Source organism: Achroia grisella, unplaced genomic scaffold (genome assembly GCF_030625045.1).
Source record: "Achroia grisella isolate CSIRO2021 unplaced genomic scaffold, CSIRO_AGI_Agris_v1 utg874, whole genome shotgun sequence".
Classification (NCBI taxonomy): domain Eukaryota; kingdom Metazoa; phylum Arthropoda; class Insecta; order Lepidoptera; family Pyralidae; genus Achroia; species Achroia grisella.
This window is the reverse complement of record NW_026713051.1, coordinates 1,040,087-1,097,969: the sequence shown is the minus strand read 5'-3', so window position 1 is coordinate 1,097,969 and position 57,883 is coordinate 1,040,087. Positions and strand designations below refer to the sequence as shown.

Sequence of the window (57,883 nt, the reverse complement as noted above, 5' to 3'; positions counted from 1 at the left end):
AAATAAGTATTCATGATGACTGCGAATGCGAACTGACTTTTGGTGAAATATGAAATGGTAAATAAAATGTTAGTGTTGCTAAATAATGTACGACGCTAGCTCGTACAATAATAGTAATATTGTAGCCAAGTTTCTATATCAAATGAATACAGTATGCAAGATTCATAAAGTCAAATGTCAAAGATGATAAACTCTTGTTTATATATTTGTATTTTTACAATTATTGAGTCATATACTTAGGACAGGAGAATAGTAAATATTATAAGTAATGGAACGAGTTGTGTATATTTGTTACTTGATAAACATTTATTACTAGCTGACCCTGCAAACGTATTGCCATATATATAAGAGTAGGTGATAGAAAGGTGAAAATTTTGGGTTGTGTGTTTTACAATGCCATATAATAAAAAAATAATATTGTGTAATATTAATAAAAACAATATTAGGGGAGGACAACTCTTATCATTAGGATCTATTTTTCATACCTTAGGGGTATACAATCCTTAGCATATACAATTTCATAAAAATCGGTCAAACCGTTTCGGAGGAGCATACTAACAAATATTGTGACACGAGAATTTTATATATAAGACTAACTGTACTTGCGGATTAACCCGCGTGAAAGTTATAGCTTATATGTTATTCTGATGTATAAGGTATATTACTGTAAAATTTCATCAAAATCCATTCAGTAGTTATTGCGTGAAAGAGTAACAAACATTCATGCATGCTCACAAACTAATATTAATAAAATCTGTGACTAGCTGTTAACATCGACTGTACAGAATTGCATCCCCTATTTAATACCCTTCTAGATTATTTTTGAGATCAAAGGCAGTTTATGTCCGACCCCTTTGTACTATTTGCGCATTACATTTGATTATGACCCGTTCAGCCACTTATGTGTAACAAAGAGACAGACACTTTTGCATGTGTGTGCTATGGATTATTGCAGTGCATAGATAAAATAAAGAATGTTCTTTTATAGTCGCCAATTTTGTATGGTAGATCTTGCTACCTGGTCGCTACGCTGGAAGATGTAGCGGTTTATCATAACTTTACTTTGATGGCAGGTTTTTTTTCGAGTCGTATAGTTTTTAGTCGAGTTGTATAATTAAATACAAATAATAATAATCTCAGGGCAATTCACACAGCGCCGTCTAGACCGAAATTAAGGTAGCTAAAGCTTGTGTTATGGGCACTAGATAACTGATACAAATAGATAGATATTTTTTTTCGTATATAAATAAATATTATACATAGAAAATACACAGATCGATACAAACAACCTTACCAGTGGGGGTTGATAAGTTGAGTATGAGGTCAGGTTGGGAGGAAAGGGATTCTTAGTAATGTGGACTCAAGACCCCATTACAAGAAATGTGCCATGTCAGGTTGACCTCCACGCTGTTCCCCCTGGAAACCATCGTGATAAATTCCTGGTGAATTTATCACAATGGGCTAACTGACCTGATCTCATGTTCATCTTATCATCCTCCACTAATGCCCCGCCAGCATAAACCGTTAGCGCAAGCGGATGCACCATTCCATTATCATCCCTTAAGAAAAAATGAGGTCAGGTCAGTTAGATAAATTCATGGTAAATTTACCACGATGGTTTCCAGTGGGAACCTCGTGGAGGTCAACCTGAAAGTACATTGGTATTAATGTGGTTATTTGACTATTACTAACAATTCTCTTCCTAGTATTTAAGGTTTATTATTAGTAGTTTCTTAATTAATGATTATGGAATGCACCTGCTTGAGGTAATACACTGGCGGGCATTAGTCAAGGATAATAGGATGAGCATGTAAATTATGCATTCAGTAGGTTTGAATTCACCAGCCTTAAGTGGTGAATTCACCGGGAATTAATTAAAATGGCTGAGAATCTCGTGACGGTCGACCTCAAGTGATATTTATCTCGCACTAACTAAGTATAATTGCGCTGCATGCCTTCGGCGCCAGTCAGATCAGCAAAAATGTAACAAAATTATTAAAATACGTTTCACTCCTAATACTAGCCAGCGTACTCATCATCTGCTTCTTCCTTATCCCATTTATTTGTGGTCGGCGTAATATGTTTTTCGCTTCCATTCATCCCTGTTCGCAGTCATCGTGTTATTTACTTCCTTTCTTACCATATCATCTTTCACACAGTCCATCCATCTCTTTTTCGGCTTTCCTCTGCCCTTATAACCATCCACATTCATTTGTAACATCTTTCTTAAAATATTACTAGCCAGCGTACTGATAATGCAATATTTTTGTAATGAAAGGAGATCCAATGTACAACCACATATGTATATAAAAAAAGAGGGAATATTCTCGTTACAAAGATACGATCTGTTTGGTTTGAGACTAGATGGCGCTGTATAAATAGCTCTGCTACGAGCTGGCACAAGGGTGGGCAGGACAAGACAAGTGAGCTATATCGAAATGGATGAGCATTGCAGTTTCGTTGATTTTGTAACTAGCTACTCGCCCCGGCTACGCACGGGTGTATATGTATTATATATATAAACCTTCCTCTTGAATCACTCTAGGTATTAAAGAAAACCTCTTCAAAATCCGTTGCTTGGTTTTAAAGATTTAGGTATACATAGGGAGAGACAGCGACAGCGACTTTATTTTATACTATGTAATGATAATGATGATGAAGCAGCTATGTTGCAACTTTATTAAAGCAGTTTCTTTTCTTATTAACGATTCTATATTCGCAGTACTTATATATTTGTGCTATTACTCTCCTGCATATTCATCATCATCATCGCAGCCCGGCAGACGACCACTGCTGGACATAGGCCTCTCCCAAAGATCTCCAATAAAATAGATGTCATTGAGAAAATTAGCGATGTGCAAAAACTGCTAGACCTCTGTGGCCGCCTAATGCCTACATATAATGTAATATGTCTTGGGAATTAACACGTTATTTTTTAATGACCTTTTAGTGCTATCATTGGCATCACACTATATAATCTATATTATCTATATATCTATATTGTGATCATCATCATCATCATCTCAGCCCGGAAGACGTCCACTGCTGAACATAGGCCTCCCCCAAAGATCTCCACGATGATCGGTACTGCGCTGCTCGCATCCAATGCCTTCCAGCGATATTGACCAGATCGTCGGTCCACCTTGCTGGAGGCCTTCCCACGCTGCGTCTTCCGGTCCGCGGTCGCCACTCCTGCATATTAACGACAGAAAATTTCAGTACGATGTGATCTACAACGAAGCTACAAGGGTGGGCAGGACAAGTGAGCCATGACTAATAGTAGGAGCATTGCACTCAGCGACGTACATAGCTAATAACGTTGTATTTTGTAATAAAGCAGCCAAGTTCCAACTTTATTAAAGCAGATCCATATTAACATTTCTATATCCACTGTAGTTATATTCCGATGCCATTATTCTCCTGCTATATAACGGTGGAAAGTTTGAACACGGTTCCATAGCAACAGACGTGCTTCCCCCCAATCAATACGCTGTGCGGGAGCAGACGAGGCTGCTCTCGCTCGAGCTGCTATTGTGTGCTGTGTAGCACTCACACAACTAACATTCAATATCCACTACAGCTCTGCAAACTATACAGCATGTAGTTTCTAGAATCACATTTTCCTGAATTAACACTAGTCATCATTATTATAAAAAAAATCAAATAGTGTAACTATTTGGTAGAAAAGCAAAGTTGTAGCAGTAGCATTTGAAATAATTAACAATATCTACTTAGTTGGGCAAGAAATAGATTACGATAAAGAAATATAATCATCAGGAATGATACTTATACAAGATTAAACTACTTTAAACGAACCATAATGTCTATAGGAGACGTCTTTGGTAAACATGTCTGACGTAATATTGGGTCAACGCACAATTGCGCACGCACACATACGAGCACAGCACGTCATGTTGTATCTTGGGGACAGTGGGGCCGGCTCGCTGTTGATTGTGTTGTGACACGATGATAAAATGATAACCATGTCGTAGATATGTACACGGGAGCGGAGTATACTAAACTTTCTGTTATTATATATTATTCTCTGGTCAATTTGTTTTATGACGGGGCACCAGTGAAGGATGATAAAACGAGCATGAGGCCAGGTCAGTTAGCCCATCGTGACAAATTCACCAAGAATTTATCACGATGGTTTCCAGGGAATACCGCGTGGAGGTCAACCTGACTTGGTACATTGCTAGCAATAAGATCATTAGTCCATATTACAATTCCCTGGTCAATTATACAGCCCAAGCTGAGCAGAATTATTATGGTTACTAGATAAGTGATATACATGCGTAAATACGTGTTTTGTATTACTAGATAACTGATAAAAATACGTAAATATGTTTTTTATATACATAGAATTGATGCAAACAAAAATAGAATTTAGGCAATACAATAGCAATCTCAAGCAATTATACTAATAATTATACTAATAACTAAATACTCAATCGCTAGCATTGAGAGCCTCCACGTATTCTCAGTCCATATTTTATTCTCTTGGAATACATAACGTATTCCCATAGGCATATTAAATATCTTATCGGGAAAGTATATCTAAACAATACTAATTTTTATATTCATTTTAAACTACTTTAGAATTGTACTAGATCTCTCGTACCCCTGCATTTGTTTTTTCCTATGGATTGGACAAAAACATCTAGGTACTTGAGCTCTGAAATTTTCAGCCCCTAGGAAATTCCCAGGCACCATAAATTCCCGGGACTTGCAACCTAGCTACCCTCAGCCAGACGAGTATATATATATATACATATATACATAATCCGCGCAGCTTCATAGGCGAGTATTGATTTTGAGCATGTTGCAATCAAACTTTGGTGCATAATTCAGAATGTCTAGAAAGCGCATCTATTATTTTACGAGATTTATTTTGAATTTATAATTAAAACATTTTGGAATACACCACATCTGTTATGCACTTCCCACCGCTGGACTGCAGGTGGCTTTGAACCTGCAAATATTTTTTCTGATCCTATACCAAAAATTCGCCAGTTTGATCGTTTCTTTTCAAGCCGTTTATTTTTATGTAGATACCTATATACATAAATATATCATCATCATCATCATTATATAGTATAAAATAAAGTTGCTGTCGCTGTCTGTCCCTATGTATGCTTAAATCCTTAAAACTACGCAACGGATTTTGAAGCGGTTTCTTAAAAGATTAGAGTTATTCAAGATGAAGGTTACATACACGTACACCTATTTAAAGCCGTGGCGTGTAGCTAGTACATAATAAAAAATAAAGGAACGTGCATAAAAATAACCGGTCCAAAAAGAAGCAAATTTTGAGTAATCTTTAAGAGATTTTTCCGTCTTCGTCCGATCTTTTCTTTCCGTCAATTTGGCTTTAAAAAGATCTGTCAATGCTGTTATGATTATGCTACTACCTAATCGCATTTGTAGCATTTAATAGTTTCATTGTTGAGAATTGTTTTATTTCTATTATTATTTATCAGATACATTTCTACTGGACAAATGACTGGTAATATTTCTATATTTACATATATTTTATCAGTAAACAGATAAGCAAGTAAGACTTATTCTAATCTATTGTATACGGGTCATGGGAAGACCCTTTTCCTTAAAAGAACAAACTAAAAATTATCTTTTCTTATTACGGTCATAACATTGATTTATTAGAAGTTTAGTGTCAGAATAATTAATGATTTAGAACTCATTAGATATAATTTTGTGTGATTTATAATTTAAAATATTAGACTAAATGCAATTGTCCGATTCTGAATATATCGCTGCAGCATCAGTGGGCGGTAACTACGGAGTGACAACCGGCTCAACTCCCCAGACCCCGGCCAACTTCAGTCTCCATTTGCTCGTCGAGTGGAACACACGTCTCAGCACTTTTCTGAAACTGCAGCCACCAAAAGTGTAAGTTCTTTTATATTTTATTTCTCAATTCTAATTTATTAGTTCGTAATATTTAATAGCACTTTTTATGCTACTCGTTTAACTAACGCAAATGTCGCACCATTAACTTGTTGTTTTAAGAATGCTTGCCGGCTACATGGATAACACTTATGTTTCAATTACACTTATTTAATTCAGTTATTATATTAATATTAACACAGGTGGTAATTTGAATAAGTGACGATAGTTTAATAAAACAATAAAGCATTTTCAATATTTTCCTATTTTACAGTCACTAATGGTGCGATCATTTCGTAATAAATTAAAAACGTATTGTTCAGGTAGACTATAATTTAATACCAATTTAATCATGCTATCCGTGAAGTATCAAGTTTTATATTAATATGTCTTAATTTGTTTAATCAACTTTTTCTAACCGTATAGATTATGTTCCTGTTGCTGTTATTGAATATATAGCATTTATAAGATCCTAAAATAATTATAAATATATTGTAAATGATTTTATTCATTTTTAAACAGACTTAATGTTCTTTGTTCTAAATTTTTATTGAAATTACGTCAACGAGTAAATGTTATTATAGTAGAATTCTTAACTTATTCTCTCATATAAATGCTGTAATCAATAAAGATATTTTTAAAATTATATTTGTGTTATATAAATATAGATATTTAATCTCGTCTTGTAATATAGTAATTAACATATTACAAGACACTTAATAGCCAAATCTGTGCTTCTAGTGAAGAAGGGAATAACTTTAGTTAGTTTAGTTACTTTTAACTGAGATCCCTTATTTTTTTATATGAATTCATAACGTAACATAACTAAATCTAAAATATTTGTGATAAAGAATAACTTTGAAATCTAACGACTATTTTAGAATAAATAGTGTTATAAGTGAATATCTCTAAAAACTTTTTAAACATGAATAAATTCTATATTTGTACCTAGACCTAAATACGTCTATTTTAAGTAATAATATTGTTTTCTAATTAGGAAATGTATCATTTTAAATTTATAAACGTACATATGTCGTTTTTAATATTAAGTGGTTTCACTTAAATATAATAACAACTGTAACAAAATACTTATACCTTTTCTTAAATCAAAATAGAAACTGATTAATTTAAAAAAATATTTTTATATTTAGAATATGTTAATAGAGTTAGAAGTATAATTCAAATAGCGGATTACAATTTGCTAGACTAGACGTCTAAATGAAAGTGAATTCGAAAATGTAATCTAATTGGGAAAGATGTAATTTGCAATTATTATATTTTTTACATTATAAATATCTCTTCAATAAGAGTATTGACAATAGGGATATGAAATAGTTACAAATTAACTTAGAACCACTCACATAATCACTAATATATTTATTTTATTCAATTATTTCAATATGTGTAAGTTATACACAAAATAAATATAAATTCACAAAAATATATATATTTTTGTGAATTTATATATAATTTGGATATATTTTATGACGGAAATTATAGACGTATCTTATTATTATATATTAGTAAAGGCAGTATTTTTTAAAAGTACCTAAATAATATTTTTGCTCTCCTGGGAAGTAGCAATTTTGATGTAACACCTTTCTCACTAAAGGCACAGAATTGAAGACCACGTGTTCACACGTGCCGTGCGAATGTATATTGCTAAAAGAAGATATCTTTATGACAATTTGTTGTCTTAAAGATATCTTCTTTTGATAGTCGATTAAGAAAAGCGTGCGATTAATACTTAGGTAAAACATCAATGGGGGCCGTCCATGAACCACGTGATAATTTTTTTAGCATTTTAACCCAATGTGTGGGGGACACACCGATATAGTGAGGTTTAGGACAGATCTCCCCCCCTCCCCACCCCTCCCCTAGGTGAGACTTAATGAGGTTTATGACAGATCTCCCCTCCCCCCGCCCCTCAGGTATAAACTATAATCTTATATAATTTTCTGAAATTAAGAACCATGATAAAAATACACTTGATATCTTACTGCACTCTATTTTTTTTATTGATTTTTATCACCCCCCCTCACCCTTTCAAGCCTCACGTGATTCATGGACAAACCCAATTATACTATTACAATATGAATATATTCTTCATGGATTTTGCTGGATCAATAATTTATTCTACGTGAAATATAATTCTTCAGTTTATCTTAAATAATATACTAGTTACCTCTAATAATAGTGACCCTTAATTCTAGTTACCTCCGATACCAGTTATCTCCGATACTGGTTACCTCCAATACTAGGTACCTCCAATACTAGTTACCTCCAATAGTAGTTACCTCCAATACTAGTGACCTTCAATTCTAGTTACCTCCAATACTAGTTACCTCCAATACTAGGTACCTCTAATATTAGTTACCTTTAATAATAGTGACCTTTAATTCTAGTTACCTCCGATACCAGTTATCTCTGATACTGATTACCACCGATACTAGTAACCTCCAATACTAGTTACCTCCAATACTGGTGACCGTCAATTCTAGTTACCTCCGATACTAGTTACCTCCAATACTAGGTATCTCCAATACTAGTTACTTCCAATACTAGGTACCTCCAATACTAGGTATCTCCAATACTAGTTACCTCCAATAATAGGTATCTCCAATACTAGTTACCTCCAATAGTAGTTACCTCCAGTACTAGTTACCTCCAATAGTAGTTACCTCCAATACTAGTTACCTCCAATAGTAGTTACCTTCAATACTAGTGACCTTCAATTCTAGTTACCTCCGATACTAGTTACCTCCGATACTAGTTACCTCCAATACTAGGTACCTCCAATACTAGTTACCTCCGATACTAGTTACCTCCAATACTAGGTATCTCCAATACTAGTTACCTCCAATAATAGGTATCTCCAATACTAGTTACCTCCAATAGTAGTTACCTCCAATACTAGTTACCTCCAATAGTAGTTACCTCCAATACTAGTTACCTCCAATAGTAGTTACCTTCAATACTAGTGACCTTCAATTCTAGTTACCTCCGATACTAGTTACCTCCAATACTAGTTACCTCCAATACTAGGTACCTCCAATACTAGGCACTCCAATACTAGTTATCTCAAACACTAGTTACCTCCAATACTAGTTACCTCCAATACTAGTTACCTCCAATACTAGTTACCTCCAATACTAGTTACCTCCAATACTAGTTACCTCCGATACTAGTTACCTACGATACTAGTTACCTCCAATACTAGGTACCTCCAATACTAGGCACTCCAATACTAGTTATCTCAAATACTAGTTACCTCCGATACTAGTTACCTCCAATACTAGTTACCTCCAATAGTAGTTACCTCCAATACTAGTGACCTTCAATTCTAGTTACCTCCGATACTAGTTACCTCCAATACTAATTACCTCCAATAGTAGTTACCTCCAATACTAGTGACCTTCAATTCTAGTTACCTCCGATACTAGTTGCCTCCAATACTAGTTACCTCCAATAGTAGTTACCTCCAATACTAGTGACCTTCAATTCTAGTTACCTCCGATACTAGTTACCTCCAATACTAGTTACCTCCGATACCAGTTATCTCCGATACTAGTTACCTTCGATATTAGTAACCGCGAACCTAGAAAATTAGTTGCGTTGTCTCGATACCATGTTTTACATTTCTTAAATCTGTAATATATACATTTAAAAAAAATCTTATATATAAAGATATCTTCAAAGATATTTCAAGTTTTTTATGTATATATAAGTGAGTAATGTACATAACAATATAAATGAAAAACATGATATCTTATTCTCTAAAATTTAATACCTGCGCCATACATATCTTGCGTTTGTATGAAGTTAAGGGAATTAATAGTTTTATATTTATAAATATGTGTAAGTTAGCCGACATTTTGCCATTTCTATGATAGGGTTATACGTGTTGCTAGTCCAGTATATCTGCTTTCTTCTACATGCTAAGGTATCTAGTAGGGGAAATAGAATTGTTAGTAATGTGGACTGATAATCTTACTGCCAGCAATGTACCTTGACAGCTTGACCTCCACGCAGTTACTCCTGGAAACCGTCGTGTAAATCCTAGAGATTTGCCACGATAGGCTAACAGACCTGACCTCATGCTCATCTATCATCCTCCACTGTTGCCCCGCCAGCGTAAACCGTTAGCAGGCGAGAACACCATTCCATTGTCATCCATAAAAAGAGGTGTCTGGTAAACCAAATTGGTCGCAATACAAGTGTTTTATTTCTTTGGTATTAAAATTTTTTTATTGACAGATTAAAAATGGGGTTAGACATCAAGTCAGTCCTAATAGTGGACGGTGTAGGTCAGAACTGTGCCAAAATTCTGACATCCCACGGCATCCCGAATGTTACTAAAGCTAAAATAACTAGCGACGAATTGCTGAAGGAAATCGGTGTAAGTATTGCTCTTTATCTAAAATATTCTATTAATTAATCTATACATATAAATAAAATCAGTGTCTGTTTGTAACACTGAAATGACCGTTTTTTTTAAACCAAAATCACATTTTTTTTTACAATTTTTGTCTGTCTGACTGTTTGTTCCGGCTAATCTCTGAAATGGCTGGACCGATTTTGACGGGACTATTATTGGCAGGTAGCTGATGTAATAAGGAGTAATTTGGGCTAATTTTATTTAACAATTTAATAATATACTGTATTTATATTCATATGCATGTAGTAAAAAACGGTTATTTCAATATTACAAACAGATTCCAATTATATTTATATGTATAGATAATTAAATACATCTACTGTCAAAGTGTTATATATTATTGGATATTCTAGTACATGTAGTAAATATCCGTTTTGTTTCTTCTTGCTATTTAGAACCACGATGGTTTGGTAGTGAGGTCGGCCTCTCAGGTAACCAAGGAGGTACTTAACGCTGGTACCAAGTTGAAGCTGGTTGCTCGCGCAGGCGCCGGCGTTGATAATATCGACGTGGCTGCAGCAGGGAAGAAAGGGATCGCAGTTATCAAGTTAGTACCTAGATACCTAGCTCTTTAACAGGCCTAAAGAGAGAGCAGAGCGGCAGGGTGAACAGGAAGAAACTAACATTTATTATTTGTTATATATTAACTTTTAATATTATCGGCATTAAATAATTTACTGGCTGCTATACGGTACTGAAGTAGCAAAATGTTGATATATTTTTTTTTTATTTTTTTTTTAAAGTGTCCTATGATCATTCTAGTACCTCCAAGAAAATGTAAACAAAATTTCATGATGATCGGTTCAGTCGTTTTTGCGGAAAGCGTAACAAACATACCTACTTTCACATTTCGTCGATTAAATAGAAAAATGACTTTTTTCAAAATTAGAAGCTAGAATTGCCTGCTTTTATATAGGTCAATTAAATTAACCACGCCGTCTTAATCATTATCTAAATACTTTTAAAAAGATATTTAATAATTATGTGTAAATTTAAAACTTTAAAGGTGAAAATAATTCAATTGAATTAAAGAAAAAACTTTAAAGGCGTGTCTTATAAAAAATGTACATTTTGAATATTGCTGTTTTTCTATTTAAACGACGAATTATAATCATCTCAGCACAATTCACACAGCGCCATCTAGTCCCAAGTTAAGCTAGCTAAAGCTTGTGTTATGGGTACTAGACAACTGATACAAATACATAGATATTTTTTTTCGTAAATACATACATATTATACGTAGAAAACACCCAGACCCACAAACAATTATAGTCATGAATACAAATGTTTGTGCCGTGCGAGGAATAGAACCCGCGACCATCGGACGTAAAGCGGTGTTCTATACCACTAGACCACCGAGGTCGTTGAATATTAGTAAGGATCTACTGAAAAAAATGTGCAAGACTTTGTAAGAAACAAAAGGGGGACGTCTTTCTGGGTGCAGGCAGTGCAGTCCTTACCACGAAATTTACGATTTATATTTACCATACGAGTTAAATGATTTATTTAATTGCAGTTATAACTTATAATATATAAATATATATGAATATAATATATTATATTTATCTGATATATAAAATTCTCGTGTCACAGTTTTCGTTCCCATACTCCTCCGAAATGGCTTGACCGATTCTCATGAAATTTTGTGAGCGTATTGAGTAGGTCTGAGAATCGGCCAACATCTATTTTTCATCCCCCTAAATGTTAGGGGTAGTCCACCCCTATTTTTTTTTTTAATTTAAGGCAAAACAACGTTTGCCGGAACAGATAGTATAATATATAAATAAGATTGGAATGTCTGTTTCTAATTTTGAAATAACCGTTTTTTACTGCATGCATATGAATATAAATGCGGTACATACACCAATTACCATTTTTTTTTTGTCTGTCTGTTTGTTTCGCCTAATCTCTGGAATGGCTGGATCGATTTTGACCGGACTTTTTTTGACAGATAGCTAATGTAATAAGGAGTGACTTAGGCTACTTTTATTTTAGAAAAATAAAGTTAAATAACACGCGGACTAAGTCGCGGGAACAGCTTGTCGTACATATAAGTCTAGAATTTTATCAATAATGAAGTCATTACTTAATTTGTTTTTAATTTCGTCTAAATTAAAAGTTATGATGTTCTGCTGTTTAGTAATGAGATAACAAATTTGGTTTTTAGAATGTTTGTCTATTTGTCCGTCCGTTTCATTCATCCAGTCATAATTTAAGAGCTGTGCTCTTGTCTTTTGAATGAATGAATGTAACGCACAATTAAATGACATATAATTAAGAATATGGTTTTCACAGATATGTTTTAGTGGACATAATAATTGGACACTACAAGTGCAACCTAATTAAAATGTCGAAAGAGTTAATTATTGACAAGAATACGAGATACAACAATGAAATCAAATCGAATATCATTCAGTGGCTAAAATGTCCTACGTTAATAATCATGTAGGACATTTTAGCCACTTATGAATGTCAAATTTATTACATTAATATTTCTTCCCTGCCGTCCAGTTCGCTATACAATATCAATTGAGAATAATTGGCAAGAAATTCAAAACTCAATTGAATTTCTTTAATCATTGATACACAGACAGATATACAGTTAGTTTTCGCATTATAAAGAATTTATGTAAAGATAATAAAAACGTTAATAAACATTTATTAATAGTAGCAGTGTGTAGCATAGACGATTAGATAGATATATAGAAGACTAGCTGTTCTCGTGACTTCGTCCGCGTGGAATTTAACATTATTTTTAAAAAAAAAAAGATTTTTTTTAAATATAATAGCCTAAGTACATCAGCTACCTGCCAAAAAAAGTCCCGTCAGAATCGGTCCAGCCATTTCAGAGATTAGCCGGAACAAACAGACAGATAGACAAACAGACAAAAATGGTAAAAAATGTTATTTTGGTGTATACCTTATTTACATTCATATTAATAAAAAACGGTTATTTCAATATAACAAACAGACACTCCAATTTTGTTTATATGTATAGAATAGTTTTCTTTTAAAATAATCACTAAAACTAATACTAACTGCCTCGTACTATAATGTATAACTAAAATATTCACTAAAACTAATAACTAACTGCATCGTACTATAATATATAACTATTATTAATCATTATATAAGTTATACAACATAACTACTTTTCCACGTTGCGATGACTGAAAGGAAATATATTATGTTTGTGTATAAATTAATTCGCAAACATAGTCACATACTTAATATATAGTAATTACTATATGATAATTGTGCAATGCAACATATATAAATAAAATGCTTCTATTGTAAAATGAATGACCTTCGTATGGTGTCATATTTCATGAAATATACACTTACTTCAAATATTTAGCTGTTTGAAAGAAAAAATATTTCGTTTGTTGTTTAATACCGTAAAGAGATAAGTATACTATATACAAGCTGTCCCGGCAAACGTTGTTTTGCCATATAAATTAATAACGCTATAAAAAAATAGGGGTTGGTGATAGAAGGGTGAAATTTAGGGTTCTATGTATTTTTAATGACACATAATAAAAAACCATTCCCAAAAATTTTAAAAATAATGTTAGGGGTGGACAAATTTATCACTTAGGGGTATGAAAAATAGATAATATCCGATTCTCAGACCTACTGAAAATGCAAATAAAATTTCATAAAAATCGTGCAATCCGTTTGGGAGGAGTATGGTAACTAACATTGTGACACGAGAATTCTATATATACGATTTTCTGTAGCTTAAACATGTATGTACGACGACGATGTAACGACGTACATATGTACGTTTCGACATTTATATATACGTCGAAACATTAAACAAAGTATATGGAAATTCGAACGGTTATTCTAACTGACCCTATTTATTTTTATTTATTTTTCCTTTTGTTTTTAATAATATCAATACTAAGTTTTCAAGTATATTAAATTCCAGGCTTGTTACTTTAATTCAAGAAAACCTTTACACTATTTGCAGCGCACCGGGAGCAAACGCACTTAGTGCTTCGGAATTTACTTGCGGGCTGATGCTGGCCTTGGCTAGGCACATCGCCCCAGCTGCTACTGACTTCAAGAACGGGCAATGGATGCGGGCCAAGTACACGGGGACTGAACTCCATGGCAAGACTCTCGGAGTCATCGGTCTTGGTCGTGTTGGTAGACAAGTGGCTACCCGGATGAATGCTTTCGGCATGATGGTTGGTATTGGTACATCAAGGAATGTTCAGAGAACAAGGCACGCGAATGAATATTCACGAGTATATATAGTTTATTTTCTTATAGTTAACATATGAAAATAAACTATTTTATAGATTGTACGGGTTATATTGCGACAGAAAGTAGCAGATGCGAACGTTCTGTAAACAAAAAGGCCTGTTTCGGTAGCATATGCTTAGCGAAATATGGTGTGGAGATGGTCCTGTGAATGTATTGCTACTTTCGCTTCTGAACGACATGAGATATTTAAGATTGTTCCAGCTACGGTATACTTAAGAATATTTAACATTATTCATGTATTTAATATAGGTAATTGGAGTGGACCCGTTCCTCTCAGCCGCGCAGTGTGAGGAGTTTAACACCACTAAGGTGCAGCTGGATGAGTTGTGGCCCATCGCGGACTACATCACTCTGCATACTCCCCTTGTTGAGAAGACTAAAAGTAAGTATTTTATATAGTAGTACCGACTTTTTATACAAACTTTTATAGCAAGCAAGGTACACCTAGTGGATATTAACAGTTACGGAAATGACCTATAGTTTGATGCCTGTATTTTTTACAACTGAAGTTTCGTAAGTTAGTTACGATTAATAAAGAAATCACTTCATTCTGCTGAATTTTTTTATTTATTTATTAATAATGGGATTGCGCTTGGTCTTACCAATATACCATTTGCCATCCGTGTACCTATAGTACACGGATGGCGAATGGTAATTTTAACAGTTTCTCTGTATTCTGCCCGTGAGTAGACTTGCAAATTTAAATGTTTAACAATAAATTGTATTATATTATGTGATTAATTAATTAAAATTAAAAGTATTAACTTTATCATATATTTATATATTAGAGATAGCTATAAACGATAGATATAGGAAACTAAAACAACAAGGTAAAGTTAATTTATTAAAAAAAAGGCTTCTTACTGACCGAAAAAGCTTACTATACAGTAAAATAATTTTTAACAGACGTACTGTAGGAGCTAAGCAGACACTACAGCAGATTTACATTTTAAATTTCATTTTGGGAATGAGTCATCTACGAAATTGCTATACTCTTTAAACAGTGTCCATGTTTGTATTGTTGATTTATTATATTTAAATTTATTATTAAGTTTTAAGTTAGTTATGTATAGTATAAAAATGTATACAGCTTGGATAAAGAATCAGTAATGTCTCCCTGTACTATCTTATAGGCAACTTGTAAATGTTTTAACGTTGGATATATTTAAATAAATACATTATCATCTCTTAAGTTACCCAACGTATTGGTATTAAAATGTACTAACATACATTTTTATACAACGAAAGAGATTTTATCCGAGTCCCTGAGTGAAGAAGCTGTGAAATTAATAAAATCATTCATCAATATAATATAATATAATCTCAGGACAATTCACACAGCGCCATCTAGACCCAAGTTAAGCTAGCTAAAGCTTGTGTTATGGGTATTAGATAACTGATACATATACATAGATTTTTTTTGTAAATACATACATATTATACATAGAAAATACCCAGACCGATACAAACAATCATACTTGTGAATACAAATGTTTGTGCCGTGCGAGGAATCGAACCCGCGACCATCGGTCGTAAAGCGGAGTACTAGACCGCTAGACCACCGAGGTATATGTTTTACTAACTTTGTATCATCAGTATACAAAGTTAGTTAAATATAGTTACAATATATGTATATCGTGATCGCACATAAACTATTTATTAATGAACTCAGTGATACATGTAATAAAGAAGCAATGTGTCGGTTATCTAAATTTAGATAATGGACCGGTTACCCGATTGTAATAAGTTAAAAATATTACTAAAGACCTCTACGCAAACATCGGTAGGTAAAACTCTTGTGAAATAATAGAATAGAATAGAAAATCATTTATTCAAATAAACTTAATTTAAGCACTTTTGAATAGTCATAACAATTTTTTTTATCTACTGCTCGTTCGGAAAGCAGTCTTATCACAAGAAGAACGAGCAAGAAACTTGTGTGTTGCTCATATAAATAATCCTTGTAAGTTTACATTTACAAGTCGAAACGTGTGAATGCAAACTACCAACCAGCACTAATTTTTTTGGGTCAAATATAAATATATATACAATAAGATTAAATCAGTCGTAGTGATAAGAGCAGCAGTCCCTACAAGCAGCACTCGTTCACGAGTATGACGGATGAGCCAGCTGTGACTGTGCTCGGTCATATTTTAGGGAGCATAATCGAAACGTCATGCTATCGATTAAATTTAATGATATATTGTATTAAAATAATTATTATATTAATTCCAATATTTGCATACATCTTATTATTCGTCTGTATCACATAATGCTAATGCTACCATTTGGAGCAAATAAAATAGATCATCATCATCATCATCGCAGCCCGGAAAACGTCCACTGCTGGAAATAGGCCTCCCCCAAAGATCTCCAATAAAATAGATGTCATTGAGAAAATTAGGAAAATCGTACTTCAAGATGGAAATCTGTATAAAAATTAAGATGACGAAATAACAGCAATATTATTGAAAATAGTAATATTTCAAACAGTTAAATTTATAGATTTCATTATGTTTATCAAATAATATTGGATAAACATAATGCGCTTGCGCAGTTATTACGCACTTGTATAAAATGATAACAGTGCACGCAAGACAGGTGCGAGCGAAATGCAAGCTCTCGGTGCATGCGCACTGAATAACTAGTCTCTTCAGTCGAGCTTACAGAATACCTGCAGATTGCATCGCTTTATACAAACCTTCAGTTGTGTTTTGCGATGCTTCGTCGAAAACGATGGTCGCTGTGGCATATTGGCTCTGGATTGCTAACAATAAATTGCTGGAATATTTGCTAATGATATAAACAACGAACTATACATGGTCGAGAATTATAATAATATGCAATGTGACCTAAGCGGAAATGGTACGAGTACAAAGGGCTGAGACTCTCGCAAGTAGGAGATTGAGTTGTGTGTCCAAAAGGTATTATCAGGCAGAGACGGTAAATTTAAAACAGTCGACATGTACGCAAAAACTACTAAACGGATTTTGATCGAAGTCTACAGTAATATAGTTTATACATCCGAATACCATATAGGCGTTAAATTTAATGCGAGTGAAACCGCGGGCACGGCTAGTATCAAATAATAGACTAATAATAATATTTATTTATTTATTCAATTTTTTTTTATTAATGTTTTTAAACATGTACAAACAAGTCCAATATTTACAAATTTAATATCTTCTAATGTTAATATAACTTAATTGTACAACTAAGAACCTGAAATTAAAAAGCTTAAACAATTTATAAAATTCATAATTGCACATGTATATACATAAATTTAAATATAATAAATCAACAATACAAACATGAACTCTGTTTAAAGAGTATAGCAATTTCGTAGATGACTCTTTCCCAAAATGAAATTTAATATGTAAGTTGGTTCTAGTGTCTACTTAGGTCAGTAATTTTTTAAGCCTTTTAAATTATTTTTAACTTCTTGTTTTATGATTTTCGGGATTTTGTTATATATTACAAAGAATCGGTAATAGGGACTTGCCCAAAACATTGCTTAATTTCTGGTAGTGCTAGTCGGCTTTTTAATCTATTATTACTTTTAAAATTAAAATATGATAAATGATCTTGAACAAATATAGCTATCTCCAATATATATAAATAGATGGTAAAGTTAATATTTTTAATTTTTGAAAATGTGGTTTACAAATAAAAATTTAATATTCGTTTTGTAGATCTGATAAACGCTGAGGTCTTACGTAAATGCAAGAAAGGTGTGAAGATCATTAATGTGGGTCGTGGAGGACTCATCAACGAGCAAGACCTGTTGGACGGTCTCAACTCCGGACTGGTAAGTTTAGTTTCTAAAATAGTCTTCTTCTGTGGTCCATATATCCTATTTTCTTCTTTATTTGACGCCTCCTACCGGTTGGCGATCATACTGGCAATCTAAATTTTGTCCACTGCTGTTCTGAACCAGGATCTGGTGCTAATCCCGAACCATAGCCTTAAATTAGATAAATAGATAGATAAATTCTTTTTTCAACAACATACAGGCACATAACATACATAAGATACAGAAAAAAACAAGAATTAATAAAAGAAATGTAGGTGACTTTATGTACCGCAAAAGTGAAAAGGCAGCCAACTCAGCATAATGCTACAGATAACTCTGCAGCGCTGATATTCTGTTGGCTCCTTACTTATACTATACTTATTACTAAAAAAATACATATGTATTCAATTATTTTACTGGCTGGTCTACCGTGTATAGGTTAATGTGAGGTTGAAATTTTTACTAAGACCATTGACTACTTTCTGAATGGAATGGAATGGAATTTAGTTTTCGTTAACACATATAATAACATAATAATCTCAGAACAATTCACACAGCGCCATCTAGACCCAAGTTAAGTTAAAAGCTTCTGTTATGGGTAATCGTAACTGTATGTTAGGGATAACTGATACAAATACATTTCTTTTCGTAAATACTATATTATACATAGAAAACATAGCTAGCTAACATAGCTAACGGTTCACCTGAATGTAAGAGCTCTAAGAGCTACCGTCGCCAAATATGAGGGCAGTGATAATCCTCTCTCCTAAGAATATCCTTCAATTCTTGTTCCTAACGGAAGATAACGAACTCTGAAAAAGAGAGAGCACAATAGATATGTAGGTCGCAGTGCTACAGGTCCAAGCACCTGACTATAGCCCATACAATCCAATAAAAATAACAACAATGTTGATTTTTGATTTGCCTGCATGTAATATTGTTTTTGTGTACCTTCATAATAATACAAACGTGAAAGTTTGTGAGTATGGATAGATAATTGTTACTCTTTCAAAAAAACTACTCAACGGTTTTTGATGGAACTTTAAAGTAATGTAGTTTATACGTCAGAAAAAAGACATAGGTTAAAGTTAATAAGAAATTCTGTAAATTAGGCAAAATATAATTGTCAATAATAATGCATACGAAGTTGCGTGGGTTAGCTAGTCAGTTATATGTATAAATTGTTATATTTCAACACTAGGTTAGTGGGGCAGCCCTGGATGTTTTTGAACGCGAGCCTCCAATTGATCCCGTGACTCTATTGATCGTACAGCATTCTGCTGTACTGTGCACCCCTCATCTGGGTAAGTATACTTACAAAATACTAATTAATCTTATATATAAAATTCTTATGTATATAATTATGAGAGAGAGATATAAGAGTATGGTACCTAACATATAATGTTAGGTACCATAATTTTATATGCATATTCAGTAGGTCTGAGAATCGGCTATCTATTTTTTATACTCCTAAGTGATAAGGGTTGACAACCCATAACTTTTTTTAATTATTGGACAACATTTTTATTATATTTTTCCATAATATGGCATTAAAAATACATACAACCTACGACCCCTCAAGGAACGTAGTTGAATTATAAATATATATTTTATATGAAGCTTATATATCGTTCAGAAGATTGTGTGATCACTGGAAGATAGTAAAAGTGTAGCATTAAGTAGATATGAATGAAATTTATTTCAATTATTCATTTAATGCCTAATTTGAAATAATAATGTGACATAAAGTTATGCCAACTCAAAGAACGCAACCCTCAAACAACATGTCCTTCATCTGGCCGGTGAAGCTGCAGGGTGGGCAGACTATGGTCAATAAAATCGAATAGATTATTTTTATTAATACTCTGTTTCCTAAGGTTGTCTGGAAGAGTTTGCGTTAGAGATCAAACCGCCTTCAGTACCTTGTTTCTTTAATGTATTGTTTTTCGATTAAATAGAAAAATGGCAATATTTAAAATGTAATTTTTTTTTCAAAACAGGTAATTAAAGTTTTTTTTTTTTATTTTATAATTTTTAATTTTCCCAGAAGTATAATATATCATATTAAAAGTGTTTAGATTATGATTAAGACAGCGTGGCTAATTTAATTGACTCATATAAAAGGAGGCAATACGAGCTTCGAATATTGAAAAATGACCTATTTCTATTTTTTCTCGGCGATATATATTTATATAGATTTAGAAATATTTTTTTAATATTGTGTCAATAATGAATTATAAATAAATAAAAAAAAAAATTGATCGAAACAACTTAATAATCAATGACTTGTTCATTATACAGGTGCATCGACTGAAGAAGCCCAAATACGCGTGGGAGAGGAGATCGCGGAGCAAATTGTGAATCTGGTCAAACCAGGCACGTTTGCTACTCCAATCGCTGAGATTACTCGTATCCTGCGCAAGTAAACAGCCGGAGTTTAAATTTCTATCCCTACACGGAGATCAGAAATTCATAAATGTTGTGTGTTAAGTGTCTATTTAAACATCAATAAAATGCATTAGATCTGAAACAAAAGATCCTAATGTAGTCTCAGTACATGGCATATGTATTAAACTATTGCTATTATCCACAACGAGTGAGATAAACATACTGTAGGTTGTATCCCTAACTCTACCCTTCTTGCCTATGAACACGAAATTAATATTTACTCGTATAATATAAAGTGATACTTGTGTGATTTTTTTAAATAAGACGGTTAGGGTAATTTTGAGTGGAATGGTGACCCTTGTCTAAGCTGCGGCTGTAGCGGGGCGCCAGTGGAGTGAAAGAACGAGTGAAAGAAGATAGAAGTCTTACTATTAAAGGCAATCGAAATTAAATTAAATTAACGTGTCAAACGATAAAATATTATTCGAACTTAAATATTACAGGAAATTAATTAAAAAGGCCAAAAATATATTTTTTATATGATTTTCGACTTTACACATATATATTAGGTGCGTTTTAGATTTTATCACAATTACATTCACAGGTTAGCCTGCGTGTTACTTAGGCCTATTTGGACTAATTCCTGGTTTTTAGGGCGGACCATCTAAAGGTCGACCAGGATTGCAAGCAATGGGACCAATAGTCTCCATTACTCGCAATTTCTTCAACCCATTTTATTATAGGTTAGTTGGATAGGTATTGTAAAGGTTAGTAGGTGAACACTATTACTAAATTACCAAAGTATCTGCGTATACTGTTACGACTCTCTTATTATTCTTTCTATTTTGTCTTATAAGTTGTTTTCTGATATTTTCACTATTATTATATAAAATTAGTTTATTAAAATAAAAATCTGGACAGAAATCAAGAATGTTTTAAATCAATTAGGTATTATTAATTATTATTTCTACTGTGAATCTTACTTGTATTATTTAGGTCGTTCTCAATCCCAAGACAATAAGTAGATATATTATATACTCGTACCTAAGTATATACCTTTGTCATCGCAATTAAATATCACTTGAATGCAGGGATTATTATATTTTGTCTTCTTAACTTTTAAGTATTACTTATTTATTAACACATAATGTCTTACAATGTTCTACCGATTACGAACCTATATATGGTACCTATCTATAGAAATAAAACTGTGTATCCGAAATGTTGTTTATTATTTCTACTCCATTATTTCTACCTTTAAATTAATTATTGACAACTGAAATACTATAATATACAAGTATTATTAATATAGGATTAACAGAGCAACACACAAGTTTCTTGCTCATTCTTCTTATGATGAGTCTGCATTCCGAATGAGCGGTAGAATAAAAAAACTTGACTATTCAATAGTGCTTATTTTAAGTTAATTTAAATAAAGATTATTTCTATTTCTAACTATATAATCTGAGTTTTATGTAAGAAAAATCAAGTAATTTTATTTCTTCATATTTGCTACTACAACTAAATAATAGTATATGTAATTCTGCAAAAAGTACTATAAGAATATAAATAATTAAAGTAGTTTTTTATCATTTTTACATACATCAGTGAATAAAAGATAAGATTTATTATAAAAAATATTTATTATAAAAATACTTATAATTTACAAAAGTAGTAAGTGTAAATTCTTTCTAATTTATAGACAAGCATTTCTGATGGCAATTCAGTATATGCGATGGCCATGGTCTACCTATTTCTCTTTCACAAATACAAATTGTCTGGAGTCTAAATAGGTACCATTCTTATCAAACAAGTCTCATAGCGTTATCGTTTCGGTTTACTTTTATCGTGATCCACACTTTTAATATAGAATCTATGATAATGAAAACAAATATTATGTCCTCTACAAAAAATAGTCAGATAATCTCCAACTAATAAACCAGTTGGAGAATAACACTTTTAAAAACGAGATTTAAATGTCAGCCACTTTTTATATCTTGCAATAAATACTTAACATAACATCTTACTGTAATGTTAAATACATACTATTTATTTGTCACATTTGTAAAGTGTGTTTTATAGGCACCAGGCAGATAATTAAATGGTTTAAGATCTAAGATAAATAAATTAAGTTATTACTTATCTTATTTAATAATTGTAACGATACGCCAGAGATTTATATTGAATATCTTATTGATATTGTATTGGATCCTCAATAGGATACTAAAGAGTATTTTCGAAGTGATATTGAAGAAGATTGAAGATATTAGTTGCTGCCTCGCCTTGTTGGGAATGTTCTGCCACCTCTTGAAAGGGGAGCGGCTGGTTCATTTTGTTCTTCTGGCTCTGGCTCTGATGCAGATCTCAATGAAGCTGGAAAAAGTAAGTTGATTGATTAAATAGGTACAACACCAATATTTAATATAAGCAAATGTACATAGTAATGATATTGCATGGAAATGATGAAAATTAACATATAATAAGAATAATTACATCCCTCATCAATTCCAAACGCTGACTAATACAATGTTGCGATCATCAAAAGTAAGGCGGATTTTAACGAGTAAACAATAAAGTTTGAAGTGAAGATAAATTGTATAACCAAGACAGACATGGGTAATCTTTCATCTCAACAGAAACAAAAAAAAACAGGAAATCTCCCGTAACAGATAATAATTTAATAGCTTACAAAAATGTCTTTAATATATCAATTAAACTAAATGACTAAACTATTAAATTAGATTAAATAGCTTATATATAGAACGGATCTTAATGAATTGTCCTTAAGTTAGACGAAAAGGGCTTTCTTTTATCACTACAATAAATAATTTGAAAGAAGTGAAATAAGGTACAATAATTTGTATAAACAGATAGATTTTTAAGGAAGTTGTTACATATATATGTGTGGTTATAAGGGCAGAGGAAGGCCGAAAAGGAGATGGATGAACTGTGTGTAAGATGATATGGTAAGAAAGGGAGTAAATAAAGAGATGACTGCGAACAGGGATGAATGGAAGAGAAAAATATATTACGCCGACCACAGAGAAATGGGGTAAGGAAGAAGCAGATAATAATAATAATAATATCCGTCCTTGTCTCTAAAAAAAACAATTATAGCTGAGAAATAATGTACCTATATACATAATAAAAATAATCTATATTAGTCTCAAACAAAAACTAATATAATTGTTGTATATAATTTAAAACTAATGAAGGAGACAAAACGGTCTATAACTCAGTGCGGGCAGTGAGTCCACCCTCTCTGCTATTCTGTTATAGCCTTTATCAGTAAAATAATACAATATGCGATCAACGACGATGATAGCACATTAAGTTAAGTTCTAAACTACCACTAACAAAGTAAACATAAAAATTGATGATGATAATACTTTCTTTAAAGGGAAGTAGTGGTAGTGTATGGGTATTGTAGGAACATGAACAGATAATATTATAGAAAAAGGTACAGCACAGAGAAATATATTTGGTTACTAGCAGTAATCGCGTTGAATTTAAATATATACAATCTACATTTTAATAAAAAGTATAGCCTCATGTTATTCCGATGCATAAGCTATATTACTGTAAAGTTTTATCAAAATCCGTTCAGTAGTTTTGCGTGAAAGAGTAACAAACTTCCATACTTATAAACTTTCACGTTTATAATAGAAAATATAATTAATATTAAGATATTTTGCATGCAACTTACGTCGTCCAAAACGATTTCTACTAGGTTTAGAGGTTGCCGGTGCCTCCTCATTATTACTCTCTCTGGCTGGTTGACCGTTGAACCGCTTTTTACCTTAAATCAAAAAATATTTATTACATACTTTATCAAAATATATTTTGTAAAAAACTAATGAGTAAATGAAAATACAGGATATGAAGCATGATCTATTAGGGGGCGTCCATAAAACACGTGTCATGTTTAAGGCCGGGAGGGGGTCCAATCAAATCTCATCTAATCTAACGTTGAAGTCTTGGGTCTCGGCAAATATCACGCAATTTTTTTTTCTTGTTGGAACAAAAATTCAAAAAAACACATCACGTAGTTTATCAACGCCCTCATTAGTTGTTCGGAATGACAAAGAGTGGTATAAAGGTCGTCATATGAAAATGTGATGTTCTTTTTGTCTGTTTGTAACAAAAAAGATGTATGGAACTTACTGTAACTAGATTTTGCAGGCGCTTCTGTTACGATATCCTGTGACGAGGCGGCAACAGAGCTTGATTGTCCGTGCAGTTTAGCTGGAAATAAAATAATTAATTAATTTATTGATTATTTGTATGGATGATATTATTGACCTCGATGGTCTAGTGGTTTAGTACATCGCTTTACTTCCGATGATCGCGGGTTCGATTCCTGTACGGGCACGGTTCAAACATTGTATTCATGAATATGATTGTATCGGTCTGCGTGTTTTCTATGTACACATACGAGTATTAAATATATAAGTATTTATATCAGTTGTCTAGTATCTTTAACACAAGCTCTGGTTATAGATGGCGCTGTGTTAATTCATCATCATCATCATCGCAGCCCGGAAGAAGAAGCTGTGTTAATTGTTCAGGGTTATTTATTTATTATTATTAATAATTATTCCTTTTTACAATTGGCTACGTTCTACTGTCACAACATTAGGTACTGACATCAAATATAGGAAAGTAAGCAATTTTTTCAACGTTACTGTACCTACACCGCAATTGTCCAAATTTTTTTTATGAAGTAAATACCTATACCTTTTATTATCGAAATCACTATTTTTTTTATAGATGATAATGGAATGGCGTACCCGCCTGCGCTAACGGTTTACGCTGGCGGGGCACCAGTGGAGGATGATAAGATGAGCATGAGGTCAGGTCAGTTAGCACATTGTGACAAATTCACCAAGAATTTATCACGATGATTTCTAGGGGGAACCGCGTGGAGGTCAACCTGACATTGTACATTGTTAGCAATAAGATAATCCACATTACTAACAATCCTTTCCCCTCCAATTACCAGTTTACTTTGTTAATTAACTGAATTGTTACTTATTTAATCATTTAAACGATATATCTTATAAGAAATGGGCCGGGTCAATGTGCCCCCTCTAATATGGTTGAGATCAAAGATGACTGGCTCGTCCGTCATACTCGTGAACGGGTGCTGCTTGTGAGAACTCGTACGAATACTGGTTAGACTATTTGCTTTTGCAATAGCATATACTAGAGGTCACTATATTCTCCCAAATTTGAATTTAAAAATGAATCTAAATTATTGTAAACATGTTCAACATTTATTTGAAAAGAATACGAGCTGAGTTTCTTGTCAGTTCTTCTTATCTCGATATCATTCCGAACTGATGGTATATTTGACATATCATAAGAGTCTGTAATAGACCTACTTATAATACATTGGATTCTTTATTCTTTTGTTTTAGTTTTGGAATAAAACAAACAAAGTATATACCTTCAGCCGCCTGCGCCCTCTTTCTTTTAAGGATCTCAAGCAAATCAGTATTGCTTCTGAAAGGTCGGACTCCTCCACCAATTAATTTCTTGCCTTCTGTGGACGAGGGTGGCGCCTGCGTTGAAGGCTCAGATTCTCCTTCCGCATAATCTTCATCGTATTCTTCCTCCTATAAATTAAAAATCACGATTTTATTGACTATACTGATAAAAATATAAATTCTTTTATAGAGAGTTACCAACTATTTGACAGAGTTGGTCTAGTGGCCATCATCACAGTAATAATATTGGCTAAATTTCGCTATTATCAGTACCGGCGAGGTCGAGTGGAATAAGTAGTCAAGCTCACTAAAATGTCCAGACATGTGGCGGCGTGGTGGGCCGGGTCATTGGGCTCCCTAAAATATGGTCAAGCGCAGTGATGGCTGGCTCATCCGTCATATTCGTGAACGAGTGCTGCTTGTAGGGACTGGTCTGCTCTTATCACAACCACTGATTTCATCTTATTGTGAATTTATATTTGACCTTAATAAATTAGTGCTACGGTACGGACGGTAGGGTAAAAATTAAAATAAGAATATATTTTAATTTTTACGTTCGTAAGCGGCTGCAATGTCCTACATAAATAAATGACTTTTAAATTTGAATTTAAATTAAATAGAAATAATCTTTATTCAAATAAACTTAATATAAGCACTTTTGAATGGTCAAGTTTTTTTATTCTACCGCTTATTCGGAATGCAGATTCATCACAAGAAGAAACTTGTGTGTTGCTCTTTTAAATAAATATTGATTTACTTATATTTAATTAACAACAAGGACTAGGTATACGACAATCTCTATTCATTCAGATAAAATGGTCAGCGCTATGAATTTTAAGTTAGATATTTTCTACAAAAACATTATTATTATTTATAAATTCTTCAATTTTATAATAAGCTTGAATAAAAATGTGATATGTGTTGTGAACGTCATGTGAATTGTCCTGAGATATATTATTTGTATTTATATTGAATGTGTGAATTCAATGAACTTAAGCGGTTCAATGTATGAATGTCTCAGATTACTGACATCGTATGCGTGCAGGTAGAAATTCTTCAGAGGAAAGGAAGGTCTCGGAAAGGTCACCCGAAGGTGACCTGAGACTCAACCTCGCGTCCCAACCGCCTTGAACCAAATGTATATTACCACGGCTCATTTGCGAAACTCGATTTTTGAATACGATATAGGTAACATCTTTTTACATTGAATACAATGTCAATTATATACGTTACTAGCTACACACCCTGGCTTCGCACGGATGTACATTTATTATACATATAAACCTTCCTCTTGAATCTATCTATCTATTTAAAAAAATCACTTCAAAAGTTGTTGCGTAGTTTTAAAGATTTAAGCATACATAGGGACAGCTACTTTATTTTATACTATGTTATTATATACGTCATATTCGTGAACGAGTGCTGCTTGTAGGGACTGGTCTGCACTAATCATTACGACTGATTTAATCTTATTGTGAATTTATACCTTAATAAATTAGTGTCAGTTGATAGTGTGTTACGACACACGATACGACTTGAAAAATGTGAACTTACAAGGATTATTTCAAAGAGCTACACACAAGTTTCTTGCTTATTCTTCTTGTGATGAGACAGCTTTCCGAATGAGCGGTAGATTATAAAAACTATTCAAAAGTGCTTAAAGTAAGTTTATTTGTATTACGGGTTTTTCTTCTATTCTATTAAGTTTACTTTACTTTTATATCTCTGTATACTAACTGGTATGTATATACAACTATTGTTTACAATTATAAATGCTAATCTTTTAATCGAGTCACGTTTTTTTTGAAAGCATAACGTACTAACAAATTATTCAGAATGTACGTGAGTAGACAACTTGATTAGCTGATTTCACCGTAATAGTCATAAACAAAAAACAACTGCTTATTTACCTATACTTGTCTATACAGTATATACCTACCACATAAAGAGACCATATGTCATAGTCTGTTATATAATAAAATTTGTACGTTCACATCTTTAAATACGAATATACTAGCTGACTCCTGCAACTTCGTTTGCAACATTTATCATTATATTTCACCCAATTAACATAATATCCTTATAAAGCATAGCCTATATCTTATTCTAATGTATAATCTATATTACTGGTTTCACCCGTGTTAAATTTCAATATAAAATATAGCCTATCGGTTATTCTGATGCATAAGCTATATTATTGTAAAGTTTCATCAAAATCCGTTTAATAGTCTTTGCGTAAAAAGTAACAAACATTCATACTTACATTAAGATTTCACTCAAAAAGTGTGTTTGTAGCATGACGTAACATTTTATATTACATTTTTAATTATTGTGGAAAGATTTCTAATAAATTCCTTTATTTAGACATCGTAAGGCTGCAATATAATTGAGTAAGGAACTATTACGTAGTGCTACGCCCCATCCGGCGTATCGTCGTGAGAAATCGCTTTGTAACCCAACCTAACATCAATGTAGACAGAAAGGTGTTGCCGCATATGATATAGTCACTACCTACAGTCTACCAACAAGTGTTATAAACAACGTCAAGGAAGAGGTTGATGATGTAATACAGTTTGACTGAATTCAGTAACGTCTATTATTCTATTATTAATTACTATAACTTCTATTATTTCGAAATGTTACTTCGCGGGTTAACGATTCTTTTGTCTAATAAAAAAGTGCTAAATACTTTTGTCGTTGAACATTTTACTTTTGCTATATGACAACAATATATTTTTTTATTTATTTCAATTAATCAATTAATTTTTTTAACAATGTTTTTTTTATTTTTATACATGATTAGCATCTGTATATATGATTATTATCAGCTAAACAAGATTATAAACTGTGATTATTTTATAGGTTTATTTCATAGAATACTAGCTGTGCCCCCGGATTTACCAGCGTTTAATTTCAACCTATACATATAATTAAAATTGGAGTGTTTGTTTGTAATATTGAAATAACCGTTTTTTACTACATGCATATCAATATAAATACGGTACATACACTAAAATAACATTTTTTGCAATTTTTGTCTGTCTGTTTGTTCCGGCTAATCTCTAAAATTGGTGATGTAATAAGTTAGATTCCACGCGGACGAAGTCACGTGTACAGTAAGTATAAAATATAGCCTATGTGTAATTCTGATGCAATAGCTATATTACTGCAAAATTTTATGAAAATCCGTTCAGTAGTTCTTGCGTGAAAGAGTAACTAACATCGATATTTACAAAATTTCGTGTTTATTAATATTATATTAATATAGTAATAACCTGCTAGAGTATGTTATATCCTAGCAGGATATTATTATATAAATATAATTTTAATAAACATATTATATACATTACATACATAAGACATATTACATACATCATAGTGTCGTCACTTAAGAAACCGCAGGCACATAGGCGTACGAGCGGTTACTAAATCAAAATGTAACGTGATAATACTTTATCAAACCGAATATTATATAATACATACGTTAAACTTAAATTACTGCAGTATAATAATAGATAAGATTTTTTATTTGTATCTTAATGAATATTCTTGCAGGTAATGCTTGAGACAAATCCAATATTGTATACTAAGCACTGCCGTGTCTAAACTGTGTCACCCCACCTTACATTTTCCTATTGTCATTTAGTATATAAGATCAATATTTTGATGTACATACATATTGTCAGTTTATTATCATCTGTAATATACATCGTCTCTACAAAACAACATCGTAATCATTATTCTGCAATATTATGACGAGTCGATGGCTTAATTTTTGTTGGATTAATTGAATAAATAATAATCTCATTAAACGATGTTATTACTAAAAAATACTTAATTTTTTAGTGTTAACTTAAAATTTTTTAGTAATTATTAATAAAAACTATTTTATTTTATTAAATTATTATAGTATTAATAGAATAAACACACCTACGGAAGTCAAAATTCATGAATGGGAGTTTAATTAATAAAATCAGATGGATGTAGGCTACATCGACATTGCAGCTATATTCAATTTTTTCATCTGATAATAAACGTACAGTTAGATTGTGGAATGAACTACCTGCCGAGGTTTTCTCACGAGACTACAGCATGGGGTTTTTCAAGAAGGGTATATTAAGGTTTCTTAAGGGTCGGCAACGCGCACGTACACTCTGATGTTTCAGGCGTTCATAGGCTACGGTAACCATTTACCATCCGATGGGCCGTATGCCTGTTTGCAAACATAGTTGTATTAAAAAAAAGATTTATGGTTACCTGTGGTGCTTGAGTGGTGGTTGTTGTAGTCTGTTTGCCCTTAGCTAGACCTCGTTTAAGCAGCCCTCTGGATGGAGCAGCCCTCGCCTCTCCATCATCTTGCGGCCGAGCATTCGTCCAGGCCACACATGCTAATAGCACTATCCTGAAACATAATAATTATGCATGTAATAAATTACTACCTATATTTTAAGTAATGAATGTGGATGGTTATAAGGGCAGTGGAAGGCCGAAAAAGAGATGGATGGACTGTGTGAAAGATGATATGGTAAGAAAGGAAGTAAATAACGCGATGACTGCGAACAGGGATGAATGGAAGCGAAAAACATATTACGCCGACCACAAATAAATGGGATAAGGAAGAAGCAAATGATGATGATGATGATGATGATGATGATGATTTGACGGCCTCGGTGGTCTAGTGGTTTAGCGCACCTTACTTCCGGTGGTCGCGAGTTCAATTCCGGAAAAGAAACAAACATCTACATTCATGAGTATGATTGTTTGTTTCTTATGTACTACTAGCTGTACTCGCGACTTCGTCCGCGTGCAGTTTAACTTTATTTAATGTAAATCTTCTTTAAACCACATTTATTTAAAAGAGCAACACACAAGTTGCTTACTCATTCTGCTCGTGATGAGTTTGCTTTCCAAATGAGTGGTAGAATAAAAAATATGATTAAATAATTCAAAAGTGCTTACATTAAGTTTATTTGAATAAAGATTATTTCTATTTCTATATGCTAGGTATCGTTTGTAATATTATAAAAAACAGTCCAATTCTAATCACACTAACACAGTAATATAATGTTCTAAATTACATAACGCAAACTAGATATTCAAGTTTTAATATACTATAGTATAAAACTTGTAAAATAGCAGTACTTTACACTCAGCGACAGTTAATAATAATAATAATAATAATACATTTTTGGGAAAATATTAATAATAATCTCAGGACAATTCACACAGCGCCATCTAGACCCAAGTTAAGCTAGCTAAAGCTCGTGTTAAGGGTCCTAGACAACTGATACAAATACATAGATAATTTTTTTTTTTTCGTAAATCATACATATTATACATAGAAAATACCCAGACCGATACAAACAATCATACTCATGAATACAAATGTTTGTGCCGTGCGAGGAATCGAACCCGCGACCATCGGTCGTAAAGCGGTATGCTAGACCGCTAGAGCACCGAGGTCGTCAATTATTAATTATTTGCTTTGACAAATCTATTGTATTAAATTAGTTAAATTATCTGCACACACATTCGTCCGTGAGTCACATATTCGGGGTTCCACTGGTCGTAAAGTAAAAATACTAAGAACGGCACATCTTCCAGAAATAATCTAAGCTAAAAACGGTTGTACCTAACAAATAATAAAAAAAACATCTTATTATATAATATTATAAATGCGAAAAATGAAGTATGGATAGATAAATGAATGAATGATTGTTACGTCTTTCACGCAATTACTACTGAACAGATTTTGATGATACTTTACGGTACTGCTAGTTAATAATAAATGCACACCTGTACGCCTTTTTAAGATTAAACGACTAAACGGATCGTAATGAAATTTAATATATATGTCGTGTCGTGTCAATGTCGTGATATATATATATCACGACATCACAAAAGATAGTCTATAATATAGGTTTTGTGGTTATTTTATCGATACATATAAATAAAATTGGAGTGTCTGTTTGTAATACTGAAATAACCGTTTTCAATTACTTGCATATGAATATAAATATGGTACATACACCAAAATAACATTTTTACGATTTTTGTCTGTCTGTCTGTCGGTCTCTTTGTTCCAGCTAATCTTTGAAATGGCTGGACCGATTTTGATGGGGCTTTTATGGCAGATAGCTGATGTAATAAGGAGTAATTTAGGCTTTTATTTTAGAAAAATAATGTTATATTCCACGCGGACGAAGTCGCAGGTACAGATAGCATACAATAATTATTGTATATATATACAAAAAGGTATGAATGATATTAAGGAAAGGTCAAATGACGATCTATTTATGAGATGAGTACATACAAACGAGTTCGATATGCGTATACCATTTAAAACATGAGTAATGGATTGGAATGGCAAATTATTTCATAACGTTTAAAATTAGTTACAGAAATTCTACAAAGTCAATACAATCATCATATTGTATTACTAAATATCTTACCAAATGCGAGCATCTACTGACATGAGACATATAATGGCTATAAAAATCTATACATATAAATAAAATTGGAGACTTCATCCGCGTGGAATATTATTTTATTTTTCTAAAATAAAAGTAGCTTAAGTTACTCCTTATTACATCAGCTACCTGCCAAGAGAAGTCCCGTCAAAATCGGTCTAGCCATTTCAGAGATTAGCCGGAACAAATAGAGAGACAAACAAAAATAGTAAAAAATGTTATTTCAATATTACAAATAGACACTCCAATTTTATGTATATATATAGATGTATAGATTACAATTGCAAAATTAGAACCTAATCTACCTGTAAACATATACATATATAAATATAATACTAACAGACCCGGCCACACATTGCTGTATATATATACATATATATATATATATATATGATATGGCAAGTGTTTGTCTTCACTGTGGCGTTGAAAACTTTGACTACTGCATGTGGTATGACTGTCTTGTAATTTATACATAACATTAACACTAGATTTTAAGACAAACTTGCTGATCCTAAGTATCGTTTGGAAAAGTCTATGGGTCTTTTATGGAAATGGGTATAAAAAATTACAATAAGATACCAAAGGCTAAATATATCATATTTATTGAGCAAACCCTATTACTCACTAAGCACTGAATGACAAACGTGCATGTCAATACTCCTTCATGCACGGGTTTTTTATTTAATGTCAGACATAGACACCTATATAAGTACACAATATAAATAAACTGGCTTTTAAGAAAATATTCTTAATTGAAAATTCAAAAATCATTTATTCATGTCGGACATTTTAGCCGCTTATGAACGTCAAGGTTTTACATTATAATTTTTTTTCCCTACCATCCAGTTCGGTATATAGATCCAATTGAGAAGAACTGGCAAGAAACTCAATTGAATTACTTTTTTATTTATTATTATTACTACTTTATTTATTTTATATTGAATCTGTTTATATATAGGTAAGACTTATGAAAGTACCCAAAATAATTTCGTCAAATGATTTTGACGGTAGGGAAAAAATAAAATTATAATGTAAAAATTTGACGTTCATACCTAAGCGGCTAAAATGTCCTACATGAACAAATGATTTTTGAATTTTGAATTTTGAAGAAAGGTACATATTCTCTCCATACCAAATCGTAATAAATACTGTAAATAAGTACAATATTAAATAAATGTATGAAATCTAGAAAACATCCTGTATTCTGCACACATGCAGTAAATTACATAGACACCAACGTTCAACTAGAACTTCATCCGTACGAGTGGGGCAGGCAACATCGATTGAGTTATGCACACATACAATCCTAAATTACATAGGCACTATATTTTACCTAGGACTTAAACTGTATGAGCGAGATGGAGTATATTGATTATGGCTATGGCGCTTTCCAGACGGCGCGGCTCACCTCCACACTTCATCCCCCCATGGGGTGCAGGGCGGGGGGTGGTTGGGAGCGTGGACAGAGGCTGGGCGGAATCCATATTAATTAGTGCAAACATCCACCATGTTCCGTTTAAAATTAAAATAGCTTTATTCACGTATGGTATTTGCAGACCCTTGTGATATGTCAAATCTATTTTAAAAGTAGTTGAAGCCAAGAAAAACAGAAGATAAGAAATTCTACCCTCGCTCTTTACAAATGCCACAACATCATTATAATTATACGATTATATCGAATGTTGTGGCTGTCTAAGCTTTAATTCAGGGTATATAATACTAAACCGAGGTCATCAGTTCAAATCTGGCGACACGAAATAAACTTTGTGTGTGAATTTATATTTCTGTTTTAAAACCCCGCAAACGTTGTTTTGCCATATAAATTAAAATCGTTATTAAAAAAATATAGGTTGAGGGTAGAAGGGTGAAAATTTGGGGTTAAAAAAAAAAATTATTTGGGTTTGGGAAAAAAAAAAATATTTTATGTCCAAAAATAAAAAACAATGTTAGTAGTGGACGACCGTTATCTTAGAGTCATGAGAATAAGATAGTAGGCGATTGTCAGACCTACTATGCAATAAAATTTCATAAAAATCAGTCCTACCGTTTCGGAGGAGTGTGATAACCAACATTGTAACACGAGAATTATATATATAAGACAATTGCAGATGCATCCTGAGATTATCTATTACATTGGAAACTGATAAACTTTAATAAAGTTTGCATTATTAATATGCATTCATTAGAATAGAATAGAATAGAAAAGAAAATCATTTATTAAAAAATAAACTTACATTGAATAGTCATTATATTTTTTTAATCTACCGCTCATTCGGAAAGGTGTCATCACAAGAAGAACGAGCAAGAAACTTGCGTGTTGCTCTTTTATTACATTTACATTTTTCATCACATGTAGCTACAGTAATAATAATAATAATAATCTCAGGACAATTCACACAGCGCCATCTAGACCCAAGTTAAGCTAACTAAAGCTTGTGTTATGGGTACTAGACAACTGATACAAATACATAGATAATTTTTTTTTCGTAAATACATACATATTATACATAGAAAATACCCAGAGCGATACAAACAATCATACTCATGAATACAAATGTTTGTGCCGTGCGAGGAATCGAACCCGCGACCATCGGTCGTAAAGCGGTGTGCTAGACTGCTAGACCACCGAGGCCGTCAAGTAGAAAACAATAGTAGAATCCGTATATTACGACTACGCCTATGACCAACCGATTATAGTGAAGTAATTAGACTACGAAATTTGGTTTTCATATAAAATTGTCAGTGATATGTCGCTTATTAAGATCGATTTTTAATAAATTATGTCCGGTTATAATGACCGCACAAACAAAAGCAGACAAAAATTACACATTACTTCTAGTGTTATGACTATTCAAAACTGTTTAAATGAAGTTTATTTGAATAAATGATTTTCTATTCTATTCTATTAAAAAATACAGTTGTATGTCTACAATATAGTGATTACGTGCAATTTTTATTTTCATTTAATATGTACATATACACATGTAGTTACTATATTTCTCTATTAAAATACTTAATTACATACATACTGACATAACAAAGATTTTTTATAAAACACTCAATTTCTTCCTTTCGATATCATTATAAACGGATTCAACTGTATATGATGTAAATGCGAGCACTCCGTCTGAGAACAGGTTCGACCCTGAAATGTCAACCTGTTTTATAGAGGGTCAATTAGCAGCTACATATATACGTGACAGGGCGAGGCGACTGTCCGTTCGTCTGATAGTGATAGTTCCGTATCCGCTTCCGAAACTACCAGTTTCCTTGGCTTTCTCTATTTTATATAGCTACTAGCTGTACTCGCAAATTTGTCCGTGTGGAATTTAACTTTATTCTCTAAAATAAAAGTAGCCTAAGTTACTCCTTATTACATCAACTACATGCCGTCAAAACCGGTCCAGCAATTACAGAGATTAGTCGGAACAAACAGACAGATAGAAATTAAAAAAAATGTTATTTTGGTGTATGTATTGTATTTATGTTCATATGCATATACAGTAAAAAACTCTGTTATTTCAATATTACAAACAGACACTCCAATTTTATTTATATGTATAGATGATGCGGTCAATTGGAATGAGTAGTCATGCTCACTAAATGTCCAGACATGTGGCGGCGTGGTGGGCCGGGTCATTGGGCTCCCTAAAATATGGTAGAGCGCAGTGATGGCTGGCTCATACGACATACTCGTCAACAAGTGCTGATTGAGGGACTGGTCTGCTCTAATCACTACGACTGATCTAATCTTACTGTGTATTTATATTTGACTCTAATAAATTAGTGATATCGTTATCACTTGAAATATATAAACTTACAATGATTATTTAAAAGAGCTATTTTTATGCTCGTTCTTCTAGTGATGAAATAGCTTTGAGAATGAGCGGTAGATTAAAAAATGTTATAAGTATTTACAAGGACTTAAAGCAAGTTTATTTGAATAAAGGAATTTCTATTATATTCTTATATAATTTTCGATGGAGCGACGCACTTACACAAAGAATAGGTACATTGGCGTTTAAATGCTACATACAATCACGATTTAGAAGGTATTACAATTACTCCTGTACACATACCTAAGAACTGTTGCGATATCATTTATTACTGTCTACAGAATTATGTAATAGAAGACAATAAATGATGTACAAAAAAATCACACAGAGATGTTTATATCACTTCGCTGATGCTGACCCACATTTGGGAAAGAGCAATTGACGGAAAAGACTGGATGCTAACTTTTTAAGTCTTTGCCATCCACTAATAGTTATATTTGTAGGAGGTTTATATGTTGACTAAAAACCAAACTAAACCTTGGGGTTATATCTATTAAGTACATTACTACTTGTCCATATATCTTTTATAAATCAAATCTAAAATAATTTCTTCATTCACAGTTATACTCCTATAATGTATGCCTTTAAAATTGAATTATATAATATAAATAAATATAAAAAAATGAATTAGAAACATTTTTCAAGGGTTATGACATAAGCTATGGAAGAGTGGAGTCTCCTGGCACAGACATATTTAAGCTTTAAAAGTCTTAAACAACTGAATATAGAATGTAGTAAAATTGTATTACCTAAATAAACAATAAAGCCCCTTATGAAAGTCAAGTTTTTTATATTAATTTTTTTCCCCTACCGTCCAGTTCAGTAGACCGATTCAACTGAGAACTGGTAAGAAACTCAATTGAAAATAATATTTTAATAATTTAAATAATAATATTTTTTCTTTCTTTCTTTCTTTCTTTCTTCTAATATATTTTTTCTATAAGCAATAATAATTTATTTAAGTTTTATTACATTTCGGGTATAATAAAATAATCTCGAATAAATAAAATAAATACGAAAATAAGCAGTGTATACTTCACGTGTTGTTTATAACTACTAAATATTATAAAAGTCAATTTATCATTTAAAAAATATTTCGTAATTATGTCCCGTAAACGACAGGTGCAAATTTAAAAGTAGAAATAATAAATTGATCGGCAAGTCACGTCGGAGCAGCGCTGCTTTCTATATGAGCGATAATGTGTAGCATGTAACTAATAGGTGCACTGAATGTGGAATTGTAACCTCAAATCACGGCAAGGTCAGTCGAACACAAACCAGAAGTGGCAAAAAGTGGCCTGACCTCGTGGTGCAATGCGGCAGTGACACTGCCATCAAACTGGCTCTGCACTTTGGGGCTTAATCGGAGCTGATTTGGAATTAATTAGTATTTTTTTTCGGACTACTCTAGTGCTGTTGGCCGCAACTGGCCTTTACAGCTTCGAACGGTAGGGGGCCAGTGCAGATGGCACTCCAAACCTAGAAGGGACTTATGGAGCAGCTGAAGACCAACTCCCGCCTGACGGATACGACAAAATGAAGGAGATGACATAACGACGTGTGTTTAATATTTTATCTGTTCATTATTGGCAGTAAATTCCTCTTAGTAGAACATGATCGACTCAGTCTGAATTTTGATAAGCAATCTGTATGAAAAATATAGTAGTAAGGTTGACACTTCTGGTTTAATAGACAGTATAATTTTTTTTTCAACGTAATCTACGGGAATGTTATCTCAATAAACTCTTGCACTTTCAATTCTCTTTCTTCCATTTTTTTTCTTTTGTACTCTCTTTAGTTCTGTGACTGTCAGACTATTTAGTATATAATATGTGATTTGTGGTATATATTTAAGTTTATTTTATATATATGTGTATATTCATTTGTATCTATTTATTTATTTATTAAAACTTTAATGCACAAAAAACTAAGGGTGCAAATGGCGACTTAACACCATAAGGCATTTTCTCCCAGTCGAATCTCCTCTCCCATGAGGTAAACAGAGATTAGTGGGCGCTGCATTATTAAGAAAATAACATGATATATGTATGATATAATATTATATATATTGTTTAGATGTATATTGTACTTAACGTCCTGTTTATATTTTGTTGCATTTTGTTTAACATTTATTATGTTTGTATCACCAACAATAATTCTCTGCACCAGCTATGGTTGACTGGTACAAATGCCGCATAGTGTTAAGTTCACCAAATGTATTGTACTATATTTTGTATTGTGTGCATTGAAGTTAAATAAATAAATAATATATATAATTATATAAAGAAAAATGAAGTATGTGTCTGAGCTGTAATGTAATTTAAACTGAAAAAAGCGTAATTCAACATGTAAAATTTCTTTCAAGCGAAGATTGCGGAACCATTATCTTAACATATAATTTTGTGTATTATCATATATTATCTTTTATATATTTTTCTCTTTAGCATTAAGTTTCTTCATTTTTACTACAAGGCGAATCATATATATATTTTTGTATCTATTATAATATGCTTTGACTGTCGGCTGTAATCACTATTTCATTGTCAGATTATTGGTCATATATTTATGTGTATGGTATATTTTTGTATATATATATTTTTGTGTATATTTGTAGGAATATTTATGTATTTACATGTGTATATTTATATATTTATTCATGTATATTCTATAAAATATTATAATATTGTTTGCACCGCCAACAACTTATCTCTGCACAACTCATGGTTGACTGGTAGAAAATGCCATTAGGTGTTAAGTCCGCCATATGTACTTTTTACATGTGTATGATGTGCATTAAAGTTATTTAAATAAATAAATAAAAAATAAAATAAAACACATCGATCCCATTACATCAAATTAGTTACGAGATATTGCTATTTGCACACGATAAATTGAGTCATACCAACCCGTCATGAGAAGATTTCCTGTATAGACCTTCCCACAGCTAAAAGAACAATGCGATGGTTGAGTAACGACGTGTACATAACAATTATAATAGACTAGCTACTCGCCCCGACTTCGCACGGTGTACATGTATTATATATAGAAACCTTCCTCTAGAATCGCTCTATCTATTAAAAATTACCGCTTCAAAATCCGTTGCGTAGTTTTAAAGATTTAAGCATACATAGGGACAGACAGCGACAGCGAGTTTGTTTTATACTATGTAATAATAATGATGAGAACAACACTCGATTGAATATTCACTAAAATAGTTACAATTTCATTATTATGCAAGATGAGAGGTCGCCGATAAAGAAACTATAAACTGTGACTTTTGTTAGTGCTCAGTCTTATAGGCAAATGTCAATCGTCTGCTTGTGCAATAATGTTTTATTACCAAATGTTTCAGACATTTTGTTCGATGTAATGCCGCTGCGGTTGGGTAAGTAGGTGGGTATGTTTAAGCGCATCTTCATATGTATAGAGTCACGCCTTTGTCTAGTGGAAGATGTGCATCAAAACTTATTGTTACCTTACGAATATAAACGCGAAAGTTTGTGATTATGAATGGAGTTTGTTACTCTTTCACGCAAAAACTACTCAACGAATTTTGATGAAACTTTACAGTAATATAGCTTATACATTAAAGTAACATAGGCTATAATTTAATAAGATATTATGTAAATTGGATATATAATGATGAATGTCAAGTAAGTGTAATGCAGACGAAGTTGTACGGGTCAACTAGTATAGAATATACAATATACGATTTATATAACAATATGACAGTCTATTCTACACTTAAATATCATAGTTAAGTGTAGAATATAATATGAATAGAAATAGAATGTCATACATGTCATTCTACCGATCGATCGATCACCCCGTCCAATTCAAACGGGGATCGATATTACGAGCCGAGGTTCGAACCCCTAGCGGTGACCTCAGACTAAAGTCGTATCCGTCAGGCAGGAGTTGGCCTTCAGCCGCTCCATAAGTCCTTCCGCGGGTTTGGAGTGCCACCTGCACTCGCCCCTAAAGAAATGTAATTCTATTCTACACTTAAATATGATATTTAAGTGTAGAATAGAATAAAATGTGATGTCTAAGAATTTTAATTGAACTAGTTGTGCTGATTTTTATTATATTAATATGCAATATACAAGTTACCCTTAAAATATTTTCTTTGTAAAAAAGCTTATTATAAAATTGATGAATTTATAAATGTTAATAATGTTTTTGTAGAAAATATCTAACTTATAATTCATAGCGCTGACAATGTTATCAGATTGAACAGAGATTAAGTGCGTAGCGGTTTCTATGTTGATTGTCGCATGCCTAATCCTTGTTATTAATTAAGTATAAGTAAATCAATATTTATTTAAAAGAGCAACACACAAGTTTCTTGCTTATTCTTCTTGTGATGAATCTGCATTCCGAATAAGCGGTAGAATAAAAAAACTTGATTATTCAAAAGTGCTTATATTAATTTTCTTTGAATAAAGATTATTTCTATTTCTATTTCACCCGTTCCAAGACTAGAATAATATACCTACATTCACTAATGACACTTGCAAGACAGAAAAAATCACATAATATTTGTCTCTCTGTCCTCATCATCTTATAAATATTTGCTTACTGTAGACCAACACGTACCCACCTTATTAAATATGTTAAAGTATTATTCGGATAAATTAATGGAACGAAATAAATCCATATGTATTTTTCCTCTCAAATGTGTGACCTTTAAAACTGGTTACAGTTGTTATTAAGGGTACACTCATCTGTCCATTGATTTATTCAACACAAAATATCAGGTAATACCCTACGTGTTATATATGAATGTGGATGGTTAAAAGGGCAGAGGAAGGCCGGAAAAGAGATGGATGGACTGTGTGAAAGATGATATGGTAAGAAAGGGAGTAAATAACGAGATGACTGCGAACAGGGATGAATGGAAGAGAGAAGCATATTACGCCGACCATACATAAATGGGATAAGGGAGAAGCAAATGATGATGATGATTTGACGGCTCGGTGGTCTAGTGGTTTAGCGCACCTTACTTCCGATGGTCGCGGGTTCAATTCCGGAAAAGAAACAAACATTTACATTCGTGAATATGATTGTTTGTTTCTTATGTGCTACTAGCTGTACTTGCGACTTCGTCCGCGTGGAGTTTTACGTTATTTAATGTAAATCTTCTTTAAACCACATTACAGCAGATGCCGACCCAGCGTAGGTTATTTATTAAAATGTTTGTTCTAGTTGTAGTAAATCTCAAGACAAGACATGTCTTGATACTTGAACAGAATGGACGGTCGATTCATATAATAATAATGTATAATGTGTATATATGTAATAATAATAATAATCTCAGGACAATTCACACAGCACCATCTAGTCCCAAGTTAAGCTAGCTAAAGCCTGTGTTATGGGTACTAGAAACTGATACATATACATAGATATTTTTTGTTAATAAGACATGTCTTGATACTTGAACAGAATGGACGGCCGATTCATAAAATAATAATATGTATATAATAATAATAATAATCTCAGGACAATTCACACAGCACCATCTAGTCCCAAGTTAAGCTAGCTAAAGCTTGTGTTATGGGTACTAGATAACTGATACATATACATAGATATTTTTTTATAAATATATACATATTATACAGAGAAAACACCCAGACCGATACAAACAATCATATTCATGAATACAAATGTTTGTGCCGTGCGAGGAATCGAACCGCGACCATCGGTCGTAAAGCGGTGTGCTAGACCGCTAGACCAACGAGGTCATCCAAAAAAATTACGTAGTTTATTATTTTAAAAGACTATCAAGTATTGCTTTCTTGATAAAAGATTATGGTATATCATTAGTACAGTAATTGTAACTATTTCCCAGCTAGTAATTGCAGTAACCAACATATATAGATATAGTAAAAACCGTGATGTACTTATTATACTATATTTATATATATATGTATGATATTCCTTAGATACAGGGACAAGGCATAGCGTAATTTTATAGTATTTTTTCAATCGGTAGCTTGTTTTAACAAGCTGCTCAGTTTGATAATCAAGAATAATGTTAGCATAACATTGTCATGTATTCCTTTATTTATAAGGATATTATTTCAACTAACTTTTTTATGTCTAGCTACAGTTTAAGTCATAAGCTTGAGATCCCTTTGCTACTTAAATACACATTGGAGCCAATACAGAATCTACTATATAGAAGTACCTACATGTAGGCGTTGTACCTCCATAGCATACGAATGTAAGTAAGTTAGTAGAAAGAAAGCATGTCATATTTACTTTTTATGTAACTTAATTTGAATCAGTATTATCTCTTGCTGTCTGTCCCTATATATGCTTAAATCTTCAAAAGTACGCAACGGATTTTGATGCAGTTTTATTTTAATGGTCCGGTCCAGCCATTTCAGAGATTAGCCGGAACAAACAGACCGACAGACGGAGAGACAAAAATTGTAAAAAATGTTATTCTGGTGTATGTACCGTATATATGTATGGAGTAAAAAACGGTTATTGCAATATTACAAACAGACACTTCAATTTTATTTATATGTATAGATATTAATGTAACAAAATATATATTTGACTGGAGTTTAACTCATTCATCAATATGCAATCGAAAAACTTGTAGCACTAGTGTAAAGAGTCGGTACAAAATCGTACAGAATTTTAATACATTTAAAATCTTTGTTAATTGAGGTCAACAACTAGAGTGGACTGCATTTATTATCACTAGTTACGAATAGCCAGTCGTTCTGCTTGTACATTGCAAAATCAAAAAGCACTGGCTTTAATTTGTTAATCTAAATAACTGCCTACTAATTTTGTATTCTCAGTATACAATTTTGCATTGCATTTTACTACTCGCCCTGGTTTAGCCCGGGATACATATATTATATATAAGCCTTCCTCTAGAATCACTCTATCTATTTAAAAAATGCTTCAATATCCGTTGTGTAGTTTCAAAGATTTAAGCATACTTAGAGACAGACAGCGATAGCAACTTTATTTTATACTATGTAATGATCTTGTTTTGTTGTAACTATGTTGATTTCTATTGTAATACCGGAATACATAATAATACTCAACTGAAACTATATTTTTTCCCAAATAAGTTTTATTACGATTTTACGAGGGCAAGTAAGTAGTATAGATACACACTACAACAAAAAGTTTCAAATTTGAAAGTATACTCTACCTATTATATATCTCTATCTATTATAGGAAGAAAGAAGAAAGAAAAAATATTTATTCAGTGCTTTTCAACAACAAATATAAATGTGAAATAATAAAGGAATTTTGATGTGGTTCTATAAAACAAAATTATATTTTGATTGTGGTTCCATAACTTCGTGAAAGTTACATTTGATCTGTCAATGGAGGGGAACAATTTTTTACTGGAACTGTTTGTTGTGTTCGGAACAAATGATATATTGGAATATATTCAATGGAGTTTTAATATTTAATCATGCCTTTTTGTTACTAACCAGTTGGCAACGAAACCTGCAAAACATTTGCCTAACAAAGTAGGCTGGCAGTTTTCTGATGTCCTTCTTTTTTATATTTTTATGTAATTTCATTATGCATATTTTGTTATGATATGTTTGTATTATGATAAATTTATTAAAAATCGGGGTCTAGGCAATCTGGTACAAATGTGTAATCATTAAACGTTTTCTTTAAGTTATAATAATATATACTATTAGTATAAACGGTTGGCCTCGGTAGTCGGTCGCCGGTTCGATTCCTCACTCGGTAACATTTTACTGGTAAACATCAGGTAAACATTTGTATTGATGGGTATGATTGTTTATCGGTTTGGGTGTTTTCAAATGTATACTATGTATGTACTTACAAAAAAAATATCTATGTATTCATATAAGTTGTCTAATGAGCATAACACAAGCTCTGCTTACCATGTGACTAGATGGCGTTGTGTTAATTATCAAAAAAGACGTTTCTATATATAGCTAGAGGTATCTGTTATAATCATATATCTTTAAGAAGTTGACTCACTCCTTGTCAAATTGAATTCAATTACTCAACAACAGATTCAACTGTAGCGTCTTTGTTTTTAACCGGGCGACTAAAATTAACTATGCTTCTGACTGACCATACGTGATAACAGATACTACATTTATAATCATTTATAATAATAAATGATGATCATGATAATAATCATTCGTAAACGATATTTGAATTATTATTATGCATCAGCTAGTTTATGTAATTAGAGAGTAAGCAATTGATAACGTCATTTGTAAAGGTACAACATAGTGATTCAAATATGTACCTACCAGATATAAGTAGGTGAGATAACAATCGAACATTAGCGAACGAAAATTTGTATAAAAATCTTTTAAATAAAAGAGTACCTACTTTCTTTATATTTATATCAGGAAATTTACATAATACATTAATATAAACAATCATTGTAATCCAACGGCACATCGAGGCCGCGTACCCAAAATACTGGCAGCGTTGCCTCTTTGAATGGCCATACTTAGCCTTTGGGCAAAGTAGCTACCAGCTCTCGGGTCACAAGCAACCTCGAGCCGCGCTGAAATATATGTCTTCCGGGCTCCAAGACCCCAACGTCTCCACGGCAAATGGTAAAAACCAATACGACCTGGCAAGATTCGTATATTTTCGTCTTTTTAAAATTACGCCTGTGTTGCTGCCGTGCCGATGAGAAGACGATACAGACATATAACTTGGTCCCTATGTATCCACACACTTGGCATCCTATACTAAACATTTTCCGAGTTTTGGACGAGAGTCATACCGTCAGGCTGGTTTTCGCGGACAAAGTCACTAGGCTCTAGTACTTCCGGTATTTGAGCCGTCGCCAATGCTCTATGTATAATAGTGATGATCATGACATGACAAGGTATTCGACCAGCATACATACAAGAGAGATCATGGTGTTCTAATTCAGTACCTACTTATTTGGAATTAAATCTCAGTAAGAGATTCTCCTCCAAACATTTCCTAATCCAGTGGTTCCCAGTGACATATCGTATGTGAGGCTTGCTACTTTTACCAAATATATATATTTTACTTTCTTATTTCACTATATTTACTGCCGCTGTGCATTCTACCCCTACAATGATTTGAATGTTTGTGAGTGTGTGTATGTTTGTTTTACTGATAGCCGCACTATATATAGGTAGGTAGATGGGGTAATCCTTGATGCAACTTCACGTACCCCTGGGGTACTTGTACCACTAATTGGGAATCACCGGTTTAATATAATAAAATAGACGAAAGTGAATAAATTATTTTCTCAAATACCTATAATTAAGTACTTAATAAAGATTTTACTAACTACTCAAGAAAGTGACTCCGAAAATATATTATCTGATATTATAACTAAATCTATATTAGTAGACTCCAATAATAATACCTACAAACAGACAAACAAGCAGATAACCTATTTCACTTCTAACATCCTCCTGATTTCGTTTTTGGCGTTTTTTTTTCTATGTATTTAAATTCGACCATTACTGTCTGATTACATCAGTATTCTTATCTATACCTATATCTATATCTATACATGTAAATAAAATTGAAGTGTCTGTTTGTAATATTGAAATAACCGTTTTTTACTATATGCATATGAGTAAAAATACGGGACACACATACAACAAAATAACATTTTTTATTAATTTTGTCTGTCTGTCTGTTTATTTCGGCTAATCTCTGAAATGGCTGGACCGATTTTGACGGGACTTTTATTGGCAAGTAGCTGTAATAAGGAGTAACTTAGGCTACTTTTAATTTAGAAAATTCCTTTATTTTAGAAAAGTACAGTTGAATTCCACGCGGACGAAGTCGCAGTAGGTGGCAAAATTCCTACATAAATAATATTATGACTATAAATTGAGATGTAAGCTATCCTATCTTTCAAGTTGGATCAAATTGCACACAATGTTCAAATCAAATGTGCAATCGGTACAGTAGTGTAGGAGTCCATCGCGGACAAACGACGTGACACTTAATTATTATATACTAGTTACCCACCCCAGCTTTGCATGGCTGTACATGTATTATATACACATAAATGTTCCTCTTAAATCACTCTATCTATTAAAAAAACCGCTTCAAAATCCTTTGCATAGTTTTAAAGATTTAAGCATACATAGTGACAGACAGACAACGACAGCGACTTTGTTTTATACTATGTAATAATAATAATGATAGAAAGAAGATGTAAAACATATTGTAGAGGTTCTATTAATGTGATGGTTATTATAATCATATAAGCTACAATTCTATTAATGTAGATAAGCAAACAGCCTCAGTTGACGTCAGTACAAGGTCATATTTTACCTTCAGTTCTACGACAGTATAAATAACATAAGGGCATGATTGTATTAACAAATATATAGAATAAATTATTAATATATTCATTAAATATGAAGAAATATCATTCGTTGCAATAGTTCAACAGGAATGTTATTAGTCTTATTGATAGATAGATAGATAGATAAGTTCTTTATTCAACAATTACAAACACATAGCATATATGAGATACATTTTAAAAATAGAAATAAAGTTTACAAATTAAATAATACAGAAATATAAGATTACAAAATAAAATAAAATGGAGATATTGGGTAAATTTCATTTTAGATGTGAATTTTAACACGTCTCCTTTTAATTATGTTCCTTACTCCTACGTACGTAATGAAACAATCTGTAAAGTAGTAGACAACTAAAGAAAATATATATATAAAGTATAAGACATAGTGTCGTCCATCTATACCTTTATATAATTTTACCTATAAATAAAATTGGAGTGTCTGTTTGTAATATTGAAATTTTGCTACATGCATATGAATATAAATACGGTACATACATATATCAATATAACATTTTTTACAATTTTTGTCTGTCCGTCTGTCGGTCTGTTTGTTCCTGCTAATCTCTGAAATGGCTGGACCGATTTTGACGGGACTTTTTTTGGCAGGTAGCTAGTAGTAAGAAGTAACTTAGGCTACTTTTATTTTAGAAAAATAAAGTTCAATTCCATGCAGACGAAGTCGCGGGATCAGCTAGTAATATATATATATATATATCTAATTATATTGATGTAGTACGGAGGATAACAAATAAGCTGAATCAACATCCAACCTGCACATGAAATAATTTAATAACGACAGTTTATATAATCTGAATTAATATTATATTATACTAGAATATATATATCTAAGATCTCAATTAATAATCTCAAAATTTTGCATTAGAATATTTCGAATTAATAAGTACCTATTCACATTTTAATTTAGTTAATATATATATGCAGTATCCAATCCCATTAAGATTATAAACACGAAAGTTTGTGAGTATGGATGGATGTTTGTTACTCTTTCACGCAAAAACTACTGAACGGATTTTAATGAAACATTACAGTAATATAGCTTATACATCAGAATAACATATATAACAACAAACTCAATGAACTTTAACTCCTCATGATGTGTTGTTAAAGCTTAGTTTAGTAATAAAATGTCTATTGTTATTGGTATAAAGCAACTTTCATAATTCTGTTGTGGGTGATGCAACTCCGAGCATAGGGCACAGTTATTGTATTACCACGTCTGTATATATGTCTCTATATTTGTTAAGACAATTTTAATTATTCTTGCTAAAATTATTAGAATTAATAATAAGGAGTAATTCTAATTTTGATTAATCATTATTAATCATTAATGTTAATCATCAATAATTAATCATTCTAATATTGAGCGAAAAGTTTTCAAAGCAAGATTATAGACAAAATTTACGTACTCACTCAATAATGCAATTTAAATATTGTTTATTTAATTATCTGCTCTATATACGAATATTAAATACAGTCGTAATGGGTACTTTAAACTAAAAGCCAGGAAGAAGGAAAGAGTGATAAAACGAAAAAAATGACATTTCATACTACATTGACCTCATGTCCATTGTCTACGCAGTCTATATGAAATTATAACGATTTAATAATTTTAGACATATTTGATAATTATTTAAAATTTCCACTTTACTCCCCAAAAAAATTAATTCGGTTATTTTCTTTGTAAACATTGGAAACACCCACACCAAAATATTCTATAACAATTATATTAGCAAGTATGTACCTTTATGTAACATATTATACATAATACAGTCTTGCTGCCATGACCAACACAGCCGCCCTGGCTCCTCTCGCGTCTATCTCTATAACTATACATCCTACATAACATTACGTTGCCTAATCATAGGTCGCGATCTAACTTTCAACATGGGACCGACCGATTTGAACCGGTTCTATGTCTCGCTCAATTAATTTTAAAATTAATTGGTTTATTGGGTCAGAACATAGTTTCTGTAATGAGCTATTATGATTTAAGTATTATGAAATGCAAAATTTTATATATAGTATATAAATAATTAATTCACTTGTTAAGTAGATGGATTAAATTCGTAAGATGTGTGTAGCTCTAAATTGCCTAAGTCCATGCCAGTGCTGGATAATTTCTAAATAATCAACAAAATATGGATGTTGGTAGTCGAGTTAGAATTATTATTAATATACGATTGACCCAATCGCAGGCGATAAATAATATTTGTATCAGTATGTATAGTATGTCACTCCTGCGACACCTCTGGCGTCAAGAATGACATTAGAAAGGCAAATATTTTTTATACGCATTGCTATGTTCTTATATGACGTAGAATATCATTAATATTGCATTTACAAAACATATTCCGTAAATTATATGTATACCCTTATATTAAGTACCTATTTATTTATTAAAGTAGGATTATAAAACTGATATCAACGCGTAGTATATTAATTGATTATTAATCGCCTTGCGAAATAATAAAAAATGTATAGAATTAATTATATTTGTAATGATAGTGTGTTATTGTTCTTTCTATTGTTTATAACAAAAAAAAAATAGTAAATAAGTTATTATAACTATCGCAAATACAGTCGCAGAGCAATTGTAGCTTTTTAGTCCTCAACAATGGAAACGTGTTCAGTTGAACAATGAACAATTTATTAATAATTAATTATAGATATATAAATAAAAATTTATATGTTGCTACTTACAAGGGTAATATTTTCATGTTGTGTTGGGAAGTTGTAATGCACTATTCGTAAGTCCTTTCTCCGAGTTGCGGGTGAGCAGGTCCAAAGCGGTCGGAGGCCACGGTTGTTCTGAGACCAGTGCAGGCGCCATTGCTCGAGGCGAACCTGGCCGTTCTTAAACTAACGTTCCGTCCGGCCGTTCCTAACCACAATCGTCATCAAAATTTGGTATGCCGCACGCGCCGAGCAGCCGCACAAGCACATAGCGATCTTCGCTCATCGAAATAGAGTAAATCCTGTTGTGACAAACCTCGTGATATGCGTATTAAACAGTAGCTTTTGGAAATTGTTCTAACGGTATTGTTTAAAAATTGTATTGTTAGCTACTTTCCTATATTACGTTGCATTCGCTATGTGTGAATAGTCTAGAAGAGTACATATAGGTATATATATAGCTGTGCTCGCGACTTCGTTCGCGTTTTATAGTGACTTTGATATATTTATATATATTTAACTAGCTATTCGCCTCGGCTTCGTCCGGGTATACACGTATTATACATATAAACCTTCCTCTTGAATCACTCTATCTAAATGAAACCGCTTCAAAATCCGTTGCGTAGTTAATGGACAGCGGCAGTGACTTTATTTTATATATATATAATGATCAACAGCCTAAAATATAAATTGTAAGTTTCTAGCTTTTAAAATAATGATATTTCCATACAAACTATAATCTTACCCTTTGAACCCCTTACAACCTTTTGTTTGCATTAAAAACACTATGGCCTATGCACTTTCTCAGGGTCTACACTATCTGTGTACCAAATTTCATTCAAATGGGTTTAGTAGTTTTGACTTGAAAGCGAGACAGACAGAGTTACTTTCGCATTTATAATATAGTAAGGATAAGTAATATATATGACCTCAAATGATATATTACAAAATAAATGCTTTTAAATTTTTTCGAATTAGATTACTACATTATTATTGTATTTTAAAAGGGTAAATTTTTATATAAGTATCTCACAAATACACCAATATTGAACTAAACTGTTTGTTATGCATAAATATGGATTACTGCACTCGTATGTATTAACGGTATATGCTATAATAATAATAATATCTCAGGACAATTCACACAACGCCATCTAGTCCCAAGCTAAGCAGAGCTTGTGTTATGGGTACTAGACTACTGATATAAATACATGGATACATTTTTTTTTTGTAAATAAGTACATATTATACTTAGAAAACACCCAGACCGATACAAACAATCATACTCATGAATACAAATGTTTGTACCGTGTTTGAATCGAACCCACGACCATCGGATAGTAAAGCGGTGTGCTAAACCACTAGACCACCGAGGCTGTCAAATATGCTAGTCCACCAGTGGAGGATGATGTTTTTTTTATGTATGATATTGATAATACAATGATGCACCCGCCTGCGCTAACGGTTTACGCTGGCGGGGTACCAGTGGAGGAACAAGGTCAGTTTTTTTTTTAATGATTGATAATGGAATGGTGTACCCGCCCGCGCTAACGGTATACGCTGGCGGGGCACCAGTGGAGGGTGATAAGATGAGCATGAGGTCAGGTCAGTTAGCCCATCATAACAAATTCAACAATAATTTATCACGATGGTTTCTAGGGGGAACCGCGTGGAGGTCAACCTGACATGGTACATTGCTAGCAATGAGATCATCAGTCCACATTACTAACAATCCTCTTTCCCCCCGAACAAGGTCAGTTAGCCTAATTTGGCAAATTCGTCAGGAATGGTTTTCAGGGGGCAAGATGTGTATATGTATTTACTAAATGATCATGACTTGGGTTAGATTTTAAATCTCATCTGATTGAGTGCTAATATAAGACCAGTTTAGCACAACACTGGTTTCCCTCGAGGCTGCTGACCCCAGGGGCAAGATCTCCAAAACCTTGGACGAGGGTCAGATTAGTTACATTCCTAGCAGATGTGGTCCCTTCGCAAACCACATTATTAATAATAATCGTCTCAAACACAAAACGATTATTAAAACATTGTAAAATGTTGCCCATGCCGAAATAATAAACCTTTTTTAAATTTAGCCATTTATGAACATGATTTTTTTTTATATTATAACAAGCTGTGCCCACGACTTCGTCCGCGTGTTCCAGTGACCTCGACCAAACATTGAAAAAATATTTAATAATCTAACCCAAAAAGTGCAAATAAAATTAACGATTTTCCATACAAACTTCAATCCCCTTTAGGTTAAATTTTTTACCTCTTAAGGGTAACATTTTCACAAACTTTGAATGTCATATTTATTAGTATTTAATCAACAGCCTCAAAAATAAGTTTCAATCTTCTAGCTTCAAAAATGACTAATCTTCCATACAACCTTTCATCCCCCCTTTTAATCCCTTACAACCCTTTTTTTTCGCATTAAAAAGTAGCCTATGTCCTTTCTCAGGGTCTAGACTATCTGTGTACCAAATTTCATTTAAATCGGTTCAGTAGTTTTGGTGTGAAAGCGAGACAGACAGAGTTACTTTCGCATTTATAATATTATAGGTATAAGGATTTTTCCCTACTTCCAGTTTAGTATACACATTCAATTCACTCAATTATACGACATTTTCACTTGGAATTACGTAGTATAATGAGTATTAAATTGATAACAAGAATTTTGCGTAACTTTATTGGTATGTGTGTATTTTAATTGAATGGACAATTGTTTATTTATCAACATCTTTATGAATCTAAAAAAATCTACGAATTTGTTGTTGTGCATATTTATAGCATAGTTTCTCATGTGAACAGCGTTGGTACAGAAGTAATCAATCTGAAATATATTGTAGTAAACATCTAGTAATATTAACGTATATTTGCATATATAGTAAAAATATCTACTTTTGGTTTTTGATGTCAAAGTCGATAGATTGTGTTCGTAACCTAAAAACACTGTCTTGTACAATTATGTTACTGTGAATGTAAAGATTTAAAATGATAATATCTCAGTTTTGTAATGTATCTATGGATTATTTGATTCATTTTAGACTTTATTACGACGTGATAGCAATGATACAGGTGTGCCTCTACAGACGTTAGCCACTTTCATTAGGTCATAGGTGAGAATGGATCTCTGAAATTTAGGCTGTCTGCACACGACGCGGTTCGGCGTCACGATCGGCCAAACAGTATGGTTGAGATGGTAACAAGTGTTTGATAAAGTGTGAGGGGCAGAGAGTGATGGAGATATTCAGTGGATTATATACAGTAGCATATATAATTTATTCTCGATCTGATTTAGTTGCACGTTACATATCAACTGTTACTTAGCAACATGATTACTTGTTTTAAATGTGATGGATTATACTTTTCCTTCTAAAATCAATGTGCATAATAAAAATCATGATTAGGTAAGAAAGAAGAGCATTATTTTTATTATTGTACTCGCCTCAGCTTCGCACATGTACGCCCGCATGTTTTATATATATAAACCTGCGTTTTGAAGCACTATCTATAAAAAAATCACTTCAAAATTCGTAGTTTTACAGATTTAAGCATACATAGGGACAGACAGCGACAGCGACTTTGATGATAATGATTATGAAGTTAAACAGGATTTTCTTAATTATGAGGATTCTTTCATACAATATAAATTAATAATTTTAATAACAAAGAATTTAATATTGGATTTCTTTCGTGTTTCTCTGTAATCTTGGAGAACGTAATGTCGCGCCGTATGCAATAAACTTTATTATGTAATACTAAGAGGCACGAGGCTGTATGTACGTAATAGTACCTACAGTGATGTGATCAAAACCCAACCAATTATTGTTAGTTAGAACATTTGAAATGTACATTAAAATTATTTAACATTTATCCTATTCATAGATAGGTAGGGCAACACAACTCAGTATCGCATTTTTTTGTTTTTATCAAAATAGCTCATTATTTTCAGTAATTATCAACAGCATTTTGCATTTTCTACCGCATATATCATGGGGAGTGTTCTGAGGAATTGTGCGGATTAATACCAGCTGCTAAGTTTCACCACCGTACCACCTGCCAGAAACTAAAATTCCACCCTGATCATCTGGATGAATGGCGGTCCTCCACAGTGAGGTTTTCTAGAAACTTTTTGCCACGGCAATCACATTGTGGAATCACCTTCCAGCACTGGTATTTCCTAACTGATACGATATTGAAACCTACAAGAAAAGAGCTTATTCCTTTTTAAAAGGCCGATAACGTACTTGCAGTTCCTCTGGTGTTGCGGGTGCTCATGGGCGGCGGTAATCACTTACCATCAGCTGAGCCGCATGCTCGTTTGTCCCCTGTGTTATAAAAAAAGCATACTGTAAAAAGTTATTCTGTGACCTCCTCGGTGGTCTGGTGGTTTACCACACCTCTTTATTATCCGATGGTCGCGGGTTCGATTCCTCGCACTATACAAACATTTGTATTCGTGAGTATGATTGTTTGTATCGGTCTGGGTGTTTTCTATGTATAATAAGTATATATTTACAAAAAAATGCATCCATGTATTTATATTAATTGTTTAGTATCCATAACACAATACTACTATACTACTTATAATATATTATAACGATATGTACTACATCAAGTAAATAAATAAGGAAGTTTTAAAGCGTTACGGTAACATACTGCAGATTTAATTCTATAGAAATGTAGTGCATATATAATCTATACATATGAATAAAATTGGAGTGTCTGTTTGTAATATTGAAATAACCGTTTTTCACTACATGCATTTGAATATATACATCTATACATGTAAATAAAATTGGAGTGTCTGTTTGTAATATTGAAATAATCATTTCCTACTACATGCGAATATAAATCCGGTTCATACACCAAAATAAATTTTTTTACAATTTTGTCTGTCTGTCTGTTTGTTCCGGCTAATCTCTGAAATGGCTGGACCAATTTTGATGGGATTTTTTTGGCAGGTAGCTGATGTAATAAGGAGTAACTTAGGCTACCTTTATTTTAGAAAAATAAATTGATTTCCACGCGGACAAAGTCGCGGGAACAGCTAGTAGAGTATAAAATAGATGTTAGAATACTAATACCTATTGGCTACATCCTAGATGGATATCAAACATATTTAATTCTTGAAGGTCTTAACCTTGACGATAGTTTATACATTATACCTACTCATTAATATTGAAATTTTATCTTGCTAATGTTACACAGCAGCGTTGTATATATGTCTACTAGCTGTACATGCGACTTAGTCCGCGTGGAATTTGACTTTATTTTTCTAAAATAAAAGTAGTGCAAGTTAGTCCTTATTACATCAGCTACCTGCCAGAAAAATCCCGTCAAAATCGGTCCACCCATTTCAGAGGTTAGCCGGAACAATTTAGTGCCATCGGGCAGGCCTCGCGATAGATTGGGGCCCCCTAGTATAGTCCAGTCCCTACTCCATTACCAAATGATAACCGATAACTACCCTACTCTCGCCTGAAAATCAGTCTTAACAAATGTTTACCGACTGTTGTTAATTTGCTTGTTTTCTTATTTTTTATAAAAGTCTAGCAAGAACTTGAACCTTTCATAATGTAACGACATTATACAATTATGTTTGCCTAGTTTGTTTGGAAGGAATTGCATCTCTAAAGAGTCATGTTCAAAAATTACTTTATCTATTCTAACAAAATAGTGCTTTATTACTATGGTCATTATCCTAACGTGGGTTCTAATAGATGAAAAACGGTCCTGCCATTGGATCAGAATCTATAGCTGAGCCTGAGACATTCAAACAAAATATCTACACTTACTTAACCTGAAAGAGACTCCATCTACATTTTATTCGTATCAAGAAGTTGTTCATTTATGTGCAAATTCAAATTCAAAAATCATTTATTCACGTAGGACATTTTAGCCGCTTATGAACGTCAAATTTTTACATTCTAATTTTATTTTTTTTCCCTACCGTCCAGTTCGGTATAGATCCAATTGAGAAGAACTGGCAAGAAACTCAATTGAATTACTTTTTTTTTAAAGCCAGTTTATTTACAATGTATATTTATATAGGTGTCTATGTCTAACATTAAATGAAAATTCAGTGCATGAACAACTATTGCCATGCACACTCGTGCTTTAAAAGAATCACGATAAGGTAATAAATAGAGACAGGCAGTAATTGTGTTACAACATTTCAACACAGATCATTTACCGAGGATAAGACAATTTTATAACAAAAGATGTTACATATATATGCGTTATTTTGCGTTTTATTCTCACATTAAAGCTTAGTAATGTGTATCTCCTGCTAATCAATGTCTTACAGATCAATTTCCTGCACTTCCATCCCCTGCTGAAGCAGATATATCTACACGTCGTTCCACCAGGCTACGTCGTCCACCTAATCGGTTCCAGATTATCAAAACAGACTTCTAAGACACGGGTGAACGAGTAAAAACTTGACGTTCATAAGCGGCTAAAATGTCCTACATGAATAAATGATTTTTGAATTTGAATTTGAATTTGAATTTGAATGATAAGAAGAAGATTTTAGTTATATTCTATCTGTCAAATAGTCGTGTACAATTTTTAGTTTATAAAATAAGGGGTAAATCTAATTTTAATTAATAATTCAACACTATATTCATATCAGTGTAATTATAAAATAAGGTTTGAATGTTGGTTTACAATAACAAAATTAAGGACCTTATTTTGCAATAATGTTGGGTGGTAGTGTAACATCCCTAACCCTAACCCTACATAACCTACACTGAGTGACGACAGACGGTCGTAACACAGACCTAACTATCCCTATCTAATGCTTACGTATATATGTCGTTGTGATGGCCAAGTGATCGTCTAGGACTCTACGTTGTTACGATTAATACCTAAGAAATAACCTACTGCAAAATATGAAGCCTACTTGATTATTATCTAGGAAATAGTAGTAAGAAATAAAACAAGGATTGAGCCGCAAATGAAGTTATTTATTTTCGGTTTTATTACGTGAGCAGCGTTATTCGATTCGTTATGTGGTTTAAATGAATTTAATATTAAATGACTTTACCACCCGTTCGGAACCCTATCTACGACCAAGAAGATACGGGCAAGAAACTTGGATTTTGCTCTTTGTTATAATAATGTTTCTGTTACAATGTTTACATGCTTATGATTGAAATTAATGTTATACATAACTTCTTAATATTAGAACTATCAGGAACCCAGCTGTAAGATTCGTTGGATGCTGTCGGAGGTCACCTTCGTCGCGTGCACGCGTCGTCTTATACCTGGATACCGACTCGTAGTTCCCTCGTAGTATGAAAATTGGATAAAGAAAGAAGATAAATATCTTAGTCTCATTATTGAAAACTAACCCAGTTGGAACTATAGTTGTAATATATTCTATCAGAATGGACGCATACGATAGTGCTACAGTTAAGTTACACCTTTAAAATAGGTTCGCGCAGGGGACCCACATCTGCTACTTCCTGACCACATTAAGAGCCCTTAAAACCCGACATAAGACAATCCATTCTCGGCACTCCTGGACCTAGATCTAACACGAGTTGCGAGAACAAGGTAGGGTTCTAGTCAGCCGGGCCTAGGAAAACTTACATCCAAGAATCGACGACACTGAACGAATCAAGTCATAACAGATGTAAATCTAGAGTCAAAAGTGAACATAACCATGGAGAACATCCGAAAATATTATATTTAACCTAGTTAACAGGCTTTCTGCCATCCACAGTTAAGTACGGCTGTGACCATGTACCCTAGGGCCCGATCGGCGCTGACATACCGCCCTATGCTGGTCAGAGAACTTGCTATTCCCACATTAAATTCGAGCAACTACTTTACGTCCATACAAATTTTGTTGTTGTTGTAATGTTGATTTATGATTATATAGAAGAAATAAAATATATAATATTTGAATATTCACCTGATATTATATTCACACCACAAAATATTCAATTATCTATGCTCGAATCATTATGAGGTTAACAAAAATACGCGATCTAGTATTTGAATAATTCTATAGTTTAACTACAATTCGTTTTGTAATATGTATCACATTCGTATGATTGTATTATTCTTGACAACCCAATTAGTTAAAAATTCAAATTTATAGTCCCAGAAAGGATATATTCATAACTCGTTCCATAAAGAGATAGTCAATGTCATCCCTTAATAGTTAATATTATTACTCCGGTGATTATCTTCAATATGCTCAGTCAATATGTTCATATTAATG

The 57,883-nt window shown here is 32.7% G+C and overlaps 2 protein-coding genes across 2 annotated transcripts; one reads left to right on the top strand and one right to left on the bottom strand.

The window, feature by feature from the left end:
• The first annotated feature begins 10,143 nt into the window (after positions 1–10,143).
• Positions 10,144–22,026, top strand: LOC131853061 (D-3-phosphoglycerate dehydrogenase). The gene is made up of 7 exons (XM_059203855.1): positions 10,144–10,309; positions 10,744–10,895; positions 14,325–14,544; positions 14,873–15,005; positions 18,316–18,431; positions 19,618–19,720; positions 20,718–22,026. The coding sequence occupies exons 1-7, from the start codon at positions 10,175–10,177 to the stop codon at positions 20,840–20,842; spliced, it is 984 nt and encodes a 327-aa protein (XP_059059838.1). The 5' UTR covers positions 10,144–10,174; the 3' UTR covers positions 20,843–22,026.
• A 440-nt stretch (positions 22,027–22,466) lies between these two features.
• On the bottom strand, positions 22,467–49,797 carry LOC131853065 (uncharacterized). The gene is made up of 6 exons (XM_059203861.1): positions 49,669–49,797; positions 30,551–30,695; positions 26,254–26,422; positions 24,969–25,049; positions 24,511–24,603; positions 22,467–23,177 (listed from the first exon to the last, which is right to left on the bottom strand). The coding sequence occupies exons 1-6, from the start codon at positions 49,683–49,685 to the stop codon at positions 23,071–23,073; spliced, it is 612 nt and encodes a 203-aa protein (XP_059059844.1). The 5' UTR covers positions 49,686–49,797; the 3' UTR covers positions 22,467–23,070.
• Positions 49,798–57,883: the final 8,086 nt, after the last annotated feature.

Excerpts from the sequence above, each read along its gene's own strand:
- LOC131853065 (XM_059203861.1), bottom strand. Across the intron at positions 26,423-30,550 it reads CCACCACTCAAGCACCACAG|GAGGAAGAATACGATGAAGA; the intron begins GTAACCATAAAT and ends TTTAATTTATAG. Across the intron at positions 25,050-26,253 it reads GAGGGCGCAGGCGGCTGAAG|CTAAACTGCACGGACAATCA; the intron begins GTATATACTTTG and ends TTTTATTTCCAG.
- LOC131853061 (XM_059203855.1), top strand. The coding sequence starts at position 10,175 with ATGGGGTTAGACATCAAGTCAGTCCTAATAGTGGACGGTGTAGGTCAG. Across the intron at positions 10,310-10,743 it reads AATTGCTGAAGGAAATCGGT|AACCACGATGGTTTGGTAGT; the intron begins GTAAGTATTGCT and ends CTTGCTATTTAG. Across the intron at positions 18,432-19,617 it reads ACGGTCTCAACTCCGGACTG|GTTAGTGGGGCAGCCCTGGA; the intron begins GTAAGTTTAGTT and ends TTTCAACACTAG.